At 42.2% G+C, this 72,089-nt stretch overlaps 1 protein-coding gene across 1 annotated transcript; it reads right to left on the bottom strand.

The window, feature by feature from the left end:
• Positions 1 to 34,517: 34,517 nt before the first annotated feature.
• rflna (refilin A) lies at positions 34,518 to 48,253 on the bottom strand. The gene is made up of 4 exons (XM_079517243.1): positions 48,021 to 48,253; positions 47,581 to 47,914; positions 36,100 to 36,209; positions 34,518 to 35,704 (listed from the first exon to the last, which is right to left on the bottom strand). The coding sequence occupies exons 2-4, from the start codon at positions 47,797 to 47,799 to the stop codon at positions 35,371 to 35,373; spliced, it is 663 nt and encodes a 220-aa protein (XP_079373369.1). The 5' UTR covers positions 47,800 to 47,914; positions 48,021 to 48,253; the 3' UTR covers positions 34,518 to 35,370.
• Positions 48,254 to 72,089: the final 23,836 nt, after the last annotated feature.

Here is a 72,089-nt window from a genome sequence, read left to right as displayed (position 1 = left end):
GTCGTTTTTCACGATTTCGGAGGATTAAAAAAAAGGTGAAAATCACGCAAAAGCGAAAGGCTATAGTCCATGGTGTCGGAGGGCATACTATAGTATGTCGTTTTTCACGATTTCGGAGGATTTGAAAAAAAGGTGAAAATCACGCAAAAGCCAAAGGCTATAGTCCATGGTGTCGGAGGGCATACTATAGTATGTCGTTTTTCACGATTTCGGAGGATTTGAAAAAAAGGTGAAAATCACGCAAAAGCGAAAGGCTATAGTCCATGGTGTCGGAGGGCATACTATAGTATGTCGTTTTTCACGATTTCGGAGGATTTGAAAAAAAGGTGAAAATCACGCAAAAGCGAAAGGCTATAGTCCATGGTGTCGGAGGGCATACTATAGTATGTCGTTTTTCACGATTTCGGAGGATTTGAAAAAAAGGTGAAAATCACGCAAAAGCGAAAGGCTATAGTCCATGGTGTCGGAGGGCATACTATAGTATGTCGTTTTTCACGATTTCGGAGGATTTAAAAAAAAGGTGAAAATCACGCAAAAGCGAAAGGCTATAGTCCATGGTGTCGGAGGGCATACTATAGTATGTCGTTTTTCACGATTTCGGAGGATTTGAAAAAAAGTTGAAAATCACGCAAAAGCGAAAGGCTATAGTCCATGGTGTCGGAGGGCATACTATAGTATGTCGTTTTTCACGATTTCGGAGGATTTAAAAAAAAGGTGAAAATCACGCAAAAGCGAAAGGCTATAGTCCATGGTGTCGGAGGGCATACTATAGTATGTCGTTTTTCACGATTTCGGAGGATTTGAAAAAAAGGTGAAAATCACGCAAAAGCGAAAGGCTATAGTCCATGGTGTCGGAGGGCATACTATAGTATGTCGTTTTTCACGATTTCGGAGGATTTGAAAAAAAGGTGAAAATCACGCAAAAGCGAAAGGCTATAGTCCATGGTCTCGGGCCGCATACTAGTATGTCGTTTTTCACGATTTCGGAGGATTTGAAAAAAAGGTGAAAATCACGCAAAAGCGAAAGGCTATAGTCCATGGTGTCGGGCCGCATACTAGTATGTCGTTTTTCACGATTTCGGAGGATTTTAAAAAAGGTGAAAATCACGCAAAAGCGAAAGGCTATAGTCCATGGTGTCGGAGGGCATACTATAGTATGTCGTTTTTCACGATTTCGGAGGATTTGAAAAAAAGGTGAAAATCACGCAAAAGCGAAAGGCTATAGTCCATGGTGTCGGAGGGCATACTATAGTATGTCGTTTTTCACGATTTCGGAGGATTTAAAAAAAAGGTGAAAATCACGCAAAAGCGAAAGGCTATAGTCCATGGTGTCGGAGGGCATACTATAGTATGTCGTTTTTCACGATTTCGGAGGATTTGAAAAAAAGTTGAAAATCACGCAAAAGCGAAAGGCTATAGTCCATGGTGTCGGAGGGCATACTATAGTATGTCGTTTTTCACGATTTCGGAGGATTAAAAAAAAAGGTGAAAATCACGCAAAAGCGAAAGGCTATAGTCCATGGTGTCGGAGGGCATACTATAGTATGTCGTTTTTCACGATTTCGGAGGATTTGAAAAAAAGGTGAAAATCACGCAAAAGCCAAAGGCTATAGTCCATGGTGTCGGAGGGCATACTATAGTATGTCGTTTTTCACAATTTCGGAGGATTTGAAAAAAAGGTGAAAATCACGCAAAAGCGAAAGGCTATAGTCCATGGTGTCGGAGGGCATACTATAGTATGTCGTTTTTCACGATTTCGGAGGATTTGAAAAAAAGGTGAAAATCACGCAAAAGCGAAAGGCTATAGTCCATGGTGTCGGAGGGCATACTATAGTATGTCGTTTTTCACGATTTCGGAGGATTTGAAAAAAAGGTGAAAATCACGCAAAAGCGAAAGGCTATAGTCCATGGTGTCGGAGGGCATACTATAGTATGTCGTTTTTCACGATTTCGGAGGATTTAAAAAAAAGGTGAAAATCACGCAAAAGCGTCGGAGGGCATACTATATACTATACTATACGATTTCGGAGGATTTGAAAAAAAGGTGAAAATCACGCAAAAGCGAAAGGCTATAGTCCATGGTCTCGGGCCGCATACTAGTATGTCGTTTTTCACGATTTCGGAGGATTTGAAAAAAAGGTGAAAATCACGCAAAAGCGAAAGGCTATAGTCCATGGTGTCGGGCCGCATACTAGTATGTCGTTTTTCACGATTTCGGAGGATTTTAAAAAAGGTGAAAATCACGCAAAAGCGAAAGGCTATAGTCCATGGTGTCGGAGGGCATACTATAGTATGTCGTTTTTCACGATTTCGGAGGATTTGAAAAAAAGGTGAAAATCACGCAAAAGCGAAAGGCTATAGTCCATGGTGTCGGAGGGCATACTATAGTATGTCGTTTTTCACGATTTCGGAGGATTTAAAAAAAAGGTGAAAATCACGCAAAAGCGAAAGGCTATAGTCCATGGTGTCGGAGGGCATACTATAGTATGTCGTTTTTCACGATTTCGGAGGATTTGAAAAAAAGGTGAAAATCACGCAAAAGCGAAAGGCTATAGTCCATGGTGTCGGAGGGCATACTATAGTATGTCGTTTTTCACGATTTCGGAGGATTTGAAAAAAAGGTGAAAATCACGCAAAAGCGAAAGGCTATAGTCCATGGTCTCGGGCCGCATACTAGTATGTCGTTTTTCACGATTTCGGAGGATTTGAAAAAAAGGTGAAAATCACGCAAAAGCGAAAGGCTATAGTCCATGGTGTCGGGCCGCATACTAGTATGTCGTTTTTCACGATTTCGGAGGATTTTAAAAAAGGTGAAAATCACGCAAAAGCGAAAGGCTATAGTCCATGGTGTCGGAGGGCATACTATAGTATGTCGTTTTTCACGATTTCGGAGGATTTGAAAAAAAGTTGAAAATCACGCAAAAGCGAAAGGCTATAGTCCATGGTGTCGGAGGGCATACTATAGTATGTCGTTTTTCACGATTTCGGAGGATTAAAAAAAAAGGTGAAAATCACGCAAAAGCGAAAGGCTATAGTCCATGGTGTCGGAGGGCATACTATAGTATGTCGTTTTTCACGATTTCGGAGGATTTGAAAAAAAGGTGAAAATCACGCAAAAGCGAAAGGCTTATAGTCCATGGTGTCGGAGGGCATACTATAGTATGTCGTTTTTCACGATTTCGGAGGATTTGAAAAAAAGGTGAAAATCACGCAAAAGCGAAAGGCTATAGTCCATGGTGTCGGAGGGCATACTATAGTATGTCGTTTTTCACGATTTTGGAGGATTTGAAAAAAAGGTGAAAATCACGCAAAAGCGAAAGGCTATAGTCCATGGCGTCGGAGGGCATACTATAGTATGTTGTTTTTCACGATTTTGGAGGATTTGAAAAAAAGGTGAAAATCACGCAAAAGCGAAAGGCTATAGTCCATGGTGTCGGAGGGCATACTATAGTATGTCGTTTTTCACGATTTCGGAGGATTTAAAAAAAAAGGTGAAAATCACGCAAAAGCGAAAGGCTATAGTCCATGGTGTCGGAGGGCATACTATAGTATGTCGTTTTTCACGATTTCGGAGGATTTGAAAAAAAGGTGAAAATCACGCAAAAGCGAAAGGCTATAGTCCATGGTGTCGGAGGGCATACTATAGTATGTCGTTTTTCACGATTTCGGAGGATTTAAAAAAAAGGTGAAAATCACGCAAAAGCGAAAGGCTATAGTCCATGGTGTCAGAGGGCATACTATAGTATGTCGTTTTTCACGATTTCGGAGGATTTGAAAAAAAGGTGAAAATCACGCAAAAGCGAAAGGCTATAGTCCATGGTGTCGGAGGGCATACTATAGTATGTCGTTTTTCATTTTTTCGGAGGATTTGAAAAAAAGGTGAAAATCACGCAAAAGCGAAAGGCTATAGTCCATGGTGTCGGAGGGCATACTATAGTATGTCGTTTTTCACGATTTCGGAGGATTTGAAAAAAAGGTGAAAATCACGCAAAAGCGAAAGGCTAGAGTCCATGGTGTCGGAGGGCATACTATAGTATGTCGTTTTTCACGATTTTGGAGGATTTGAAAAAAAGGTGAAAATCACGCAAAAGCGAAAGGCTATAGTCCATGGTGTCGGAGGGCATACTATAGTTTGTCGTTTTTCACGATTTCGGAGGATAAAAAAAAAAAGGTGAAAATCACGCAAAAGCGAAAGGCTATAGTCCATGGTGTCAGAGGGCATACTATAGTATGTAGTTTTTCACGATTTCGGAGGATTTGAAAAAAAGGTGAAAATCACGCAAAAGCGAAAGGCTATAGACAATGGTGTCGGAGGGCATACTATAGTATGTTGTTTTTTACGATTTCGGAGGATTTAAAAAAAAGGTGAAAATCACGCAAAAGCGAAAGGCTATAGTCCATGGTGTCGGAGGGCATACTATAGTATGTCGTTTTTCACGATTTCGGAGGATTTGAAAAAAAGGTGAAAATCACGCAAAAGCGAAAGGCTATAGTCCATGGTGTCGGAGGGCATACTATAGTATGTCGTTTTTCACGATTTCAGAGGATTTAAAAAAAAAAGGTGAAAATCACGCAAAAGCGAAAGGCTATAGTCCATGGTGTCGGAGGGCATACTATAGTATGTCGTTTTTCACGATTTCGGAGGATTTGAAAAAAAGGTGAAAATCACGCAAAAGCGAAAGGCTATAGACAATGGTGTCGGAGGGCATACTATAGTATGTTGTTTTTTACGATTTCGGAGGATTTAAAAAAAAAGGTGAAAATCACGCAAAAGCGAAAGGCTATAGTCCATGGTGTCGGAGGGCATACTATAGTATGTCGTTTTTCACGATTTCGGAGGATTTGAAAAAAAGGTGAAAATCACGCAAAAGCGAAAGGCTATAGTCCATGGTGTCGGAGGGCATACTATAGTATGTCGTTTTTCACGATTTCAGAGGATTTAAAAAAAAAAGGTGAAAATCACGCAAAAGCGAAAGGCTATAGTCCATGGTGTCGGAGGGCATACTATAGTATGTCGTTTTTCACGATTTCGGAGGATTTGAAAAAAAGGTGAAAATCACGCAAAAGCGAAAGGCTATAGTCCATGGTCTCGGGCCGCATACTAGTATGTCGTTTTTCACGATTTCGGAGGATTTTAAAAAAAGGTGAAAATCACGCAAAAGCGAAAGGCTATAGTCCATGGTCTCGGACCGCATACTAGTATGTCGTTTTTCACGATTTCGGAGGATTTAAAAAAAAAGGTGACAATCACGCAAAAGCGAAAGGCTATAGTCCATGGTGTCGGAGGGCATATTATAGTATGTCGTTTTTCACGATTTCGGAGGATTTGAAAAAAAGGTGAAAATCACGCAAAAGCGAAAGGCTATAGTCCATGGTGTCGGAGGGCATACTATAGTATGTCGTTTTTCACGATTTCGGAGGATTTAAAAAAAAGGTGAAAATCACGCAAAAGCGAAAGGCTATAGTCCATGGCGTCGGAGGGCATACTATAGTATGTTGTTTTTCACGATTTTGGAGGATTTGAAAAAAAGGTGAAAATCACGCAAAAGCGAAAGGCTATAGTCCATGGTGTCGGAGGGCATACTATAGTATGTCGTTTTTCACGATTTCGGAGGATTTTTAAAAAAAAGGTGAAAATCACGCAAAAGCGAAAGGCTATAGTCCATGGTGTCGGAGGGCATACTATAGTATGTCGTTTTTCACGATTTCGGAGGATTTGAAAAAAAGGTGAAAATCACGCAAAAGCGAAAGGCTATAGTCCATGGTGTCGGAGGGCATACTATAGTATGTCGTTTTTCACGATTTCGGAGGATTTAAAAAAAAGGTGAAAATCACGCAAAAGCGAAAGGCTATAGTCCATGGTGTCAGAGGGCATACTATAGTATGTCGTTTTTCACGATTTCGGAGGATTTGAAAAAAAGGTGAAAATCACGCAAAAGCGAAAGGCTATAGTCCATGGTGTCGGAGGGCATACTATAGTATGTCGTTTTTCACGATTTCGGAGGATTTGAAAAAAAGGTGAAAATCACGCAAAAGCGAAAGGCTATAGTCCATGGTGTCGGAGGGCATACTATAGTATGTCGTTTTTCACGATTTCGGAGGATTTGAAAAAAAGGTGAAAATCACGCAAAAGCGAAAGGCTATAGTCCATGGTGTCGGAGGGCATACTATAGTATGTCGTTTTTCACGATTTTGGAGGATTTGAAAAAAAGTGAAAATCACGCAAAAGCGAAAGGCTATAGTCCATGGTGTCGGAGGGCATACTATAGTTTGTCGTTTTTCACGATTTCGGAGGATAAAAAAAAAAAGGTGAAAATCACGCAAAAGCGAAAGGCTATAGTCCATGGTGTCAGAGGGCATACTATAGTATGTAGTTTTTCACGATTTCGGAGGATTTGAAAAAAAGGTGAAAATCACGCAAAAGCGAAAGGCTATAGTCCATGGTGTCAGAGGGCATACTATAGTATGTAGTTTTTCACGATTTCGGAGGATTTGAAAAAAAGGTGAAAATCACGCAAAAGCGAAAGGCTATAGACAATGGTGTCGGAGGGCATACTATAGTATGTTGTTTTTTACGATTTCGGAGGATTTAAAAAAAAGGTGAAAATCACGCAAAAGCGAAAGGCTATAGTCCATGGTGTCGGAGGGCATACTATAGTATGTCGTTTTTCACGATTTCGCAGGATTTGAAAAAAAGGTGAAAATCACGCAAATGCGAAAGGCTATAGTCCATGGTATCGGAGGGCATACTATAGTATGTCGTTTTTCACGATTTCGGAGGATTTAAAAAAAAAGGTGAAAATCACGCAAAAGCGAAAGGCTATAGTCCATGGTGTCGGAGGGCATACTATAGTATGTCGTTTTTCACGATTTCAGAGGATTTTAAAAAAAAAAGGTGAAAATCACGCAAAAGCGAAAGGCTATAGTCCATGGTGTCGGAGGGCATACTATAGTATGTCGTTTTTCACGATTTCGGAGGATTTGAAAAAAAAGTGAAAATCACGCAAAAGCGAAAGGCTATAGTCCATGGTCTCGGGCCGCATACTAGTATGTCGTTTTTCACGATTTCGGAGGATTTAAAAAAAAGGTGAAAATCACGCAAAAGCGAAAGGCTATAGTCACCAAGGCTATAGTCCATGGTGTCGGAGGGCATACTATAGTATGTCGTTTTTCATGATTTCGGAGGATTTGAAAAAAAGGTGAAAATCACGCAAAAGCGAAAGGCTATAGTCCATGGTCTCGGGCCGCATACTAGTATGTCGTTTTTCACGATTTCGGAGGATTTGAAAAAAGGTGAAAATCACGCAAAAGCGAAAGGCTATAGTCCATGGTGTCGGAGGGCATACAATAGTATGTCGTTTTTCACGATTTCGGAGGATTTGAAAAAAAGGTTAAAATCACGCAAAAGCGAAAGGCTATAGTCCATGGTGTCGGAGGGCATACTATAGTATGTCGTTTTTCACGATTTCGGAGGATTTGAAAAAAAGGTGAAAATCACGCAAAAGCGAAAGGCTATAGTCCATGGTCTCGGGCCGCATACTAGTATGTCGTTTTTCACGATTTCGGAGGATTTGAAAAAAGGTGAAAATCACGCAAAAGCGAAAGGCTATAGTCCATGGTCTCGGACCGCATACCAGTATGTCGTTTTTCACGATTTCGGACGATTTAAAAAAAAGGTGAAAATCACGCAAAAGCGAAAGGCTATAGTCCATGGTGTCGGAGGGCATACTATAGTATGTCGTTTTTCACGATTTCGGAGGATTTGAAAAAAAGGTGAAAATCACGCAAAAGCGAAAGGCTATAGTCCATGGTGTCGGAGGGCATACTATAGTATGTCGTTTTTCACGATTTCAGAGGATTTTAAAAAAAGGTGAAAATCACGCAAAAGCGAAAGGCTATAGTCCATGGTGTCGGAGGGCATACTATAGTATGTCGTTTTTCACGATTTCGGAGGATTTGAAAAAAAGGTGAAAATCACGCAAAAGCGAAAGGCTATAGTCCATGGTGTCGGAGGGCATACTATAGTATGTCGTTTTTCACGATTTCAGAGGATTTAAAAAAAAAAAGTGAAAATCACGCAAAAGCGAAAGGCTATAGTCCATAATGTCGGAGGGCATACTATAGTATGTCGTTTTTCACGATTTCGGAGGATTTGAAAAAAAGGTGAAAATCACGCAAAAGCGAAAGGCTATAGTCCATGGTCTCGGACCGCATACTAGTATGTCGTTTTTCACGATTTCGGAGGATTTAAAAAAAAGGTGACAATCACGCAAAAGCGAAAGGCTATAGTCCATGGTGTCGGAGGGCATATTATAGTATGTCGTTTTTCACGATTTCGGAGGATTTGAAAAAAAGGTGAAAATCACGCAAAAGCGAAAGGCTATAGTCCATGGTCTCGGGCCGCATACTAGTATGTCGTTTTTCACGATTTCGGAGGATTTGAAAAAAGGTGAAAATCACGCAAAAGCGAAAGGCTATAGTCCATGGTCTCGGACCGCATACCAGTATGTCGTTTTTCACGATTTCGGACGATTTAAAAAAAAGGTGAAAATCACGCAAAAGCGAAAGGCTATAGACAATGGTGTCGGAGGGCATACTATAGTATGTTGTTTTTTACGATTTCGGAGGATTTAAAAAAAAGGTGAAAATCACGCAAAAGCGAAAGGCTATAGTCCATGGTGTCGGAGGGCATACTATAGTATGTCGTTTTTCACGATTTCGCAGGATTTGAAAAAAAGGTGAAAATCACGCAAATGCGAAAGGCTATAGTCCATGGTATCGGAGGGCATACTATAGTATGTCGTTTTTCACGATTTCGGAGGATTTAAAAAAAAAGGTGAAAATCACGCAAAAGCGAAAGGCTATAGTCCATGGTGTCGGAGGGCATACTATAGTATGTCGTTTTTCACGATTTCAGAGGATTTTAAAAAAAAAAGGTGAAAATCACGCAAAAGCGAAAGGCTATAGTCCATGGTGTCGGAGGGCATACTATAGTATGTCGTTTTTCACGATTTCGGAGGATTTGAAAAAAAAGTGAAAATCACGCAAAAGCGAAAGGCTATAGTCCATGGTCTCGGGCCGCATACTAGTATGTCGTTTTTCACGATTTCGGAGGATTTAAAAAAAAGGTGAAAATCACGCAAAAGCGAAAGGCTATAGTCACCAAGGCTATAGTCCATGGTGTCGGAGGGCATACTATAGTATGTCGTTTTTCATGATTTCGGAGGATTTGAAAAAAAGGTGAAAATCACGCAAAAGCGAAAGGCTATAGTCCATGGTCTCGGGCCGCATACTAGTATGTCGTTTTTCACGATTTCGGAGGATTTGAAAAAAGGTGAAAATCACGCAAAAGCGAAAGGCTATAGTCCATGGTGTCGGAGGGCATACAATAGTATGTCGTTTTTCACGATTTCGGAGGATTTGAAAAAAAGGTTAAAATCACGCAAAAGCGAAAGGCTATAGTCCATGGTGTCGGAGGGCATACTATAGTATGTCGTTTTTCACGATTTCGGAGGATTTGAAAAAAAGGTGAAAATCACGCAAAAGCGAAAGGCTATAGTCCATGGTCTCGGGCCGCATACTAGTATGTCGTTTTTCACGATTTCGGAGGATTTGAAAAAAGGTGAAAATCACGCAAAAGCGAAAGGCTATAGTCCATGGTCTCGGACCGCATACCAGTATGTCGTTTTTCACGATTTCGGACGATTTAAAAAAAAGGTGAAAATCACGCAAAAGCGAAAGGCTATAGTCCATGGTGTCGGAGGGCATACTATAGTATGTCGTTTTTCACGATTTCGGAGGATTTGAAAAAAAGGTGAAAATCACGCAAAAGCGAAAGGCTATAGTCCATGGTGTCGGAGGGCATACTATAGTATGTCGTTTTTCACGATTTCAGAGGATTTTAAAAAAAGGTGAAAATCACGCAAAAGCGAAAGGCTATAGTCCATGGTGTCGGAGGGCATACTATAGTATGTCGTTTTTCACGATTTCGGAGGATTTGAAAAAAAGGTGAAAATCACGCAAAAGCGAAAGGCTATAGTCCATGGTGTCGGAGGGCATACTATAGTATGTCGTTTTTCACGATTTCAGAGGATTTAAAAAAAAAAAGTGAAAATCACGCAAAAGCGAAAGGCTATAGTCCATAATGTCGGAGGGCATACTATAGTATGTCGTTTTTCACGATTTCGGAGGATTTGAAAAAAAGGTGAAAATCACGCAAAAGCGAAAGGCTATAGTCCATGGTCTCGGACCGCATACTAGTATGTCGTTTTTCACGATTTCGGAGGATTTAAAAAAAAGGTGACAATCACGCAAAAGCGAAAGGCTATAGTCCATGGTGTCGGAGGGCATATTATAGTATGTCGTTTTTCACGATTTCGGAGGATTTGAAAAAAAGGTGAAAATCACGCAAAAGCGAAAGGCTATAGTCCATGGTGTCGGAGGGCATACTATAATATGTCGTTTTTCACGATTTCGGAGGATTTTAAAAAAAGGTGAAAATCACGCAAAAGCGAAAGGCTATAGTCCATGGTGTCGGAGGGCATACTATAGTATGTCGTTTTTCACGATTTCAGAGGATTTTAAAAAAAAAGGTGAAAATCATGCAAAAGCGAAAGGCTATAGTCCATGGTGTCAGAGGGCATACTATAGTATGTCGTTTTTCACGATTTCGGAGGATTTGAAAAAAAGGTGAAAATCACGCAAAAGCGAAAGGCTATAGTCCATGGTCTCGGGCCGCATACTAGTATGTCGTTTTTCACGATTTCGGAGGATTTGAAAAAAAGGTGAAAATCACGCAAAAGCGAAAGGCTATAGTCCATGGTGTCGGGCCGCATACTAGTATGTCGTTTTTCACGATTTCGGAGGATTTAAAAAAAGGTGAAAATCACGCAAAAGCGAAAGGCTATAGTCCATGGTGTCGGAGGGCATACTATAGTATGTCGTTTTTCACGATTTCGGAGGATTTGAAAAAAAGGTGAAAATCACGCAAAAGCGAAAGGCTATAGTCCATGGTCTCGGACCGCATACTAGTATGTCGTTTTTCACGATTTCGGAGGATTTAAAAAAAAGGTGACAATCACGCAAAAGCGAAAGGCTATAGTCCATGGTGTCGGAGGGCATATTATAGTATGTCGTTTTTCACGATTTCGGAGGATTTGAAAAAAAGGTGAAAATCACGCAAAAGCGAAAGGCTATAGTCCATGGTGTCGGAGGGCATACTATAATATGTCGTTTTTCACGATTTCGGAGGATTTTAAAAAAAGGTGAAAATCACGCAAAAGCGAAAGGCTATAGTCCATGGTGTCGGAGGGCATACTATAGTATGTCGTTTTTCACGATTTCAGAGGATTTAAAAAAAAAAGGTGAAAATCATGCAAAAGCGAAAGGCTATAGTCCATGGTGTCAGAGGGCATACTATAGTATGTCGTTTTTCACGATTTCGGAGGATTTGAAAAAAAGGTGAAAATCACGCAAAAGCGAAAGGCTATAGTCCATGGTCTCGGGCCGCATACTAGTATGTCGTTTTTCACGATTTCGGAGGATTTGAAAAAAAGGTGAAAATCACGCAAAAGCGAAAGGCTATAGTCCATGGTGTCGGGCCGCATACTAGTATGTCGTTTTTCACGATTTCGGAGGATTTAAAAAAAGGTGAAAATCACGCAAAAGCGAAAGGCTATAGTCCATGGTGTCGGAGGGCATACTATAGTATGTCGTTTTTCACGATTTCGGAGGATTTGAAAAAAAGGTGAAAATCACGCAAAAGCGAAAGGCTATAGTCCATGGTGTCGGAGGGCATACTATAGTATGTCGTTTTTCACGATTTCGGAGGATTTAAAAAAAAGGTGAAAATCACGCAAAAGCGAAAGGCTATAGTCCATGGTGTCGGAGGGCATACTATAGTATGTCGTTTTTCACGATTTCGGAGGATTTGAAAAAAAGTTGAAAATCACGCAAAAGCGAAAGGCTATAGTCCATGGTGTCGGAGGGCATACTATAGTATGTCGTTTTTCACGATTTCGGAGGATTTAAAAAAAAGGTGAAAATCACGCAAAAGCGAAAGGCTATAGTCCATGGTGTCGGAGGGCATACTATAGTATGTCGTTTTTCACGATTTCGGAGGATTTGAAAAAAAGGTGAAAATCACGCAAAAGCGAAAGGCTATAGTCCATGGTGTCGGAGGGCATACTATAGTATGTCGTTTTTCACGATTTCGGAGGATTTGAAAAAAAGGTGAAAATCACGCAAAAGCGAAAGGCTATAGTCCATGGTGTCGGAGGGCATACTATAGTATGTCGTTTTTCACGATTTCGGAGGATTTAAAAAAAAGGTGAAAATCACGCAAAAGCGTCGGAGGGCATACTATATACTATACTATACGATTTCGGAGGATTTGAAAAAAAGGTGAAAATCACGCAAAAGCGAAAGGCTATAGTCCATGGTCTCGGGCCGCATACTAGTATGTCGTTTTTCACGATTTCGGAGGATTTGAAAAAAAGGTGAAAATCACGCAAAAGCGAAAGGCTATAGTCCATGGTGTCGGAGGGCATACTATAGTATGTCGTTTTTCACGATTTCGGAGGATTTAAAAAAAAGGTGAAAATCACGCAAAAGCGTCGGAGGGCATACTATATACTATACTATACGATTTCGGAGGATTTGAAAAAAAAAGGTGAAAATCACGCAAAAGCGAAAGGCTATAGTCCATGGTGTCGGGCCGCATACTAGTATGTCGTTTTTCACGATTTCGGAGGATTTTAAAAAAGGTGAAAATCACGCAAAAGCGAAAGGCTATAGTCCATGGTGTCGGAGGGCATACTATAGTATGTCGTTTTTCACGATTTCGGAGGATTTGAAAAAAAGGTGAAAATCACGCAAAAGCGAAAGGCTATAGTCCATGGTGTCGGAGGGCATACTATAGTATGTCGTTTTTCACGATTTCGGAGGATTTAAAAAAAAAAGGTGAAAATCACGCAAAAGCGAAAGGCTATAGTCCATGGTGTCAGAGGGCATACTATAGTATGTCGTTTTTCACGATTTCGGAGGATTTGAAAAAAAGTTGAAAATCACGCAAAAGCGAAAGGCTATAGTCCATGGTCTCGGGCCGCATACTAGTATGTCGTTTTTCACGATTTCGGAGGATTTGAAAAAAAGGTGAAAATCACGCAAAAGCGAAAGGCTATAGTCCATGGTGTCGGGCCGCATACTAGTATGTCGTTTTTCACGATTTCGGAGGATTTTAAAAAAGGTGAAAATCACGCAAAAGCGAAAGGCTATAGTCCATGGTGTCGGAGGGCATACTATAGTATGTCGTTTTTCACGATTTCGGAGGATTTGAAAAAAAGGTGAAAATCACGCAAAAGCGAAAGGCTATAGTCCATGGTGTCGGAGGGCATACTATAGTATGTCGTTTTTCACGATTTCGGAGGATTTAAAAAAAAGGTGAAAATCACGCAAAAGCGAAAGGCTATAGTCCATGGTGTCGGAGGGCATACTATAGTATGTCGTTTTTCACGATTTCGGAGGATTTGAAAAAAAGTTGAAAATCACGCAAAAGCGAAAGGCTATAGTCCATGGTGTCGGAGGGCATACTATAGTATGTCGTTTTTCACGATTTCGGAGGATTTAAAAAAAAGGTGAAAATCACGCAAAAGCGAAAGGCTATAGTCCATGGTGTCGGAGGGCATACTATAGTATGTCGTTTTTCACGATTTCGGAGGATTTGAAAAAAAGGTGAAAATCACGCAAAAGCGAAAGGCTATAGTCCATGGTGTCGGAGGGCATACTATAGTATGTCGTTTTTCACGATTTCGGAGGATTTGAAAAAAAGGTGAAAATCACGCAAAAGCGAAAGGCTATAGTCCATGGTGTCGGAGGGCATACTATAGTATGTCGTTTTTCACGATTTCGGAGGATTTAAAAAAAAAGGTGAAAATCACGCAAAAGCGAAAGGCTATAGTCCATGGCGTCGGAGGGCATACTATAGTATGTTGTTTTTCACGATTTTGGAGGATTTGAAAAAAAGGTGAAAATCACGCAAAAGCGAAAGGCTATAGTCCATGGTGTCGGAGGGCATACTATAGTATGTCGTTTTTCACGATTTCGGAGGATTTAAAAAAAAAGGTGAAAATCACGCAAAAGCGAAAGGCTATAGTCCATGGTGTCGGAGGGCATACTATAGTATGTCGTTTTTCACGATTTCGGAGGATTTGAAAAAAAGGTGAAAATCACGCAAAAGCGAAAGGCTATAGTCCATGGTGTCGGAGGGCATACTATAGTATGTCGTTTTTCACGATTTCGGAGGATTTAAAAAAAAGGTGAAAATCACGCAAAAGCGAAAGGCTATAGTCCATGGTGTCAGAGGGCATACTATAGTATGTCGTTTTTCACGATTTCGGAGGATTTGAAAAAAAGGTGAAAATCACGCAAAAGCGAAAGGCTATAGTCCATGGTGTCGGAGGGCATACTATAGTATGTCGTTTTTCATTTTTTCGGAGGATTTGAAAAAAAGGTGAAAATCACGCAAAAGCGAAAGGCTATAGTCCATGGTGTCGGAGGGCATACTATAGTATGTCGTTTTTCACGATTTCGGAGGATTTGAAAAAAAGGTGAAAATCACGCAAAAGCGAAAGGCTATAGTCCATGGTGTCGGAGGGCATACTATAGTATGTTGTTTTTCACGATTTTGGAGGATTTGAAAAAAAGGTGAAAATCACGCAAAAGCGAAAGGCTATAGTCCATGGTGTCGGAGGGCATACTATAGTTTGTCGTTTTTCACGATTTCGGAGGATAAAAAAAAAAGGTGAAAATCACGCAAAAGCGAAAGGCTATAGTCCATGGTGTCAGAGGGCATACTATAGTATGTAGTTTTTCACGATTTCGGAGGATTTGAAAAAAAGGTGAAAATCACGCAAAAGCGAAAGGCTATAGACAATGGTGTCGGAGGGCATACTATAGTATGTTGTTTTTTACGATTTCGGAGGATTTAAAAAAAAGGTGAAAATCACGCAAAAGCGAAAGGCTATAGTCCATGGTGTCGGAGGGCATACTATAGTATGTCGTTTTTCACGATTTCGGAGGATTTGAAAAAAAGGTGAAAATCACGCAAATGCGAAAGGCTATAGTCCATGGTATCGGAGAGCATACTATAGTATGTCGTTTTTCACGATTTCGGAGGATTTAAAAAAAAAGGTGAAAATCACGCAAAAGCGAAAGGCTATAGTCCATGGTGTCGGAGGGCATACTATAGTATGTCGTTTTTCACTATTTCAGAGGATTTAAAAAAAAAAGGTGAAAATCACGCAAAAGCGAAAGGCTATAGTCCATGGTGTCGGAGGGCATACTATAGTATGTCGTTTTTCACGATTTCGGAGGATTTGAAAAAAAGGTGAAAATCACGCAAAAGCGAAAGGCTATAGTCCATGGTCTCGGGCCGCATACTAGTATGTCGTTTTTCACGATTTCGGAGGATTTTAAAAAAAGGTGAAAATCACGCAAAAGCGAAAGGCTATAGTCCATGGTCTCGGACCGCATACTAGTATGTCGTTTTTCACGATTTCGGAGGATTTAAAAAAAAAGGTGACAATCACGCAAAAGCGAAAGGCTATAGTCCATGGTGTCGGAGGGCATATTATAGTATGTCGTTTTTCACGATTTCGGAGGATTTGAAAAAAAGGTGAAATCACGCAAAAGCGAAAGGCTATAGTCCATGGTGTCGGAGGGCATACTATAGTATGTCGTTTTTCACGATTTCGGAGGATTTAAAAAAAAGGTGAAAATCACGCAAAAGCGAAAGGCTATAGTCCATGGCGTCGGAGGGCATACTATAGTATGTTGTTTTTCACGATTTTGGAGGATTTGAAAAAAAGGTGAAAATCACGCAAAAGCGAAAGGCTATAGTCCATGGTGTCGGAGGGCATACTATAGTATGTCGTTTTTCACGATTTCGGAGGATTTTAAAAAAAAAGGTGAAAATCACGCAAAAGCGAAAGGCTATAGTCCATGGTGTCGGAGGGCATACTATAGTATGTCGTTTTTCACGATTTCGGAGGATTTGAAAAAAAGGTGAAAATCACGCAAAAGCGAAAGGCTATAGTCCATGGTGTCGGAGGGCATACTATAGTATGTCGTTTTTCACGATTTCGGAGGATTTAAAAAAAAGGTGAAAATCACGCAAAAGCGAAAGGCTATAGTCCATGGTGTCAGAGGGCATACTATAGTATGTCGTTTTTCACGATTTCGGAGGATTTGAAAAAAAGGTGAAAATCACGCAAAAGCGAAAGGCTATAGTCCATGGTGTCGGAGGGCATACTATAGTATGTCGTTTTTCACGATTTCGGAGGATTTGAAAAAAAGGTGAAAATCACGCAAAAGCGAAAGGCTATAGTCCATGGTGTCGGAGGGCATACTATAGTATGTCGTTTTTCACGATTTCGGAGGATTTGAAAAAAAGGTGAAAATCACGCAAAAGCGAAAGGCTATAGTCCATGGTGTCGGAGGGCATACTATAGTATGTCGTTTTTCACGATTTTGGAGGATTTGAAAAAAAGGTGAAAATCACGCAAAAGCGAAAGGCTATAGTCCATGGTGTCGGAGGGCATACTATAGTTTGTCGTTTTTCACGATTTCGGAGGATAAAAAAAAAAAGGTGAAAATCACGCAAAAGCGAAAGGCTATAGTCCATGGTGTCAGAGGGCATACTATAGTATGTAGTTTTTCACGATTTCGGAGGATTTGAAAAAAAGGTGAAAATCACGCAAAAGCGAAAGGCTATAGACAATGGTGTCGGAGGGCATACTATAGTATGTTGTTTTTTACGATTTCGGAGGATTTAAAAAAAAGGTGAAAATCACGCAAAAGCGAAAGGCTATAGTCCATGGTGTCGGAGGGCATACTATAGTATGTCGTTTTTCACGATTTCGGAGGATTTGAAAAAAAGGTGAAAATCACGCAAATGCGAAAGGCTATAGTCCATGGTATCGGAGGGCATACTATAGTATGTCGTTTTTCACGATTTCGGAGGATTTAAAAAAAAAGGTGAAAATCACGCAAAAGCGAAAGGCTATAGTCCATGGTGTCGGAGGGCATACTATAGTATGTCGTTTTTCACGATTTCAGAGGATTTTAAAAAAAAAGGTGAAAATCACGCAAAAGCGAAAGGCTATAGTCCATGGTGTCGGAGGGCATACTATAGTATGTCGTTTTTCACGATTTCGGAGGATTTGAAAAAAAGGTGAAAATCACGCAAAAGCGAAAGGCTACAGTCCATGGTCTCGGGCCGCATACTAGTATGTCGTTTTTCACGATTTCGGAGGATTTTAAAAAAAGGTGAAAATCACGCAAAAGCGAAAGGCTATAGTCCATGGTCTCGGACCGCATACTAGTATGTCGTTTTTCACGATTTCGGAGGATTTAAAAAAAAAAGGTGACAATCACGCAAAAGCGAAAGGCTATAGTCCATGGTGTCGGAGGGCATATTATAGTATGTCGTTTTTCACGATTTCGGAGGATTTGAAAAAAAGGTGAAAATCACGCAAAAGCGAAAGGCTATAGTCCATGGTGTCGGAGGGCATACTATAGTATGTCGTTTTTCACGATTTTAGAGGATTTAAAAAAAAGGTGAAAATCACGCAAAAGCGAAAGGCTATAGTCCATGGTCTCGGGCCGCATACTAGTATGTCGTTTTTCACGATTTCGGAGGATTTAAAAAAAAGGTGAAAATCACGCAAAAGCGAAAGGCTATAGTCCATGGTGTCGGAGGGCATAGTATGTCGTTTTTCACGATTTCGGAGGATTTGAAAAAAAGGTGACAATCACGCAAAAGCGAAAGGCTATAGTCCATGGTGTCGGAGGGCATATTATAGTATGTCGTTTTTCACGATTTCGGAGGATTTGAAAAAAAGGTGAAAATCACGCAAAAGCGAAAGGCTATAGTCCATGGTGTCGGAGGGCATACTATAGTATGTCGTTTTTCACGATTTCAGAGGATTTAAAAAAAAGGTGAAAATCACGCAAAAGCGAAAGGCTATAGTCCATGGTCTCGGGCCGCATACTAGTATGTCGTTTTTCACGATTTCGGAGGATTTAAAAAAAAGGTGAAAATCACGCAAAAGCGAAAGGCTATAGTCCATGGTGTCGGAGGGCATAGTATGTCGTTTTTCACGATTTCGGAGGATTTGAAAAAAAGGTGAAAATCACGCAAAAGCGAAAGGCTATAGTCCATGGTGTCGGAGGGCATACTATAGTATGTCGTTTTTCACGATTTCGGAGGATTTGAAAAAAAATTGAAAATCACGCAAAAGCGAAAGGCTATAGTCCATGGTCTCGGACCGCATACTAGTATGGCGTTTTTCACGATTTCGGAGGATTTTAAAAAAAGGTGAAAATCACGCAAAAGCGAAAGGCTATAGTCCATGGTGTCAGAGGGCATACTATAGTATGTCGTTTTTCACGATTTCGGAGGATTTGAAAAAAAGGTGAAAATCACGCAAAAGCGAAAGGCTATAGTCCATGGTGTCGGAGGGCATACTATAGTATGTCGTTTTTCACGATTTCGGAGGATTTGAAAAAAAGGTGAAAATCACGCAAAAGCGAAAGGCTATAGTCCATGGTGTCGGAGGGCATACTATAGTATGTCGTTTTTCACGATTTTGGAGGATTTGAAAAAAAGGTGAAAATCACGCAAAAGCGAAAGGCTATAGTCCATGGTGTCGGAGGGCATACTATAGTATGTCGTTTTTCACGATTTCGGAGGATTAAAAAAAAAAGGTGAAAATCACGCAAAAGCGAAAGGCTATAGTCCATGGTGTCGGAGGGCATACTATAGTATGTTGTGTTAAGGAAATTATGAGGTCCCATCATTGGCAACCAGCAGAGGGAGGTGAAGGCACGACACAGCACAAGGAGTCCGGCATATGGTCATCATCGTTCTTTATTCATCGTTCTTATCATCTCAGTACAGCAGAATCGTAGCATGGTTGCTCATCGTCGTACAGTCAAAAGTGAAGCATCACCCCGTTCCTCCCCAAGTTGTCCCTTTCCCTCCCCTTTATTTCCCAACCACACACCCCCAAATTGACAGTCAGTGACAGGTGTTTTATTCAAATACAACAGGACATGGACAGATAATAACAGGTGGTCATACAACATCTCCGTTTATGGTCGGAGTTAAGCAAGCAGGAAACAACATGCTATTCTCATCCAAGCTAAGATGAGAGAGCACACCACTAGCAACACCTTTGTTGACAATGGTCTTCGTGAGCATGGGAATGCAGCTGTCAGATTGACAGCTGCATTGGTAGTCTCCTTTTTGCTCTGACAGGAATAGTTACCCCAATGTGTATTTGCTGACATGGTGTTTTACAGTAGGATGGAAAAATGAGATGTATATATCTATTTGGCAATAGTAACACCTTGGCTGCCTGGCTTGGAAACTGATTCAGCTGTCAGGTGACAGCTGTCGGTCAGTCCGAATGCGTATTTGTGATAGTCCATCCTATTTGACTGAATGGAAGACAAGGTACTACTTATATATTTAATAGTTATAATTGACATTCTAAAACTGCCATTACAATCCACCGCTTTATATATGAAAATTGATACCTTATTAATTGACATGGCCCAGGAGATTTTTAGAATGACAAATATTGATGATTAAAACTGTATGGCTAGATTCATGTTTGATGACAGTGGTCAGATAAAGAAGGTTTCGCTATTAAGAAATTTAAAAATTACTGGACACATCTAGAATCAAGAAAAAAACACATCTATAGTTAAATTAGGAGATAGTGAACACATCTAGTTAAATTTAGGAAGATAGGCACATCTAGAAGATCTTGTAGATCTGCTAATTTTCGAAAAGGTAGTTATTCTTTGCTCCGTTTCCAATACTATTTGTTGGTAAAGTGTAATTCCACACTACACGTACCTATAATAGTTTAGTTAAGAACAAAATTAACTGAAATGATTAAACTTACAATTAGGGTAGGATTTACATTCAAATGGAAAGAATTAAAATGGATTCTATTAGGATAGAATGTAAACACTTCAACAATAAAATAATTGAATATGGCCACGTTTAGTTCACCTCTCAGGCTGTTTTCACACCCGAAAATAAATAAATAAATAAACTGACCGTGACCAAATCCTGCAGTTTAGGCTCTCTGCTACTTTTAACTCAGTTACCCACAAACACACAAATACCTTTCCTCCCCCCCCCCCATTCTGCCAGCTGGACAGAGAAAGAGAGAGAAAGGAAGCTGTAAATCAGACATTTGTTTTTTTCCAATATCGAATTAATTCAAATTAAACTGTTGCTAATGTGAACAAGGTGAGGTTTTCTCTGTCTAAATATTATCTCCATTCGTTCAACATTTTCTGTATTATATTACTTAAGTTAGCGTTCAATCAAAGAATATTTCATATTTATACCAGTGACTTTCTGATAAGGGACGTTCAACCCGAAACTGCTTTATATCATGTATTACTATACTGATAAAGGACGTTCAACCTTGAAGAGAAAGGAACTATTTAACTTTCGTAAGCTCACTAGATTCGATTTTTTGCAGATCTCACCCCGAAAATAAATCCTTTCTCTCTGTTTTCTATACTAAAGGCCTAGCGCGTTAAATAAATATTGACAGGAGATAAAATAATATTAGACGTTTAACCTTGTTAAACCATCATAAATGATTGATTTCACACTATTGATTTTAACACCTTGAAACACTCACTGTTGAATAATTACTTAGATCCATATTAATTTATTTGCAAAACTATAAATGTATTCCTTTTAACTAACCCACACATAGGCTGTACCAATGACCCCTCCCCCTCTTGCCATTTTGGGGACGGGGTGTTAAAATTAGGAGTTCCTTTAGTACAGTATATGTGCGTGGAAATGAATTCCAATATCTTATCATCCTATTTTAGGATTTTCTAACATTGTTGTTCTTGCCTACACTTTTACAAATTTTAGATTGGAGTCTAGTTAGATTAAAATTTAGATTAGATTTTTAGTAGTTTTTATCAAAACTTTTGTAGTTCACTACTTGCACATGTAAGACTAAATAGATTAAATCACATAGGGTAAATTACAAACTAAAGATCTAGTTATTTTCAATTGTATTTACCAATTACAAACTAAAGATCTAGTTATTTTCAATTGTATTTACCCTTTCGTAGTTTGTTTTCTTTAGCCAAAATTGATTTGCTGGCCCGTCGTTGCTGTGCGGCGTAATACAGCAGCATGGTTCAGTGGACACCAACGTTTCATATGACCTGTCTGGCCGCAGTAATAGCACAAGTCGTTGACAGGAATGGTGTTGGCTGCGCTGGCTTCATCCTCTCCCATGTGGCGTGCGTGGTTTAGTTGCCGTCTTCTTCTGTCCTTCCTTTCCTGGAGTACAGCATCAACCCTGGCTCGGGTTTGTACTTGTCCTCTCACTGGTCGGCTGTGGTATGGTCCTGGGTTGCCAGGCTGGTTACGCCAGGCTTCCCACGGCGGTGGGTGTTGTCTTGGTCTTGGGGTAGGCTTGCTGATGTGGTCTAGCTGGAAGCCGCTCAGTTGATTGGTCATTTCTTTTCCTCTGTGTTTGGTCATTTGAAAGTCTGGTTCTGGCTGGTCTCTGTTGTGGTTGCGGTCGGCATAATAGTTGTTGTTTGGTAGGGACACGTGGAGTTGTGTGTCTCTTCTTTGGTCTGCGCTGGCTTCATCGTTGTAGTTGGTTGTTTCGGCGTAGTTGGCTTGGTCCGGGTGGTTGGTTGTGTTGGCGTGTAGTAGTAACACCGCAGTTTGAAGTTCTTGTTCCAAGAGTGTCACTCGTGACTCTGCCTGGTCCATTAGCTCTTTCTGGTCCTCCAGTTGGAGTCGAAGTATCGCCTCCCTTTGCTGTGCGTCGCTCATTTCTTGTCGAAGTTTCTTTCGGCTCTGCTTTGCCCCCATCTTTAAAATCGTCGGGTTTTTTTCCAAGTACTCATCTATGGTGAAGACGAAATATCGGCCCTGCGTCACTGCGTCATTTGTTAAGGAAATTATGAGGTCCCATCATTGGCAACCAGCAGAGGGAGGTGAAGGCACGACACAGCACAAGGAGTCCGGCATATGGTCATCATCGTTCTTTATTCATCGTTCTTATCATCTCAGTACAGCAGAATCGTAGCATGGTTGCTCATCGTCGTACAGTCAAAAGTGAAGCATCACCCCGTTCCTCCCCAAGTTGTCCCTTTCCCTCCCCTTTATTTCCCAACCACACACCCCCAAATTGACAGTCAGTGACAGGTGTTTTATTCAAATACAACAGGACATGGACAGATAATAACAGGTGGTCATACAACATCTCCGTTTATGGTCGGAGTTAAGCAAGCAGGAAACAACATGCTATTCTCATCCAAGCTAAGATGAGAGAGCACACCACTAGCAACACCTTTGTTGACAATGGTCTTCGTGAGCATGGGAATGCAGCTGTCAGATTGACAGCTGCATTGGTAGTCTCCTTTTTGCTCTGACAGGAATAGTTACCCCAATGTGTATTTGCTGACATGGTGTTTTACAGTAGGATGGAAAAATGAGATGTATATATCTATTTGGCAATAGTAACACCTTGGCTGCCTGGCTTGGAAACTGATTCAGCTGTCAGGTGACAGCTGTCGGTCAGTCCGAATGCGTATTTGTGATAGTCCATCCTATTTGACTGAATGGAAGACAAGGTACTACTTATATATTTAATAGTTATAATTGACATTCTAAAACTGCCATTACAATTGTTTTTTACGATTTCGGAGGATTTTAAAAAAAGGTGAAAATCACGCAAAAGCGAAAGGCTATAGTCCATGGTGTCGGAGGGCATACTATAGTATGTCGTTTTTCACGATTTCAGAGGATTAAAAAAAAAAGGTGAAAATCACGCAAAAGCGAAAGGCTATAGTCCATGGTGTCAGAGGGCATACTATAGTATGTCGTTTTTCACGATTTCGGAGGATTTGAAAAAAAGGTGAAAATCACGCAAAAGCGAAAGGCTATAGTCCATGGTGTCGGAGGGCATACTATAGTATGTCGTTTTTCACGATTTCGGAGGATTTGAAAAAAAGGTGAAAATCACGCAAAAGCGAAAGGCTATAGTCCATGGTGTCGGAGGGCATACTATAGTATGTCGTTTTTCACGATTTCGGAGGATTTGAAAAAAAGGTGAAAATCACGCAAAAGCGAAAGGCTATAGACAATGGTGTCGGAGGGCATACTATAGTATGTTGTTTTTTACGATTTCGGAGGATTTAAAAAAAAGGTGAAAATCACGCAAAAGCGAAAGGCTATAGTCCATGGTGTCGGAGGGCATACTATAGTATGTCGTTTTTCACGATTTCGGAGGATTAAAAAAAAAAGGTGAAAATCACGCAAAAGCGAAAGGCTATAGTCCATGGTGTCAGAGGGCATACTATAGTATGTCGTTTTTCACGATTTCGGAGGATTTGAAAAAAAGGTGAAAATCACGCAAAAGCGAAAGGCTATAGTCCATGGTGTCGGAGGGCATACTATAGTATGTCGTTTTTCACGATTTCGGAGGATTTGAAAAAAAGGTGAAAATCACGCAAAAGCGAAAGGCTATAGTCCATGGTGTCGGAGGGCATACTATAGTATGTCGTTTTTCACGATTTCGGAGGATTTGAAAAAAAGGTGAAAATCACGCAAAAGCGAAAGGCTATAGTCCATGGTGTCGGAGGGCATACTATAGTATGTCGTTTTTCACGATTTCGGAGGATTTTAAAAAAAGGTGAAAATCACGCAAAAGCGAAAGGCTATAGTCCATGGTGTCGGAGGGCATACTATAGTATGTCGTTTTTCACGATTTCGGAGGATTAAAAAAAAAAGGTGAAAATCACGCAAAAGCGAAAGGCTATAGTCCATGGTGTCAGAGGGCATACTATAGTATGTCGTTTTTCACGATTTCGGAGGATTTGAAAAAAAGGTGAAAATCACGCAAAAGCGAAAGGCTATAGTCCATGGTGTCGGAGGGCATACTATAGTATGTCGTTTTTCACGATTTCGGAGGATTTGAAAAAAAGGTGAAAATCACGCAAAAGCGAAAGGCTATAGTCCATGGTGTCGGAGGGCATACTATAGTATGTCGTTTTTCACGATTTCGGAGGATTAAAAAAAAAAGGTGAAAATCACGCAAAAGCGAAAGGCTATAGTCCATGGTGTCGGAGGGCATACTATAGTATGTCGTTTTTCACGATTTTGGAGGATTTGAAAAAAAGGTGAAAATCACGCAAAAGCGAAAGGCTATAGTCCATGGTGTCGGAGGGCATACTATAGTATGTCGTTTTTCACGATTTCGGAGGATTAAAAAAAAAAGGTGAAAATCACGCAAAAGCGCAAGGCTATAGTCCATGGTGTCAGAGGGCATACTATAGTATGTAGTTTTTCACGATTTCGGAGGATTTGAAAAAAAGGTGAAAATCACGCAAAAGCGAAAGGCTATAGACAATGGTGTCGGAGGGCATACTATAGTATGTTGTTTTTTACGATTTCGGAGGATTTTAAAAAAAGGTGAAAATCACGCAAAAGCGAAAGGCTATAGTCCATGGTGTCGGAGGGCATACTATAGTATGTCGTTTTTCACGATTTCGCAGGATTTGAAAAAAAGGTGAAAATCACGCAAATGCGAAAGGCTATAGACAATGGTATCGGAGGGCATACTATAGTATGTCGTTTTTCACGATTTCGGAGGATTTAAAAAAAAAGGTGAAAATCACGCAAAAGCGAAAGGCTATAGTCCATGGTGTCGGAGGGCATACTATAGTATGTCGTTTTTCACGATTTCGGAGGATTAAAAAAAAAAGGTGAAAATCACGCAAAAGCGAAAGGCTATAGTCCATGGTGTCGGAGGGCATACTATAGTATGTCGTTTTTCACGATTTCGGAGGATTTGAAAAAAAGGTGAAAATCACGCAAAAGCGAAAGGCTATAGTCCATGGTCTCGGGCCGCATACTAGTATGTCGTTTTTCACGATTTCGGAGGATTTAAAAAAAAAGGTGAAAATCACGCAAAAGCGAAAGGCTATAGTCACCAAGGCTATAGTCCATGGTGTCGGAGGGCATACAATAGTATGTCGTTTTTCATGATTTCGGAGGATTTGAAAAAAAGGTGAAAATCACGCAAAAGCGAAAGGCTATAGTCCATGGTCTCGGGCCGCATACTAGTATGTCGTTTTTCACGATTTCGGAGGATTTGAAAAAAGGTGAAAATCACGCAAAAGCGAAAGGCTATAGTCCATGGTCTCGGACCGCATACCAGTATGTCGTTTTTCACGATTTCGGACGATTTAAAAAAAAAGGTGAAAATCACGCAAAAGCGAAAGGCTATAGTCCATGGTGTCGGAGGGCATACAATAGTATGTCGTTTTTCACGATTTCGGAGGATTTGAAAAAAAGGTGAAAATCACGCAAAAGCGAAAGGCTATAGTCCATGGTGTCGGAGGGCATACTATAGTATGTCGTTTTTCACGATTTCGGAGGATTTGAAAAAAAGGTGAAAATCACGCAAAAGCGAAAGGCTATAGTCCATGGTCTCGGGCCGCATACTAGTATGTCGTTTTTCACGATTTCGGAGGATTTGAAAAAAGGTGAAAATCACGCAAAAGCGAAAGGCTATAGTCCATGGTCTCGGACCGCATACCAGTATGTCGTTTTTCACGATTTCGGACGATTTAAAAAAAAAGGTGAAAATCACGCAAAAGCGAAAGGCTATAGTCCATGGTGTCGGAGGGCATACTATAGTATGTCGTTTTTCACGATTTCGGAGGATTTGAAAAAAAGGTGAAAATCACGCAAAAGCGAAAGGCTATAGTCCATGGTGTCGGAGGGCATACTATAGTATGTCGTTTTTCACGATTTCAGAGGATTTTAAAAAAAGGTGAAAATCACGCAAAAGCGAAAGGCTATAGTCCATGGTGTCGGAGGGCATACTATAGTATGTCGTTTTTCACGATTTCGGAGGATTTGAAAAAAAGGTGAAAATCACGCAAAAGCGAAAGGCTATAGTCCATGGTGTCGGAGGGCATACTATAGTATGTCGTTTTTCACGATTTCTGAGGATTTGAAAAAAAGGTGAAAATCACGCAAAAGCGAAAGGCTATAGTCCATGGTGTCGGAGGGCATACTATAGTATGTCGTTTTTCACGATTTCAGAGGATTTAAAAAAAAAGGTGAAAATCACGCAAAAGCGAAAGGCTATAGTCCATGGTGTCGGAGGGCATACTATAGTATGTCGTTTTTCATGATTTCGGAGGATTTGAAAAAAAGGTGAAAATCACGCAAAAGCGAAAGGCTATAGTCCATGGTGTCGGAGGGCATACTATAGTATGTCGTTTTTCACGATTTCGCAGGATTTGAAAAAAAGGTGAAAATCACGCAAATGCGAAAGGCTATAGTCCATGGTCTCGGACCGCATACTATAGTATGTCGTTTTTCACGATTTCGGAGGATTTAAAAAAAAAGGTGAAAATCACGCAAAAGCGAAAGGCTATAGTCCATGGTGTCGGAGGGCATACTATAGTATGTCGTTTTTCACGATTTCGCAGGATTTGAAAAAAAGGTGAAAATCACGCAAAAGCGAAAGGCTATAGTCCATGGTGTCGGAGGGCATACTATAGTATGTCGTTTTTCACGATTTCGGAGGATTTGAAAAAAAGGTGAAAATCACGCAAAAGCGAAAGGCTATAGTCCATGGTGTCGGAGGGCATACTATAGTATGTCGTTTTTCACGATTTCGGAGGATTTAAAAAAAAGGTGAAAATCACGCAAAAGCGAAAGGCTATAGTCCATGGTGTCGGAGGGCATACTATAGTATGTCGTTTTTCACGATTTCGGAGGATTTGAAAAAAAGGTGAAAATCACGCAAAAGCGAAAGGCTATAGTCCATGGTGTCGGAGGGCATACTATAGTATGTCGTTTTTCACGATTTCGGAGGATTTGAAAAAAAGGTGAAAATCACGCAAAAGCGAAAGGCTATAGTCCATGGTGTCGGAGGGCATACTATAGTATGTCGTTTTTCACGATTTCGGAGGATTTAAAAAAAAAGGTGAAAATCACGCAAAAGCGAAAGGCTATAGTCCATGGTGTCGGAGGGCATACTATAGTATGTCGTTTTTCACGATTTCGGAGGATTTGAAAAAAAGGTGAAAATCACGCAAAAGCGAAAGGCTATAGTCCATGGTGTCGGAGGGCATACTATAGTATGTCGTTTTTCACGATTTCAGAGGATTTTAAAAAAAGGTGAAAATCACGCAAAAGCGAAAGGCTATAGTCCATGGTGTCGGAGGGCATACTATAGTATGTCGTTTTTCACGATTTCGGAGGATTAAAAAAAAAAGGTGAAAATCACGCAAAAGCGAAAGGCTATAGTCCATGGTGTCAGAGGGCATACTATAGTATGTCGTTTTTCACGATTTCGGAGGATTTGAAAAAAAGGTGAAAATCACGCAAAAGCGAAAGGCTATAGTCCATGGTGTCGGAGGGCATACTATAGTATGTCGTTTTTCACGATTTCGGAGGATTTGAAAAAAAGGTGAAAATCACGCAAAAGCGAAAGGCTATAGTCCATGGTGTCGGAGGGCATACTATAGTATGTCGTTTTTCACGATTTCGGAGGATTTGAAAAAAAGGTGAAAATCACGCAAAAGCGAAAGGCTATAGTCCATGGTGTCGGAGGGCATACTATAGTATGTCGTTTTTCACGATTTTGGAGGATTTGAAAAAAAGGTGAAAATCACGCAAAAGCGAAAGGCTATAGTCCATGGTGTCGGAGGGCATACTATAGTATGTCGTTTTTCACGATTTCGGAGGATTAAAAAAAAAAGGTGAAAATCACGCAAAAGCGAAAGGCTATAGTCCATGGTGTCAGAGGGCATACTATAGTATGTAGTTTTTCACGATTTCGGAGGATTTGAAAAAAAGGTGAAAATCACGCAAAAGCGAAAGGCTATAGTCCATGGTGTCGGAGGGCATACTATAGTATGTCGTTTTTCACGATTTCGGAGGATTTAAAAAAAAAGGTGAAAATCACGCAAAAGCGAAAGGCTATAGTCCATGGTGTCGGAGGGCATACTATAGTATGTCGTTTTTCACGATTTCGGAGGATTTGAAAAAAAGGTGAAAATCACGCAAAAGCGAAAGGCTATAGTCCATGGTGTCGGAGGGCATACTATAGTATGTCGTTTTTCACGATTTCGGAGGATTTGAAAAAAAGGTGAAAATCACGCAAAAGCGAAAGGCTATAGTCCATGGTGTCGGAGGGCATACTATAGTATGTCGTTTTTCACGATTTCGGAGGATTTAAAAAAAAGGTGAAAATCACGCAAAAGCGAAAGGCTATAGTCCATGGTGTCGGAGGGCATACTATAGTATGTCGTTTTTCACGATTTCGGAGGATTTGAAAAAAAGGTGAAAATCACGCAAAAGCGAAAGGCTATAGTCCATGGTGTCGGAGGGCATACTATAGTATGTCGTTTTTCACGATTTCAGAGGATTTTAAAAAAAGGTGAAAATCACGCAAAAGCGAAAGGCTATAGTCCATGGTGTCGGAGGGCATACTATAGTATGTCGTTTTTCACGATTTCGGAGGATTAAAAAAAAAAGGTGAAAATCACGCAAAAGCGAAAGGCTATAGTCCATGGTGTCAGAGGGCATACTATAGTATGTCGTTTTTCACGATTTCGGAGGATTTGAAAAAAAGGTGAAAATCACGCAAAACGAAAGGCTATAGTCCATGGTGTCGGAGGGCATACTATAGTATGTCGTTTTTCACGATTTCGGAGGATTTGAAAAAAAGGTGAAAATCACGCAAAAGCGAAAGGCTATAGTCCATGGTGTCGGAGGGCATACTATAGTATGTCGTTTTTCACGATTTCGGAGGATTTGAAAAAAAGGTGAAAATCACGCAAAAGCGAAAGGCTATAGTCCATGGTGTCGGAGGGCATACTATAGTATGTCGTTTTTCACGATTTCGGAGGATTAAAAAAAAAAGGTGAAAATCACGCAAAAGCGAAAGGCTATAGTCCATGGTGTCAGAGGGCATACTATAGTATGTAGTTTTTCACGATTTCGGAGGATTTGAAAAAAAGGTGAAAATCACGCAAAAGCGAAAGGCTATAGACAATGGTGTCGGAGGGCATACTATAGTATGTTGTTTTTTACGATTTCGGAGGATTTTAAAAAAAGGTGAAAATCACGCAAAAGCGAAAGGCTATAGTCCATTGTGTCGGAGGGCATACTATAGTATGTCGTTTTTCACGATTTCGCAGGATTTGAAAAAAAGGTGAAAATCACGCAAATGCGAAAGGCTATAGTCCATGGTATCGGAGGGCATACTATAGTATGTCGTTTTTCACGATTTCGGAGGATTTAAAAAAAAAGGTGAAAATCACGCAAAAGCGAAAGGCTATAGTCCATGGTGTCGGAGGGCATACTATAGTATGTCGTTTTTCACGATTTCAGAGGATTTTAAAAAAAAAAGGTGAAAATCACGCAAAAGCGAAAGGCTATAGTCCATGGTGTCGGAGGGCATACTATAGTATGTCGTTTTTCACGATTTCGGAGGATTTGAAAAAAAGGTGAAAATCACGCAAAAGCGAAAGGCTATAGTCCATGGTCTCGGGCCGCATACTAGTATGTCGTTTTTCACGATTTCGGAGGATTTAAAAAAAAGGTGAAAATCACGCAAAAGCGAAAGGCTATAGTCACCAAGGCTATAGTCCATGGTGTCGGAGGGCATACTATAGTATGTCGTTTTTCATGATTTCGGAGGATTTGAAAAAAAGGTGAAAATCACGCAAAAGCGAAAGGCTATAGTCCATGGTCTCGGGCCGCATACTAGTATGTCGTTTTTCACGATTTCGGAGGATTTGAAAAAAGGTGAAAATCACGCAAAAGCGAAAGGCTATAGTCCATGGTCTCGGACCGCATACCAGTATGTCGTTTTTCACGATTTCGGACGATTTAAAAAAAAGGTGAAAATCACGCAAAAGCGAAAGGCTATAGTCCATGGTGTCGGAGGGCATACAATAGTATGTCGTTTTTCACGATTTCGGAGGATTTGAAAAAAAGGTGAAAATCACGCAAAAGCGAAAGGCTATAGTCCATGGTGTCGGAGGGCATACTATAGTATGTCGTTTTTCACGATTTCGGAGGATTTGAAAAAAAGGTGAAAATCACGCAAAAGCGAAAGGCTATAGTCCATGGTGTCGGAGGGCATACTATAGTATGTCGTTTTTCACGATTTCGGAGGATTTGAAAAAAAGGTGAAAATCACGCAAAAGCGAAAGGCTATAGTCCATGGTGTCGGAGGGCATACTATAGTATGTCGTTTTTCACGATTTCGGAGGATTTAAAAAAAAGGTGAAAATCACGCAAAAGCGAAAGGCTATAGTCCATGGTGTCGGAGGGCATACTATAGTATGTCGTTTTTCACGATTTCGGAGGATTTGAAAAAAAGGTGAAAATCACGCAAAAGCGAAAGGCTATAGTCCATGGTGTCGGAGGGCATACTATAGTATGTCGTTTTTCACGATTTCGGAGGATTAAAAAAAAAGGTGAAAATCACGCAAAAGCGAAAGGCTATAGTCCATGGTGTCGGAGGGCATACTATAGTATGTCGTTTTTCACGATTTCAGAGGATTTAAAAAAAAAGGTGAAAATCACGCAAAAGCGAAAGGCTATAGTCCATGGTGTCGGAGGGCATACTATAGTATGTCGTTTTTCATGATTTCGGAGGATTTGAAAAAAAGGTGAAAATCACGCAAAAGCGAAAGGCTATAGTCCATGGTCTCGGGCCGCATACTCGTATGTCGTTTTTCACGATTTCGGAGGATTTGAAAAAAGGTGAAAATCACGCAAAAGCGAAAGGCTATAGTCCATGGTCTCGGACCGCATACCAGTATGTCGTTTTTCACGATTTCGGACGATTTAAAAAAAAGGTGAAAATCACGCAAAAGCGAAAGGCTATAGTCCATGGTGTCGGAGGGCATACTATAGTATGTCGTTTTTCACGATTTCGGAGGATTTGAAAAAAAGGTGAAAATCACGCAAAAGCGAAAGGCTATAGTCCATGGTGTCGGAGGGCATACTATAGTATGTCGTTTTTCACGATTTCGGAGGATTTGAAAAAAAGGTGAAAATCACGCAAAAGCGAAAGGCTATAGTCCATGGTGTCGGAGGGCATACTATAGTATGTCGTTTTTCACGATTTCGGAGGATTTGAAAAAAAGGTGAAAATCACGCAAAAGCGAAAGGCTATAGTCCATGGTGTCGGAGGGCATACTATAGTATGTCGTTTTTCACGATTTCGGAGGATTTAAAAAAAAGGTGAAAATCACGCAAAAGCGAAAGGCTATAGTCCATGGTGTCGGAGGGCATACTATAGTATGTCGTTTTTCACGATTTCGGAGGATTTGAAAAAAAGGTGAAAATCACGCAAAAGCGAAAGGCTATAGTCCATGGTGTCGGAGGGCATACTATAGTATGTCGTTTTTCACGATTTCAGAGGATTTTAAAAAAAGGTGAAAATCACGCAAAAGCGAAAGGCTATAGTCCATGGTGTCGGAGGGCATACTATAGTATGTCGTTTTTCACGATTTCGGAGGATTTGAAAAAAGGTGAAAATCACGCCAGGCTCTGTCTGGGGGGACACTGGGGGGCACTGTCTGGGGAGGCACTGCGGGGACACTGGGGGGGCACTGTCTGGGGAGGCACTGGGGACACACTGGGGGGACACTGGAGAGGCACTGGGGGGACACTGGGGAGGCACTGGGCAGACACTGGGGAGACACTGGGGAGGCACTGGGGGGACACTGGGGAGGCACTGGGCAGACACTGGGGAGGCACTGGGGGGACACTGGGGGGACACTGGGCAGACACTGGGGAGACACTGGGGAGGCACTGGGGGGGACACTGGGGAGGCACTGGGGGTACACTGGGGGGCACATAGCCCATGGTCAAAAATGATGAAAAACAAGGATTTTAGGCCTATGTTGTTTTTTCATGATTTTCATCTTTTTTTTTTAATCGTCAAAAACCATGAACTATAGTAGTCGTTTTTTCATGATTTTCGACGATAAACAAAAACATAATGAAAATCATGAAAAAACAACATACAATTAACTGTTGTGTGCCAACTTGTTACTTAATTATTTAGTGCAACCAGTGGGGGAAGTCATGTACAATTACTTTTGAGGTACTTTTACTTTATTGGAGTTCTTCCATTTTCTTCTTAGTTTGAACATACTTGACTTGTAGCAAACACAGCATCACTGAGCTGAATGTAACTTCATACACAAGACAAGACAAGACAAGACAAGACAATTTTTATGTTTTTTTCCACATAGCAGTTTTTGTATTGACCTGTACTTTCGTTGAAATGTACTCATTCTACATACTGTGAATACAATTTTCAATCAATCAATCAATCAATCAATCAATCAATCAATCAATCAGACAGTAGCACCAACATCAAACAGTGATGTGGAGGAGTGCAGTTTCCGAAATCTTCTTCTTCGTGTCTGGCCACCCTCTATATCACGTCTTTCCAGTGGTTGGCACAGGCAAGTGCAGTGGCATTAAATTTAATAGGTGAGGTCAATTTTGGAAAAAAATGTTGTTTCCAAAATTGACCTCACCTATTAAATTGTCATTGTTACCGTGGTTAGGTTACATAACAGTTCAGAATCAGATTGGGGGTCCCCCCAATTTTACTGTGTAAATACTCAACTAACACAAGTCTGGGCTTGGGAATTCTTGTTTTATTCAGTTAGAATACATCTTTTTTAAATTATTTTCTTTTGATCAGAGCAAGAATGATGACAGACATGAAATGTACAAAAATATAAAGAGAATTATGAAGTGCCTCAATGCCACATATACAACAGGAAAATATATTACAGTAACAAAGTCAAGGGTTAGGAAAGAACACAAAACATAACCATCAAAATATTGTACTTGCCATCCGCTCCCTTTTGCTAATATTTTTTATGCCTTCAGAACAACTCTCAGACCACCTATACATAACACAACCCTTGTCTTGCCAGTAATCTTCCCATTGTGTGCAAATGCCACTGGCATCAAGCCTGATTCACTTATTTCATCTTTTGTGTGTGTGTGTGTGTGTGTGTGTGTGTGTGTGTGTGTGTGTGTGTGTGTGTGTGTGTGTGTGTGTGTGTGTGTGTGTGTGTGTGTGTGTGTGTGTGTGTGTGTGTGTACGCCTCCATTTTCAATAACACTAGACCCAGTGGCTTTCTCTTTAGATCAAACGTATCAAGTCTTTTTTACACTTTGCATTGCTACCTAACCACGATGCCGATACCTAAGTCTGTTCCCACCCCCTCGAGACATGTTCTACGGTCCTTACTTATGAAAATAGTTTCTTTAAAAAAAAAAGTGAACAAAAAAAAAACGAATTCTCAATTACATTAGGGAATACATGTTTGCAACAAAATAAAGTCAACATCTAAAAAAAAAACTGAGGTAAGATCTGAATTCATAAAATAAGTTTCAATATTTACCAAGATCAATAACCTACATATAAGACAGACAAGGAAGTTGTGAGAAAGACTCATAATATAAATCTATATTACATCTTCAACAGGAAAACCTGATGCAACCTGATGCTGTGAATCATCTGAGACAACCGTTTCAATTACAATATACTACATGTTACAGAAGTGTCAAACCTTCAAGTTGACCCATTGACTAAACTGCCACTCCTAAACCTCATTGATGGTTTGTAAATCTTTAAAAACAGGGTTGGGGTTAAGGACAGAGGTAAGTTCATCTTAGAGGCCTTGTAACATAGCTCTAAGCCCTTCCTACTAACGTCACATAGCTCACTAAAGACACTCAAAACAGACCTCAGAGAACTGGTCTATCATTCCTACTGTACCGTTTGTTTTATATGGGCAGGGTTCATAATAACAGGACAATTGTGTTTGTGGTCGACTTAAATCAGAAAAGTACAATATACTAAACTGAAATAAATGGACCTCTTACTGTAGTACGTTCTTGTGAACACCTACAATCTGTGTCCTCTGTGGTAAACTATATCCACGTGGCATCTATAAGGTTAAAAATACAGTCTCTTGAATGTTTTCCTCATACTGTGACAAGGTCAGGATTGTCCTTCGTAAACCTCATAAAAAGATCATATAATCCGTGGAGTAAATGGGGTCCAACTTCTGAGGTCTAGTTTGAATCAAATACAACGTTACTGTACGAATGTATTCTGCTGAGAAAAAGAAGACTAAAACATACAGTTGGGTGCCACCGATACTGTCCCTTATCATTTGACCCATTTAGGCCTGACCTCAAAATTTTAAAAAATCCTTCTAAATCCTCCAGTTTTCTGAAATAAATATTTTCACGATTTTTCAAAAATAGCAGACCTACAAGCTCGTAGCGCGCCACTCGGTGGCGCGCTATGAGCTTGTAGATCTGCTATTTTTCAATAGCTAAATTATAACACCAAAAGGGGTTCCCGCCCAAAATGGGTTAACTGTCCTTTTGCGCAGATCACGCAAACCTCAGCAAAAAGAAAAGGACAATATCGATGGCCTCCAACTGTAGTCTTCAGTTTCAGAGTAAAGAGTTGTGATGGAGGGAGGTGAATGGCCACCTAAATATCCCTGCGTTAAATTATCTTTGGTCCATTGTTGTTGTTGTTTGAATGCAATATTGTAAATCAGCTCTCCGCTCTGCAATACGATTCCAATGACAGGACAGGCATTAATTATTATGATACATAGAAAACAAGTGCAATAAAGCCATTAGAAAGGTTTGCTTTGGTGTGAATGGGTTGACATGATCAGTATATCAGTATAATAATCAGGAAAATGTGTAAGAACTGTAGATTCCTTGATATATTAGACATATACTACAGTCAAACATTATCATTACATTTACAGAGGTTAAAAAAACAGAGTTCTGTCCATTGGCAGCCATTTCTTCTTGGGAGCAGAATGATTTGTCAGCATTTATATTAAATAAGACAATAAATCCATGAAATGCAGCTTTGAACTGCCAAGGAGGCTCTCCTTTTAAAGACTGCATCAGTAGAAATTCTAATACAATATACTCAAGTCTCAAACAGCAAAAATGTCCCTAAAAGGATGTCTCAGGTCCCCCCCCCCAATGGCACACAAATGTATACATACAAGAAGAAGATATGGGGTTCCAGTACTTTCCAACATGGGCATTTCTAAGTGCCTCATCCTCATTAAGCAAGATAGCCACCAATCTTCAAGCCAGCCTGCACTAGTCAGTCATTCAGGCAGTTAGCCCCTGTCCCTACAAGGGTGTGACTGTGTGGTCGGTTTAGGCAGTGCTGGGTACTACAAGTCCTCCGTGTAGATAATACAGGGGCTTGTGTCCTCACTGGACTCCAGCTGGACTGTGGAAACAAACCAACGACGGGAGCCAGTGGCATTGTAGTTGAGAGTTGTGCGGTAAGTGTTCTTGGCATGTTTAGGGTAGATGATGGTGGTGCTCCGGTAGCTTAGGGGCTTCTGGCGTGGCTCCAGGTAGACCTGGGACTTGTAGCTTCGCCAGGTGCAGTTCTGCACCGCCACTACTGTCTCACTGAAGGAGGTGGGGGTGGGAACAGGTAAGCAGTACACCTGGTCCTGGTAATGCTTGTCCGAGTCGTACTTCACTTCAGAGTTGCACCTGTGGAAGAGAAGGAAAGAGAGCTTTAATATTAATAGAGGTTGGGAACATACTGTAAGTAAGTCACCACTAGGTGGCAGTGTGAGTTGGAAAATGTTAAGCAGGAAACAATATGGAACAAATAATATGAGATTATTTTAAGGTTTACACATACTTAGGTTACCTTGTGGAATGTGGATATAAAACGAGAAAGGAAAGACATAAAAACAATATCAAACACTCAGATGACATGATAAAAACACAAGCACGAAGTCCTGAATTTTGCATCGTGTGCCCATAGCTTGGGCAACATAGAAGACAAATGTAACAATATGATTCCTAATCCTAACCATTTAAAGTAGGGCAAGACAAGTTGCAAATTCTGATTAATCAATACTAATTTTATTTTCACTTACTTTATTTCCTGTTCTGGTTTGGGGTTGACCTCGATGCTTTCACCAAAGAACACAGGGTGCATACGCGCTCTGGGGTCTGTTCCTGTGGCATTCAGCAGCAGGTAGGGAAGCTATGAAAGAAGGCACACCATGTCAGGAGAGTCCAAATCAGTCCAGTCATTCTTTTTTAACTACCTGCTAAACAATAATATTCAGCCTGCCTGGTCTTCTAACTTTAAAAGCATGGACATTTGACAACGCCCCACCCACTGATGGCACATGGCCACATGACAATGCTGCCTGTCAATAGCAAAAGCTGAACAACAACTCCACAACAAACTGCAGCCAAAGCAACACTTCCATTTTAATTGAGATAATTACACCATGTCGGGTAAGGCAAATGAAGTGTTAGCATTAAATCTCTTTGAAGGGTTGGCTGAAGGGCTTTCACAGCCCTCCAGTCAGTCTACCAGAGAGGTGTGTACACAGTACATAGTTTGTGTGTGTGTGTGTGTGTGTGTGTGTGTGTGTGTGTGTGTGTGTGTGTGTGTGTGCGTGCGTGCGTGCGTGCGTGCGTGCGTGCGCGTCCGTGCGTGTGTCTGTGCGTGCGTCTGTCCGTCCAAATGCAGAATACACCAGCTCAGTGGCCTTGTGGTTAAAGTGTCCGCCCTGAGATTCGGAGGTCCCAGGGGTCAATGCCTGGCCGAGTCATACAAAAGACTATACAAAAGCTACCCCCAAATCCCAATGCCTCCCGGGCATCATCATACTAGGCTCATGTCCTCCCGGGCATCATCATACTAGCCTCATGTCCTCCCGGGCATCATCATACTAGGCTCATGTCCTCCCGGGCATCATCATACTAGCCTCATGTCCTCCCGGGCATCATCATACTAGGCTCATGTCCTCCCGGGCATCATCATACTAGCCTCATGTCCTCCCGGGCATCATCATACTAGCCTCATGTTCTCCTGGGCATCATCATACTAGCCTCATGTCCTCCTGGGCATCATCATACTAGCCTCATGTCCTCCCCGGCATCATCATACTAGCCTCATGTCCTCCCGGGCATCATCATACTAGCCTCATGTCCTCCCGGGCATCATCATACTAGCCTCATGTCCTCCCGGGCATCATCATACTAGCCTCATGTCCAGGGGTTGTACATCAAGCTGTCTCACACTAAGGAAACCTGACCGACCTATAGGGCCACAACACAAGGCTCGAGAACCATTGGTTCCCAAGGCTACTTACTTACTAACGGCCACGCTACACCAGGCTTTTCTCGTGCGTTTTTTAAAATAGGACTGGACCTAAATTAAATGCACGCGTAGGGGTAAACGCGCGCGTTTTGTGCGCGAAAAGCCTGGTGTAGCGTGGCCGTTACTCTATCACCCCTCTGTGGAACACATTCCCAATCCCCCCCCCCCCCCCGTCAACACTCAAAAAGGCCCTCAAAATCTCTTCAGACTTGCATTAAAATAAATAAAAAATAAATAAATTTTCTCTTCATTTCAAACACTTTCTGCTTAAAAATCTGTGTTTAGTTAATGCACCACGTAAGTTGAATTACATTTGAAGTAGCCTATTAATTATGTACTATGTGTGTGTGTGTGTGGGTGTGTGTGTGTATGTGTGCGTGCGTGCGTGCGTGCGTGCGTGCGTGCGTGCGTGCGTGCGTGCGTGCGTGCGTGCGTGCGTGCGTGCGTGCGTGCGTGTGTGTGTGCGTACATGCGTGCGTGTGGTTGAAAGACTAGGAGTGTCCCCCTCTACACTGTATGTCACTGGCTTCTAAACCTGGACACACTCACTCTGGTCCACCTGTTCAAGCTATCAGTCGTCTGTTATGCTCTGCTTCCCCATCACCCACACATGCACACAGTCACATACAGAAGACATTACTGTCCCACAGTTAAATACTTTCTGAATGAAAGCACACATTAAAGAAATGGTCACAAACAGCTAAGAGTTGACAACAATCCCTAGGCCTTTAGGAACCAGATGGTGTGAAAGTGCAGATTAGGTATATTGCCAACATAATGTGAATGTACCCATACCCATCTATTGTTGTTGTCCACGTAAAACAAACAATGTGTAATTTTGAAATTATATTTCAGCCAGGTCTGCACTTTGGCAATAATAGTATTTACTGAACTCTGCATTGTGGAGCCAATTTTACAAAAACAAAATGCCTAAATGAATTCTGATCAACTGAAAATCACATATTGAGGGGCTTCTACACAATGCACAGCCAAAAGAGTTAACTTACGTCTCAGACCAATAGTTTCTGTTCCTTTTTTATTTTATTTTTTACTAATCTTCACCAAATGATGTCATCTCATGTGACAATGAGAGTTGAACAGCTTTTTGATATTCCTAGTATACGATAAAACAATGTTTGCAGATACACCTAAAATCATCTCCGTGATGACGGGGCCTAATTGCCTTTAATTGGCTTCCAAAATGTGTGTGTGTACAAAACAAATGCCAAATATCATGTACACAAAACACAATCAACCCCACATTGGAATCACATGTTGAGGGGCCTCTATTGAGTGCACCTCCAAAAGGCATTTTCACTTCTACCCATAGGGGGGCGCCACAACTGTGTAATTTCCCCCACAGCTTTCTCGATTCCTGGTGGCTGTAATCCACAACTCACATAGCCCTGGGTGGGTAGGCCACACGGCCTGGCAGAGATGTGCGCTCTGTGGTGTATTTTATAGTTTAAAACCCTTATTTTATCCAGGGTAGGTTCATTGTGCAGTGCGCAGTGAGCACAAATGCTTTTTCGGCCTCACATTTACAGTTTTACACCTGGAAGTTGTCGACTAAAACCACAGTCTTTTACTGTTGGCCACCAACCAGCTTAGTGAGAGTAATATCGTTACTAGCACAATCAATAGGATCTCAGAGAGTTCAGTTCCAACTGGCCACAAGCTTGGAACAGTGAATGCCAAATTTCCTGAGCTATGGCATTGGCATGGAGACATGCAGCCAGTCACAATCTCTGTCAACTCCCTACACACATTCCCTCTATTGCACCCGCTCACGCACGCACGCACGCATGCACGCACGCACGCACGCACGCACGCACGCACGCGCACACACGCACACACGCACACACACACACACGTCTGTGACTGACATTTGTGTACACTATACTCACAGAAAACATGGCCTTGTACAGAATGTGTGCTTGTCAGAGAGATGCTTTTTATTGCATGATATGCCACTCAAAACATTGAACAATCTGAATCAAATGGCAACCCTACACCACAATCCTTCTAGCGCTCACATTACACCGGGTGGATAGAGTGAACCTGTCACATGCTGTGGTTTGGCTGCAATACGCATACATGCCACACTGACTGACTCTCTCTCACCGTCTCGCTGCTTTAGGGACAGGCTACAACAGGCCAAGGACATGGCAGATCACTGAGCACCATGCAAATTCTCATCTTACCCCGAGCTTACAATCAGCACCACAGTATCTGGATGAGTACGACTGAGCCTGCAAGCTCAACTCTGCTACACTTAAGTGCAATACATGTCAGAACTTTCCAGAAAGGGAGGTGAAAAACTAATCAAGAAAGTCAACCAAAGAATACGACTACAGACCTCTCAAAAGAAACTACTGTAGTCAGCCTACTACTAGACCTCATACAAGGATTCACCTCAACGCCTGCTAGGGTGGGGTAGGATTCACCTAACCCCTGCTAGGGTGGGGTTCACCTAACCCCTGCTAGGGTGGGGTAGTGCTCATGTCTAACTACTAGACCTCATACAAGGATTCACCTAACCCCTGCTAGGGTGGGGTAGTGCTCATGTCTAACTACTAGACCTCATACTAGGATTCACCTAACCCCTGCTAGGGTGGGGTAGTGCTCATGTCTAACTACTAGACCTCATACTAGGATTCACCTAACCCCTGCTAGGGTGGGGTAGGATTCACCTAACCCCTGCTAGGGTGGGGTTCACCTAACCCCTGCTAGGGTGGGGTAGTGCTCATGTCCAACTACTAGACCTCATACAAGGATTCACCTAACCCCTGCTAGGGTGGGGTAGTGCTCATGTCTAACTACTAGACCTCATACAAGGATTCACCTAACCCCTGCTAGGGTGGGGTAGTGCTCATGTCCAACTACTAGACCTCATACAAGGATTCACCTAACCCCTGCTAGGGTGGGGTAGTGCTCATGTCCAACTACTAGACCTCATACTAGGATTCACCTAACCCCTGCTAGGGTGGGGTAGTGCTCATGTCTAACTACTTGATGTTAGACAGGTATGTTCTGATGAATTGAAAATGGAGGACGCTTATGTAAACAAGTCTTAGTGCCTTTTCATATCAGGGTCCATTATTTATTTGGCATTTGAGCCACAGACCACCATTTGATGAGATTTAGCCTCTCAGACTCGTCACATTGGATTTTGTCCACAATAGGCCTATCTCACAGAATTTCCCCGCCCCCTTTCGGAGCTAGTGGTGATAGCGTGACGTCACTCCATAGACACTACATGTTAACAGAGGTCATTTAAGAAGTCTACAACTTTTGTTTTCTCAAGGTAAGGTTTGTTCTATCTGTTCGAGCTGATTTACCATCTTGTTTGCTTCATAATAATATTGGTCTGTCACATTTTTACATTAGGAAATGTACTTAGATTCTCCAGAGAAAAAAACATGTAAATGCTAATGTTAAATGACACCACTAGCTACCGGAAGGGGGCGTGGAAAGGGGGCTGTGAGATAGGCCTATTCCTTGCTGTATTGATGTTGGCAGTGGTACCATTGGAGAGATAACAAGTCATGATCAAAATAATTATTCTACATTCTCTAATTGTGCAGATTTCTTGTAAATTAAACCAGTAAGATGCACTGAGGGCGAGAAGCGACCTTGCCCTAAAGGCGAGGTCGCCTGAAACAATAGGTCTGGGAATGCCCATATCTGGACATAAAAAAAAAGACGTTTCTGGGCCGGGTAGGGCGTAAAATGTGTGCTAATTAGTAAGGCCAGACGGGGCCTTTGGCCAGTCGAGTTAGGGCCCAGGTAGGCCAGACGGGGCCTTTGGCCAGCCGAGTTAGGGCCCAGGTGGGCCAGACGGGGCCTTTGGCCAGCCGAGTTTGGGCCCAGGCCAGACGGGGCCTTTGGCCAGCCGAGTTAGGGCCCAGGCCAGACGGGGCCTTTGGCCAGCCGAGTTAGGGCCCAGGTAGGGCCGGGCCTTCATTTTCTGGCCTATTGAGAACTATAGTTTTCGCCAGCCCGTCTAGAGTTTGAATGGACAGGTATCAGTCAAAAGGGAGACATCAAAGAGGAAAGACGGGTGGGGGAGGATCTTACACTAGAGCGGACGTAGAATGCGCACATCGACAGGCTTGGTGCTGGGCTAAAGAAACTTCAGTAGGTATTGGATGGAGCCCGCACACCACAGGTACAAGAAGACTCGGAGGATCTTACATTCTCAAGAGTTAAAGATCTAATAAGTCAAAGTCATACGATTTGTCACACACGTTACCGCAGTGAAATTTGTTCTCCGCATTTGACCCATCTCTTGGAGCAGTGAGCCGCAGCCAAGGAGCGGTGAGCTGCAGCCGTGCCGCGCTCGGGAATCATTTGATTAGTAGATTTGATTAAGGGTCCATTTGGTTACGAACTCCCCATCATTTAGCTGAAGACCACCTGGAACCCCCTCAAGGACCACTGGTTGAAAACCACTGTTTTAGCAGATTGACCTGTACTTTCCTGGAACTGTACACATTCTACAAACGGGAAATTGCAACCATAGGTCGCATTTACTATGAAAACCTGCATTTCCGTGTGTCACGTCACACCTCCATATATGGTCAAGCCTCGTGACCTCACGCCTTGTGACATCACGCCTCCATATTTGGTCACACCTTGTGACATTACGCCTCCATCTCCATATATGGAGCTGACCTGTTCTGACATCCCATATGTCGATCCCTCCCCACCGTCCTTCCTTTTCAATGTCTCCCTTTTGACTGATACCTGTCCATTCAAACTCTACTAGCACAATCAATAGGATCTCAGAGAGTTCAGTTCCAACTGGCCACAAGCTTGGAACAGTGAATGCCAAATTTCCTGAGCTATGGCATTGGCATGGAGACACGCAGCCAGTCACAATCTCTGTCAACTCCCTACACACATTCCGCGCCCGGCAACCGGCAGCCGGCGAAAACTAGAGTTCTCAACAGGCCCGAGACTTAAGGCCCGGCCTTACCTGGGCCCTCATCAAACCCTGTACACTCAAGACACTGCCCCCGCTGCCACCCTTTGATCTCCATATATGGAGCTGGCCTGTTCTCACATTCCTTATGTTGATTTGACCTCATCAAACCCATTCAAGACACGCTCAATATATGGCCAGTACAGAATTCATTCCACATGATAAATGGTAAATGGTAAATGGTGCATTTATATAGCGCCTTTATCCAAGGCGCTTTACATAGATTGTGCATTACATTCACCCATTCACACACACATTCATACACCGATTGCGGCGGAAGCCATGCAAGGTACCAACCAGCACATCGGGAGCAATTTGGGGTTCAGTGTCTTGCCCAAGGACACTTCGACATGTAGACAGGAGGAGCCGGGATTCGAACCGCCGACCCATGGATCATTGCCAGCGCTCGCCCAGCACCGTCACCCAGGTTGGATGTGTACATGTCTTACTGGTAATATTTTCAATTAATCAATCAAAAAAGTGAGTGTTTTTTTTTGCAATTAGTTTGAGGTTGATCCTGTATTTTCCATAGATTTCCTGTACTACTGTGACATCATTGATGATGAATCCTTATTCTAGCCTTTTCAACCAGCTTTCAGTACATCCATGACTCTATGCTTGAGTGCGCTGTCACAATATATATTTTTGACACACTTGCAACTGAAACTCTAGTGGGATTATGCAGGTAGGCTATATGAGTCAATCATTATTTAATGTCTGACAACATTATTTAATGTCCGACAAGATTCATGTCGAACTATCAGAAGTGTAACTAAAATAATGTGTCACTCTGCAATAGTTTAGCTGTAGTTTTCCACCTGTCCAAAGTCAGTTTTAGAGACAAGCACACTTTGGTAGAGGTTCGGGTTTTGTGTGTAATTACTAGAGATTTCCCAATACTGTATCGGTATCGGGAAAAGTATTGGATCGGCCCTTATTTGTCATATCGGGTCATATCGGTATCGGCAACTATGCCAGTGTATAACCACCTATCCGACACAGGGGTAAGGGGTTGACACTATGGCAGGTAAATAAAATCTTGGGAGTTTGCTTTGGAGTTGCCCAAGCTGCAAGTGCACATTTGAGTGAGGAGTCTGCTATAAACACAACACGAGATATATAGCTAGATAGCTATAAACACAACATGAGATCACGACACTGGTATCGGTATTCGGTATCGGTATCGGCTAACACAGAAATTGAGGTATCGGGATCGGATCGGAAGCGAAAAAAGTGTATCGGGACATCCCTAGTAATTACTAGATACCTTGCCATGATGAAACTCCAAAGGTGGACAAGAAATCAAAAGTAATTTCTCCATTGACTAGCAATTAATAATTCAAAATATGCTCCCCATTGATTTACATTGTACGGCAAGATCACTCTGCATGGTCTTTTTCAGCCTTTAAACGAATGCAAACAAAGACAGATTCAGACAGTATCACAAAACCCGGTACCAGTGATGTAAATAGGTTTTCAATGTAATGGGTCCCACGACCCAGGGGTGGTCTTTTAGATGGGTCTCAGTGACATTTTATGAGTCCTACTTCAACGACGTTAGAGTACAGTACTGAGTACAGTATTGCATCGCAGGACCCCCGGACATAATTGTCTCAATTTAGTGAGTATGCAGGATGCAGGCTATTTGCATCACTGTACTGATCTTCAAATAATACAATCAACAGGAGGTTGACATTTGTGATGTTCTATATTGTTTGGGCTGAACAAATTGAACAAGTTGAACAAATGCATTTGCATTTGTTTACAGGCTGAAAAAGAGCCTGCAGAGTGGTATTGCCGTACAATGTAAGTCAATGGGGAGCATATTTAAAAAATATCAATTCTATAGTCAATGGGAGAAATTATTTATTATTGCTGACAGCCCTTGAGCTCTACAGTGACTCCTGGTCCCCCTAATCTGCACAAATGGAGTTAATCTGCAAACCCATTCATTTTCCACCCTTTGCTGTTGGCACTTTGTGGCATGAAATTACTGTAAGTATTTGATTGGCTTCCCGTCGCTGCTTTGGTGTGATGAACACCACGCTGGCTATTTACAGCCACAGAGTGCTCTGGCAACTTCTGTAAAACGTAAACACTTGTGACACACACACACACACACGCACACGCGCACACACACACACACACACACACACACACACACACACACACACACACACACACACACACATACACATACACATACACATACACATACACATACACACACACACACACACACACACACACACACACACACACAGCAGAACCCCCCCCCCCCCCCGCCCTTCCTCCCCCCTGGAAGTACAATTCTGCCCAGGAAAAATAGGCTACAGCTGAGCAGTAGCCACACAATGTACAATGCACAATGCAGCACCGTTGAGGACAAGCCAAGCCAAACACATTCGATGTAAAACAAATTTCCACAATCCTGGCCATTTTGGTGCGATATAATAAAACGTCAGACGTCATATCTGAAGCACAGAATGGCTTTGATATCAGTGCATCAGTAGTTGAATCCTGTCCTCATAATCCAGAGACGGTTCTTTCTGTTAATGAAGGAGATCATAGTACCAACACTATCTGTTGTACAGCAGACAGAATGTAAAGTGCTGAGGGGTATTATCAAATGACCTTTCTGATGTTTGACACCTTGGCTCTATCTAAAGATGCATCAAATATTCAGCCCTGCTACTAAATCAGGCACTGTATTTGTATACACATAGTAGTTTATATATATATACAGTAAATATTACCAGTATTTCAATGTGGCATTATTTGGAGACATTTTGAAATGTATGGGTTTGGTTTCAACTTACAAGTATGTTTAGATGTAACTGTAAGAAGACTGAACAACTACAGGGAAACACTTTCTGCATGCACAATTTTCATAAATGTTTTCATAACAGTGGGGCTGTGTTTGTGCATTGCCCATGTTTAAATTAGAAGTGAGAGGTCAGCAATGTCTTATGCAATGGCCTGCAACCGCACAAGCATTAGCACTGTGTGCCCCAAAATAGAACTGGGGGATTGTTTTGGTGGCACACAAAAAACATCCCAAAACAGATCTGGACTAGAGGGGGAATTCAAAAGAATACAAAATGAAACAAATTAAATGAAATTTGCATTAACTATATGCATATCCTATTTGATTATTTCTGTGAAGAATACCAAGCAGAAGCTGTTCAAAACTGATATTGAGCAGAAAGAAACCTCAAGACAGAGTCCTTCCCAGTTCCTAGTCTCAAACTTCTAGAGGATTAAGGCCATTTCACTTTTTCAGGTCTCAACAAACCAGTGTCAACTCCCAGGATACCAAACTGCATATCTAGGGCTTCCTTCAGACACACTAAAAAGCCACCCTCGACCTGTGCCGACATGTAGACTTTCTGAAACTGGGAGCGACCTGGTAATTATTTTCCACTGAATCAACCCTTTTTCTGCTATAATAGCATTAGCTGTCATTTGTAATGCAAATCTTTTGGCTTATGGTGTACCGTACAATGCATAACAACAAGGATGGAGTTTGATGAATTGGGTACAAAACATTACCCCAATGGAAACAAACCAGTGCTTTCTTGGGTGTTTATTCCTATTAGCAGACCTTATGTTGAACTGTACTTTTCTCTGCTTGTCTTTACAAACTGTTATTAAAGCATTCAATCAATCAAACAAACCGTTTTCATGGTGCGGTTAAACAACAAATCTTCAAAATGACATGCTGCCCATGCATAAGGAATTAGTCACATTAACATACAGATTTGTCAGAAACAAGAACATAGGGAGATTATGATAGCAGCAATGCAATTTAATTTTCAGTGAAACCAAAGAAACATTTGCAGTCAAGACGAATGCTGTCAATGCCAGGGACATTGGATAGTCCCTGGTAATCACTGAGATGGCAAAAATGGAAGTTGGAACCATACTATTTAGCAGCGGTGGAAAGTACATTTACTCAAGTAGTGTACTTGAGTACAATTTTGAGGTACTTTACTTGAGTATTTCCAAGATTCAATACTTTTACTTCTACTGCATCTCAAAAGCAAATTTTACTTTTACTCCACTATAATTATTTGAAAACTTTAGTAGTTACTAATACTTTGTAGCTTTTTATTTACAGCCTAATACAAAACTCTTCAGACCTATACTTACTCAAGCTTAGCTTTAACTGATTTAGTAAGATATTGAACCTCTCACGCCTTTGTTGGCTATTGCTCTGACCTGTATAAGAATAGTAGTTACTGGTACTGGGGTCTGGGGAATAGTGTTGACAATGAGCAGGGCACTTGAGGTGTGCCCTGCATCAGAAACAATAACAAAGATTTTGGGCGCTTGGCTGGCACAGTGGTAACAGTCCCTGTCCACCACCATGGAGGTTGTGGGTTTGAATCCACCAGTATATGCGAACACAATTGGCCTGTTTTGCACATACTCCTCCTGTCAGCAGGGTGTGTTGAGCTGGAGGAGCAGGACGAAGGCGTCCTCCCGGTGGGGGCTCCTCACTAGCAGGTGAGTTAGTAGGATACAACAGCAGTGATGACAACACAGCAATGTGTGTGGGGAGGAATTCATTTAATTACTAAATTTGGGAGAAAAGGTGCATGGGTATACCCACCATTTCTCATTATACATTTTATAAATGATTAGTAGGTTAGTAGGCCTATAACCTCAAACCACAGATGATCGTAATGGTTAGCCTACCGTCTAAGTCCCCACTCCAGTTAGAATGTAAGAAATCCACAGACAAACTCATTAACTCAACAAGATCTATCTTCTAAATAGGGTAGCCTACGGTCTACCAATTAAGTAGCATCGCATGATCGCAGGCCAGAAGACCAGCTGAAGACAACAATACCATGACATATACTGTAATATCACATGCCCATATTTATGTCAAACACTTTACCACTGTATGCCAGGATGGGAAAAATAACTTCTAATGGACTTGGCATCTTCAGCAACTATGCTGCATCAGAACATGAGATAAGTGCAGAACTCCACCAGGGAGAGAGAGGGCTTCCAGATGTTTGCGAGGGCTTAAGTAAAATCCGTTCCTAGCCAACAATAGCCTACCCTAGCCTTGCAGAGATTTCCACACAAACAATGATCATTTTGGCTAGTGATATTAGGCTACGAATTGATTCAATATGTCAAATGAACTGCCTCGATCGGCAATACAAAAAGTAAATAATATAATAATCCGGGATTTTAAAGTGTGTTTATTGAGTTGAGTATATATAATAGGCTGCTTACCAGTTTCCCCTCTCTGTTCTCTTTTTTGTAAAATCCAAGATGATTTTCGATCGGGGTCGCACAACTCTCAGAGCGCGAGTCAAGCAGACCAGGAGACAGCGAGCAGAAGGGTGGACTTGGACTCGGAGGTAATCCTGAATCCGGACTGTCAAGCAGTCCTTCCCGATTCTTGCCTTTCAGACTATCATCCATAGCTTGTAAATGTAAATGCCCCACCATTTCTGGGACAGATCAAGTCAAAAGTCAGACGAAGTCGCGCAGTTTGAAAAGCTTCCAAGTCCGTATGTGCGCAATCCAACTATAGAGCAATCCTTGAACGTTTCCAAGATGACTTCTGCAAGTAGAGTAAACCGTGAGATTCGATTTAAATACTATCCATGAACTGTACGCTATTTTCTTCACAAGTAGTACGGATAATAGTTTAAACGTCGGGGCATTACCTGCAATTCTGTTTTGCGTAATATCCAACGCTCCTGATATAGGTTACATTTAATTTGACATGTTAAAAACAAAAATCTGAAATCTGTCGAAACTCGCAGGCAGCAGCTAGAAACTATCACTACCGACGAAACACAAACACTCGTTCAAAAACGAGACAAAAGTCGTAAAGTCACGTTAAACAACACTCCAACTGTTGCTGCAAAGCATTGCGTCTGGCAATGATCGCTCTCTCCTCCTCTGCTGCGCTGAAGTGATCTGCCGAGCCCGAAGAGGTCCTTCTAATGAGGTTGCCAGCTTTTTTGCACTTGGAGCCAGTCCAGCCCTATGATCTGGAACACTTCCATGTATGGCCGATAGGGTGAGCAAGTCCTCACTATTAAACTATCAGTGATTCGGCAGCACTGATAAACTGTTATAGACACTTTTTGGGGTTACAGTATATGGGTTTTTACCTTAGAGTATATATTACGGTTACCTATTGCCTCTGTGCGTTCCTCAATCACCTGTTGCTTTCTGTGAGTGTGTGCATTGTGTGTACTATATATATATATATATATATATATATATATATATATATATATATACATATATATATATATAGTTATATATAATAACTATGGGCATCACGGCAGGTAATGGTAAAGAATAATTGCACAACTTTACTGTGTAGGTAGGTATACAGATCAGTTACAATTATTATATAAAGATAATGTCAGACCACAGGTTCGCAAAGACCCCCGGGGGTCCATATGGAGTGTGCAACGCGCAAGTAGGCACTCGACAGAGTGCAGTTCTAGTTATCTTTTGCAGCCAATCAAAAATACAGCAGGCAATCTACAAGCTGCTAACAACTTGTCACCGGCATATTTTGGAGGTTATCACACATCAATATGGGGGTCCTGAGTCCTGAGAAATTAGTCTTTAGGCATACTCTCACGAACCAACATTAGGCCGATACTGCCCAAGGAATTCAGAGCATTATGTCCTGAGCAGATCAAGAGCAGTGAACTGCCTGAGTGGCTGATTGTATCTGTGTGATGGTCCAACAATGCTCTCCAAAATGATGATTCTCAGGATATCGTGCATAGTGGTGTTTTGTGCGTGCGTGTGCCATGATTCACCTAAAAGCTAAGATAACTCTCTGTTTGCCTTTGTTGTCTGGAAGATACACTTAATAGCATGCCTGTTGATCTCCAGCAGATGTAATCTTGTTTGTCTGAGAATATAGTTCCCCCCCCCCCCCCCCCCCCCCCCGCCCCCCTCCCTCCCTCCCTCCCTCTCTCTCTCTCTCTCTCTGTGTTATTGTTTTGGAAGCCGTGACAGAAAGCAGTGTGGCTCTGCGCTGGGTGTTGACCCGGTGGTTCTTTGTGTCAGGTGTGTGTGTCATTGTGTGCATCTTAAGGTGCCCATCGTGCTAATTCCCCTCATATTTAAGAGATTATACTGGTGTTGTTCTGGTTCACATTAGCCATCAGACAACAGGACATGGATGACAAGGTTGTTTGTGGGCGTAGGTATGTCTATGAGTTGCTCAACTGCAAACTTACAAAGGGAGAAACCAGAGGAACCCTGAAAAATGAAAAACGCTTTGAACCTGGTGTCCCTATTTTGGCATGACTATATCTCGGCCAGGCCGAAGGCCCACTGTGTGTGTGTGTGTGTGTGTGTGTGTGTGTGTGTGTGTGTGTGTGTGTGTGTGGGTGTGTGTGTGTGTGTGGGAGGGGGGGGGGGGGGGGGGGGCATTAGGTGAATGTCGTGCACATTGTAAAGCGCCTACAATGTGTGCATGTACACGCACGGGACTGACGCCGTGCTGTTAGCGCCCATGCATGTCTGCTTAACACCAACATAAATGTGATAACATATCCATATGTACACCTGCACTGGACACAGAGAGACAGAAAGATGATGACATAGACACAGTTTGTAATTACTGCATCACACATTGATAGTATTATTATGTGTGTGTGCCAAAGAGATGTGCGCTCAATTTAGTGCCCCTTTCTAGTTCTTTGTGTTACCCTGTCAGACACTGTTACAGCGCATGCACGTTTCACCAGAAATGAACAGGATACACTGCAAAATCGTCATATACAAGGTTCAAGGTTCAAGGTTATTTATTAGTGTCCCCGAAGGGCAATTGGTTTTACAGCAGGTCATAAGGCTTGAAACACATATACAATACATCAATCAAACCAAACTTATTGTTGCTGGTCGCAAGCGTGCGCTGCGCCCGGCCTACTTGCATCTTCAGAAGAAAAAAGAAAGAGGTGGGGGGATAGGGGGGGATGGGGGAGGGGGTAAGAAGACATCACATCACATTACAATTATCATTGTATAGTGCAGGCACGGAATGTACTTGGGTGGGGGGTCGCGGGGGCTTGGGCCAGGCACAATTGTTGTCATTGCCAATTCCCTCCCACCATTTGTTCCTGTCACTGCCAACCCATAGTTGTTGGTCTTGGGGAGGGTGTAGAGAAGCACTTGTCCTGCCACATCTCTTGACAGTGAGGAGTTTCACCATGGGCGTAACGTGTGTGGAGAAACACACTATCCCTCCGCTGAACAGTCGACGAGGCCAGACCGACTAAGTTGCAGCAAAAGAGATTGCCCTCGCCAGCCACCGGGACAACTGTGTTAGTTGGAGTGCTCAGCCAAGCCGGAGGTACCATGGAGATATAATAGAACCCCAGGGCAGGAACTTGTGCCGCCCGGACACCCTAACCAAGAGACTGAGAGGCATATAAAGAACAAACAAAAGGGAGAAAGAATCAAACAACCGCAACAAAACCGTTGACCTCAGCGACACTCTGCCATTGTTTAACACTAATAACTGATCATCCCAGATGGGGAGCTGAGGTATTATAGACACAGTAAAGCATTTGTGGACTTATTGGACCGGGGGCAGTGTGTCTTTAGACATCATTGTGTGGGAGTTGATGGACGACTTCTGGAATCAGGAGTTTGGGATTCTAATTCCATATGAGAACGTTGCGTTCCCGTGAGGGACCATGGCTAGTGCTCCACCATCCCTCCTCCTGCACTCCGAGACCAATCACTCACATCCTGTTATGTGTAGATCAGAGGGCCTGGCATATGCACGCACGCACGCACGCACGCACGCACGCACGCACGCACGCACGCACGCACGCACGCACGCTCACACACACACACACACACACACACACACACACACACACACACACACACACACACACACACACACACACACACACACACACACACACACACACACACAAACACACTCCAATAGCATAAACATGCTCCAAAACCATAATCATCCTCATGCACAAACAACAAAACACAGTCACATATATACATGCAGATATACAAATACACAAATATGAGGACACATACTGTACACACATGCACGCACACACACATACACACACACACACACGCTGCAGAACTCTCACTAAGCTGGCCCAGTATCACAGTATTCACGTCACATTGCCAAGCCAGCTGTGCGGAGCAGGGACACAATGATGTGTGTGTGTGTGTGTGTGTGTGTGTGTGTGTGTGTGTGTGTGTGCGTGCGTGCGTGTATTGCATGTGTATGATTGGATCTAAAAGAGAAAGAGGGTGGAAGTCAGAGAAAAGCCACATTTATGAAGAGAAAGACAAACAGACAGACTGAACTGTGCTTATAGTTTGTGCCTTTGAACACATTTTCAAGTCCATGTTTTCAACAAGAGGCAGCAAGTATTTACTTGAGGTGTGGTGCGTGCGTGCGTGCGTGCGTGCGTGTAATGTGTATTTGCGCGTGTGTACACTGTCTGGAATAGCTCTCAATGTAAACAAACCACAGAGAGGCCGGCCGGGCCTGGCAGGGAGCTTGTTTTCAGTCTGTGGGGACAGCACTGTGGTTTCCACACAACGCTCTTCTTCAGGTTCCCAGTGCTACGAAACTCCACCCATCTAGCAGATAGGTGATCATTCTCCCAGTTTGCTTTACACACACAAAAACACTGGCCACTTGTTCACCCGTCAGCCATGGCCTACTCACGTGACCACACACACCTTGGCTCTGTTCAGAATGTGAGGCTTGAAGTGCGGGGTTCATGTAATGAAAGATGGTTAATCTCGCTGATGGATGAGCCCTGGTAGGTTCTAATTCTAAATATGCCATCCAGACCACAAAGTTCAGTCCGCAACGCACCTCAGTTCACTGGAGATGGACTGCATCTGGTTTTAATGGAGAGCGCCTTGGCAGAGCTGTTTTTACTCCAATACTCCCTCTCTGTCACCCACAAGTCTCTTCTCCTCGTTTCCATTCCCTTTTATTATCTGAGGACAGACAGGGGTCCTCCGACCTCAGGCACACAGTGGGGATTTGTGCTTACGTCCGAATACCCTGTCCAGGACAGGCCTCCTCAGGAGACATGGCTCAGATCTCATTTGGCGTTAAGAACCTGTTGGGGCCACATGCTCTTGCTGACGTCGACCCCAGACAGGGTTCGAACCCACAACCTTCCGCATGAAAGGCATAGGCCTGTGGCCCTATGCTTTAACCACTACACTAGGGCGGCCACTACCTCAGGCACACAGTATATTAGTTAAATATGACAAACTTTGAACAATCCCGATGAGACAGAATAGATAAATCAAATAGGCCTATAGATACTGCATACACATTTAAAAACAACCCCTTTACCAACATGTTAAAGGGGTGAGGTAAAAAAAAAAAAAAAAGGTATTAAATTACATTACAACCGTTTTCAAATACATTTCCAAGCAATTTTAAACCGTTGTTAATCAAAGTATTCTGATTTGGCACACGCACTCACTTCAGCCATGACCTCCTTAGTGAGGCTGTGCTGCCCGAGGCTCCACAGCTGTTAGCCTCGCATGCTAGCAGCTCATCCACTCTCAGCTGTAATCAGTGATTCACCTGCCAGTCGCTTCCTCTGACATTTTCACTTCCTCTTGGCTCTGTTTGAAGAGTCAATAGGTAAACATGCTGAACAGGCTTTGTTTAATATGTAACAGCGGGTGCCAGTTTCATTGGTGCGTAGGCGATATAGATTTAAGTAAAGGAACTGGGCATGTTTGCTTTGCTCAGATAAATACATAATTACAGTTTCAAGTAAGTATCAAATGTCATCAAAAGCCAACAAACATGCCTGCTGTTTAAAGCCGTGTCGCCAATCAGTTATTGGTTTAGGTGCATTCAGTCCACGTGCGTCAGAACAATGCCAAACAAATGCCCGGGGAGCAACAATGTCAATAGTTGTCTTCCTTTGGAAAATGAAATGAAGAATGGAAGGTACAAGCTGTGCTTTGTGTCACTGCTGTCAATGGACTTTTACTCATCCACGGTGTGAGGCCGAGGCGTACTGTGCTCACAGGGAGTGCAGCTAGTGCACAATAGGGGAGCAAACAACCATTTTGAACAAACGTGCAAGTGAGTGGAGGAAGGTAAAGCCATGGAAGGGTCAGCCAGAGGCCAGATAGGACAGAGAGATAAGGATTGTTTATGTTTCTTGCCTCATTCATCTCCATTCAAACATATTCATCTCTACACCTACAAAGAAAAGGCTCTGCCCTTTGCTCCGCTCTCTGTGCTGTTGCAGCGTAAACAATCCCCACCCTTCTGCTTTACAGGAGCTTTCTTTGATACGATCGCAACGGTGTGTTATTAACCTGGTGCCCCTATTTCCACTGAACATGTTAATGTTCAAATATTATTTATTTTCAAAAATGTTCAGCTCGCAACGTGTCGCTTCACACGTTGTGAGCTTGCATATGGGCTGTTTTCACTATTTTTGAGGGGCGCTAGGCCCTCCTATGTCCAGCTTTGAGGGTCTGTGTAAACACAAACATTGAAGAGAAAAGTGAGGACGCAAATTGTGATTGGCCAGCATGAGATGATGTATGATGATGTATGATGATAAGAGTGCCCCTCACTTCACACGGGTGTGATTTTTGAAATACAGCTTAGTGGTTAATATGTTTTCAAAGCAACTGGCAGGTAGCGCTGAAGTAGGAAATCAAGTTCCCAAGAAACAAAAGAAAAAGAAAACAAAAAACCTCTGTGAGGTTACAGTGATGTCAGCACAACGACGGGGTTCACGGCTGTGAGATAATATTTACCAAACTGCAATTAGACTGAAGTGATTCCATCCGCTATTTGAAAAGAGAACAAACGCTGTTTAACTTCCTCCTCAGTGACAATGAAATGTATACCATATGTTTGCAGTATAAAGTTCCTCTTTATTTCAAGAAGTTGATGCTGCCCTGGGGATTGTTTTATCTCTGTCTGTTTAAAGACACTCAGGTTCGCCACTCGTGATTTGTGTGGAGTTCACGAGTCGTCTCGTAACCAGATTGACAGCACTCTGTAGTACCCCTTGCGTTGGGGAAGGTTCTGTTTCCCAGGGTGCACTCTGTAGTACCCCTTGCGTTGGGGAAGGTTCTGTTTCTCCGGGTGCTTTGAGTTTGACAGCACTCTGTAGTACCCCTTGCGTTGGGGAAGGTTGTGTTTCCCAGGGTGCTTTGAGTTTGCCTTCTTGCCTGCAGGGATATAATGACAAGCGGGGACCACCCATGTCTGCTTTGGTCTGGATGTTATTGGAGGAATTCCCCAGTTTCACTGTCCGGGCCTGAATGTGTGTTATAGCGCGTGTGCTTGTCTCTGTGTGTGTACATGCACATGCACAAGGGTAAAGTCTTAAGTTTGTGTTCGCATGTTCATGGTTAAGCCCAGGTGATACACACTCATCTTGAAAGGTTGACATATAAACTAAAGACTTATATGAGAGATTATGTAAAAATAGACAAGAATGAATTAATGATCCATATCGCCCTTTAAATGACTTACTTTTAATAAGCAAGGCAAGATGCATTTACACAGACAGAGTACGACGAAATGAGCTGCAGTGAATAGACCAGTGTTGATTTGGAGTGGAATAACTGTAAGTAAAATGTTCATAGGCTATGCAGTGAGTGTGAGTCCTCTGTCACTTCCCATCTCATGGAGTCCAGAGAGAGAACAGCAGTGACTCAGTACTCTCCCTGGTTCTTTCAAAGGAACTCACTGTCTATAGTTTCTTTTCATAAAAAAGGCTGTCCTTCTGTACACCTCTGTCTGTCTGTCTCTGTGTGTGTGTGTGTGTGTGTGTGTGTGTGTGTGTGTGTGTGTGTGTGTGTGTGTGTCTCTCTCTCTCTCTCTCTCTCCCCCTCCCTCCCTATTTGTCTTCTCTGCTCTCTCTGCCAAGGTCTGTGAAGCAGCCGTTCAGACGTTTGGAAGATGAATCTTTTGGGAATTGTTGATGCGAATGTTGACTAAACTGATTGTTGAGGGGCGGTGTCAGTTTCACTCTCTCCCTCTCTTTCATTCTCTCGGTGTCCTTCATCACCCTGTCCCTCCCACTCTTCCATGCAGTTGTACACGTTTTCTATTAACACTGATTTGTTCTTCACCATATGACGGTGTGATTTCAAGGGGCTATGACGGTGTCCCTTGTCAAAAAATATAGCCGATCTATCTCACAATGCGAGAGCAGGGGCCACTTACTCTTTTTTCTCCGTTTCGTCTGCCATTCTCTCTCATCTGAAAATGTCATTCAGTCAATATTTCATCCCACTAGTCAATTAGTCACTCATTCACTGACTCGCTAATCATTTTCTTTCTTCTGCCCCATTGAAGGGCCCCTTTTACATCTTCTTGTTTTTCCCATCAGCTCTACGTGGGCCAAACTCAATGAGGTGCTGACCTTTGAACTCTGGGAGATGGACATCTTTACACTGCGCTTGACACTTCCTTCCTTCCTTCCTGTCCCAGCCGTGTGCTGCAAAGTGGGCGGCCATATTAGGAGAAAAACTTGTGAGTTAATCTCATCCTGTCTGTCTATGTGTCCGTCAGTGGTTCCCAGCACATGTCAAACCTCATACCTCTTGTTTGTCATCCGCCAGGACTGTTTGGAGACGAGAGACAACTTCCAATCCCAGTGGCATGTTTGACTGGAAGTGTTTCGAAAAAGCTCCTGCCAAGTAACAACATGAAAGGAAAGCAAATACCTCACATTTTTCCCATCACATTCGCAGCGCAGGGAGCCAATAGTACAAACCTTGAAAATGCCAGGCATGAGACCACTAACCCCCCCACACATGCATGCACGCGCGCACACACATGCACACGCACACACACACACACACACACACACACACACACACACACACACACACACACACACACACACACACACACACACACACACACACACACACACACACACAGCTCTCATCCTGCTCTGAGTCAGCCTACAATGGTCCCATCCAAACCCACTTAGCATCTTTCTTGCAAACTCTTTCAACTGCCAGACAGGATCAGATACTAGCTGTGTGTAGTACACAACATGATCCTCAGTTTGTTTGTTCATTTCTTATACGCTCTCAAAGGTTATGGAAACACAGGGTATTCTCTGTGTAGGAAACGGAATGGTACAGCCAGGTGTTACCTCTCGCTCCCCCTGCTTGACTTATGTTCTGATTAATTGGACTCACTCATCACACACATGAACGCACTCATGATTCAGGCGACCAAATAAAATAAAGTCCTGATGATCATTTGAAAGCTAAAGCTGCCATTGAGACATAATGGTGATAGCAGACCAGTGAATCACACTATAAAGTCTGCATTGACACATGCTGACAAGAGCTGTTGTTTTCCACAGCTGTGTGGGCCTCAGGGCAGGATATGCGTGTATACGTGCATGTGTGTGTGTGTGTGTGCGTGCGTGCGTCCACACACACACACACACACACACACACACACACACACACACACACACACACACACACACACACACACACACACACACACACTGCTGAGCTACGTTGCTAAACACAGCTGTGGGTAAACAGGTTGTGTTTAGATGCCCCTGTCTCAACCTGTACACACTTAAAAACATGCACAGTCAGAGAGCCGCGTGCACATGCACAAGACACAGACACATGCACGATTGCACGTACACAGGTACACACAGATGCACACATTCACGCATGCATACCATATGCACACCTGCACAGGCAATCAAGCACAGGCACTGCATCCGATGTGTCCACGCATGCACGCGCACGCGTGCGTGCGCACACACACACCACACACACACACACACACACACACACACACACACACACACACACATTGTGAGTGTATTTACCATGCCACACCAACCACTTGCCACAACTTGCCAGCCTGAATGAAGCTCAGATGCACTCTCACATACAAACATACAACATGCATCATTCTGAATTGAAAATGGAGGACCCCAATGGAAACAAGCCTATCCTTTCTTGGGTATTTTAATCCTTTTAGCAGACCTTGTATTGAACTGCGCCTTCCTGTGCTTATTCTACAAACTGTTAATAAAGTTTGTGACATCTGTTCTAACTACACTTTAAAATCCTCAGTGTTAATAATCTCCCTCTGAGAGCGTGCAAATATAACCAAATGGACCCATCCATTTGGTTACATTTTATAAATTAACAAATTAAGCAGTGCACTTGAGGATTTTACTCTGTATTCTAGGCTTTGCCTTAACAAAAAGGGTGTTTTAGGATTTGGAGAATTTCTCCGTAAACATTCAACCGTTGCTGAAAGATTCCTTGCTTAATTCCAGGTCTAATTGCTCTAATGTTTTGATAGACGTGGTGGGCTGACTCAGTCCCAGCTCCCAAAATGAATCGGCTCCTCTCTCATTACTCAGACACTGCAAAATGCTGAGTGTTCATTTAATTTAACTGTGGGAGTGTCAACATTTACCCTCTAAGACTGTGAGACAGAAGCTACTAATGATATAAATATTACTAAAGAGCTTAAATCAGATAAAGATGGGTTTTTTTTTGTATTGCAACCTTTAATTATCCATATCCAGTCCACTGGGATGAAGGTCAAAACAGCAACAGCGCCTTCGGGTTACAGACAGAAAAACAATAAAAAACAAAAGTAAAGGCAATAAAGAAAGACAAACAGAGACAGAGAAAATAATAGTGGAAATGGTTTTTGGAATTATTTTGCCTATAATGACATGCTCAAAATGGAGACGGCCATGGGTTTAAAGTGGTTAAGAAAAATACGTTTTAAAAATGCTGACAGTTGCCAAAAAGCCTATACTGTTTCCAGCTCTATACATTTGCGAAGAGCACTAGCCTCTTTTGATTTATTCTCTGTACTGAGTCCCAGTCAGAGAGCAGGGCCATGCTGTGCTGTAGGTAAGGGATAGCTCAGTGGTCAGTGGGGGAAGTGATGTGATCTGGTGAAATGTATACAGCAGTTAGTCAGTGTCGCTGTTCCATTCTAACATGGACATGCATGTTTTCTGCGAAAGGTCGGCCTGCATTGATGTTCACATTTCCTGTCTCCTGATTTGAACACTTAAAACGGCGAAACCCTAATTTAGCATTTTGGGTCACCATTTGGGTGAGTATGTGAAAGATACTTTTGAGCTTTTAATGGTTATTTTTCTTGTTTGACTACAATCCTAACGCATAATATCTTTTTGATGAATCAATAGTGTCTGATGCATGTCTAAACTCTCTGACAGCACAGTAGGAGCAAAGAAAGCCATTTTATGACCCAGACATGGAGTCTGTCCACTGCTGCGCTGTATATCCAGATTCCAATCCTGACCATTGCCATTTAGTTCATTACAAATATTACGATATGAACACCAATTTATGTACAGTGTGTGTGTGTGTGTAGTGGGGGGCATACGTTGGTTAGACATACCAACAGTCCTACAGTCATTAGTCCGACAACACCGTCGCTCCCGACATGCGCTGCAGGTTAAAACTAACCTGTGCTGCGAGTTAAAAATCACCTGTGGCTCCCAACATATGCTGTGGGTTAAAACGAACCCGTGGCGGGTTAAATATCACCCGTGACAATCCGCGTGCGGTTAGGGTTAGGGTTTTGGGTAGGGTGTTGGACTCATGACTGTAGGACTGCTGCTATGTATAACCAAACACATGCACCCGCAAGTAGTACAGGAAAGTGTGGTTGGCTCGATGGCACAGACGCCTTGGGAAATATAGGCCCCTTCCACTGATTTAGCTAGCCAATTACAATGTCAAGTCACCCCTGTGATCATGTGTAAGTAATTAGGTGGGGATTTATCCCCCAAAAAGCATGTTTTTGCAACAAACGTTTAAAGATTGCGCATTTGTGGCACCCCCTACGGATGAAAATGGAATTGCTTTTGGCTCTCTGTTGAGTAAACCACCCTCGACATGTGATTAAAATTTGGGGTGGATTGGACATTACGTTCGTGATTTGTGGCTTAAAAAATAAATAAATAGGCCCCTCCCACTAATTTATGAAGCCGATTATAGCCGAGTAATCTCGTAAGAGAGTGGCGACACTAGCGTTGACTCCCATTGTAACAATGGAATGCGGAAGTGCTCATTCTATCTCAATGGGATAGTTCCAGCCATAGGAGCAATGTTTGGAACTATAGCCCATAGGCACCCGCTTTGCGGCGAGATCAAAGCGTTTCGCTACTCTCCTACTCTACACTCTGAGCCGAACGATACGGACAATGAAAATGCTGCCTTTGGTGTGTTAATTGGATAGGTCCAGAGATCATGTGTACGTACCGATTTTTGTGAGATTTGCCCAAAATCTGTAGGTGTTTAGATTTTAGGACCTACGGGTCAAGAGTTATAAGGCTAAATGAAAAATGGGCTGTTATAGTGCCACCATGAGGACGACTGATGTAATTATTTATTACATTTATTGTATTCATTATTATGAACCTCCCCTCCAAATTCAGAGCGATTGGTGCAGCCAGTGAGGAGCAGCGACAGACAGACAGACAGACAGACAGACAGACAGACAGACAGACAGACAGACAGACAGACAGACAGACAGACAGACAGACAGACAGACATGCAGACAGACATTGAGTTAACTATTAGATTAGATTAGTTTGATGATTAAACCAGTAGGATATGCTACTGCTGCTTTAACAGTTATATACTGTATATTTAACACAGGATATGAGGAATAAACTTGAGCTTGAGCGTGCTGGCTGCTTTTGGCAGAGAAACTGTTCAGCTGTGTGTGGGGCTCGCTGGACTGAGGTCAGGTTTTAACCACTGTCCCACCACGTCCGGTTGACCCTGGCTGACCCAGAGTGGCTCTAAGAAGCCAACACCATGAGCAGAACACAGCAGCAGCTGCTGTTAGCCTCGCCTGCTTCCATAGCACTGGTTAACAGCCTCTCCATAAGCCTACAACTTCCATGCCACTGTTTAACAGCCTCTCCATGTTAGAGCTGCATGGGCAATTAACTGAAAATAGAAAGGTATCTTGCTCATGTAGGTTAATCTTTTTTTTTGTATTATTATTTCTTATGTCAACAAAAAGAAAAAGAGGAGAAAAAAAAAAGATAATCGACTAATTTGATTAGTCTGATCAACAACCAGGTATTCTTCTTTGTACAGTGGTGGCATACAAAATGACTGAAGATGGCTAGTTTACAGATCTGAGAATAATTATTATTCATCAAATTTTGAAATAATCGTTATATTGATATAATGAAGTCATATCGCCCAGCCCTACTCCATGTACCTACAGCGCCCGTGCCACTGTCTGGCAACCGCCACAAAATTCCTCTTGTGAATTTTGAAGTCAACGGGCTAAACATGACTGCCGGAAAGGTCTTTTAATATGATAACACGATTAGCATTGTATAAAACTGGTAAAAAGAGAGTAAATAAAATAGAGATATGAATGACAAAAGGTTGGTTAGGGACGAAGACAAGAAAGCAGACAGGTCACAAATCAGGTGCAGGGAAGTTGGTTGCTAGTCTTACCTTCACAGGTCATTTACTCGTAGTGAGGGAAGTTGGTTGCTAGTCTTACCTTCACAGGTCATTTACTCGTAGTGTGGTAATATTTTCACACCACTGGATTCATTAGCCTCTAAGTAGCCACAAAGGAAAAATCATAATAAGATTTGTGCATATGTAAGCAATAAAGAACCCTATAGAATATTGTGGCAAAAGCGTCTCTATGACTTTGAACTCTGGGCCCCAATTTGATTTGGAGAGAGGAGGAGGGATTTGGAAATGGATGTTCTTATTCGCCGCTCTGTGCTGTGTGCCAACCGGTCCATTTCCCTGATCCATTTTCATAGGCCTCCATTATCCCTCACAAAGCCCAAATACCGCAAAGAAAATGGGATGGGAGGAGTTCAAACAAGAGCTCAAGTTTTATGTTCAACAGAATTAGAAATGACTTTTTAAATGCCACTCTCCCAGTGTGCTCCCCTACTGTAAGAGCTTGGTTAATGAATTTAATATGCAGGTTTTGGCATGGAGGCATTCATTTTTCTTTTCAGAATGATTAAAAAGTAGACATGTTTTATGGCTCGCTTCCCTGCCGTGCCTCTGCAATAGGACTTGTGTGATATTTTGTCAATGTGCGTCTTGCAATGAATTTGCTCTGTGCCATCAATGTATTAAATCACATTTTACTGCCTTGTTGACTTATCATGGCAAATGTGACTTATAGCATCTTGGTTCTAACTTGAAAATATAATTTTGCCCTAGGATGTTTTGTCTCTTTTTTTGACATGCCTGTTTTGATTGAGAAATAGCTGTTCTCATGGAACTTTGAGTACTAAAGTGATTTAGACAGTCAGCACATTCCAACGTCATTTACTCGCATCTCACTAGTCAGCATTTCACTGACAGTAAACCTTTTAAAAAGGCATTTGTGCTTGATTTTATTGTAATTGACAATGGCTGGAGAGATTTGAGAACAAAAGACACGAGGCAGAGGGTATGAATCAGCTTCAAGCCTACCAGGGATGGGCAACAATACATCAACATGTATCTTAGGAAATATAAATAACCCCCCATAATGTAATATACAAAATACCATTGCCAAATAATTAAATAATTGAATAATTAATTTAATTAAAATGTTTTTTGTATATTCAAACTATAGAAAATACATTTCTCAGATAGCTCTATATTGTTTTTAAATATCTTTAAGAACGTACATTTTGATTAAATGAAGCCACTGTTTAACCACTTGAACTGTAACATCTCTATTCTGGGGGAACATTCACCAAAAATAGGAGATCTACAAGCTCGCGACACTTTGTGTTGAGGCTTGAGAGCTTGTAGATCGCTATTTTCAGCAAAGAGATTTGATGTAGACGGGATAAAAGCACACCAAGTACAGAGCCAAGTCAGGTCCAGTTTACTAAGTGTAGGGTTAAACTGAAACCTGCTGTGGGGCCCCTGCATTTCCAGCTACGCTACATCATCAGCACCACCTGGATTTAAACCAATGGTGCGTTTGCACAATGTACTCAGGTGCATGTCAAACTCTAGTCAGGCGATGTGAACTGGATGTCAAACTCTTACTCTTGTCAGGCGATGTGAACTGGATGTCAAACTATTGTCAGTGGATGTGAACTGGATGTCAAACTCTTCATTAACCCAGAACGTCCTCAGGGAACTTTCACAATACTGTATGTAACAAAGATATAGACTTACTAGTTCATTATATGAAATTGCTGTTTCTCGGTAATCAAAATGACCAAATTAAATACTATTACAATGCTGATTGGGTGAGATGTGTGTTCTCAGAAATATCTTGCTACAAATTGCATGGGCATTTCTCCAGGCCTGTTAACCCATTTTGACCTGAGATCAGATTCTAAAAATGTCTTCTATATCCTGAGTTTTCTGAAAAAGCTATGTTTCTATGTCAGATTTTTCAAAAATAGCAGATCTATAGCTCGTAGCGCGGCACTCGGTGCCGCGCTATGAGCTTGTAGATCTGCTATTTTTCAATAGCTAAAGCATAACATAATGCTAACACCAAAAGGGGTTCCCGCCCAAAATGGGTTTTAAATACAAATTGTATTGAATGCTGCCCATCTCTACAACAATTTATTGTAGGCTCTGCACCATAGTTGACTAAAGACGTATTGTTACTTTGTTGAATGTATTGTTGAATGAAACATATTTTGAATGAAAATAGTGTGGACACAACTTATGACCTGTATTGACACGTTTTTCAGTCAAAAATAGTATTAGTCAGTATAGTATACATTAAAGTATCAATTGACAATATAAGATGCCCCATTCATATTTCAGTGACTCTTCTTGTATTTTCTGAAAAACATAATAGTAATCTCCTAAGTCCTTTTGCATTTCTTTCCTGTTGCTGAGATAGAAGGCAGGAAAGCTGAGAGGCAGACAGTTGTTGGGGAGGCACAGGAGGAATGCTCTCACACAATTTGATCCCAGGCCTGCAGGGGCATGTGGGGCTTGAAACCACAACACCACTGATCTCTTCCTTGGACATTTTAAGATTTGGACTAACTAGACAACCTCTAGCCCTTTTTGACTACTGGAAAATGATGGCCCGTCTGTAGAACATACTGAAGCTTAACCATAACCCTATTTTATACATCGATACGACAAAAATAGCCAATCTGCAAGGTGACAACGAGTTGCATTGTGACGCGCTGTGAACTTGCACAGTACATCATTTCTGAAAATATATATTTTAAAATATTTTAGAAAATCTTTATAAAATTGTATATAATATCATGCCCACAATGGGTACTCGCACAACAGTGTCACTCGTTGAAAATACGGACCTAATATGTTCTTGTTTCAAAAGCTTAATAATTGATATTTTCCTTCAAAGAGTAAACAACTTGTCAGAGAAAACTACACCTCAAAACAAAGAACAAGTAGTGCGTGTACTGTAGTTTAGCTGAAACTGTACAGTATAGATTGAGGTGTTTGCACCTAGTTGCTTATATGGGGCACTTTGTGTGTCTCTGCCTCACTCCACAGTGTAATTTGTACTTCATATAAACATTTTTGTGGATGGTGGCAAAGGATGTGGTGGCACTTATCTTCAATGGTGGTCCTTCATCAAGTTCTGAAACACACACACATTGTTGGTTTAGAGAGGTTTGAATGTTATGCTTAGAGTACAGACAATGTAATCTGCACAAATGAATCAAACAATGTAATCACAACAAACAATTGTAATTGACTAGGCTATAAATCATTAACCACTTAGGCCCTACTTTATACAGAACGTATAATCATATGACAGTGTCATTCAAAAATAGTGAAAAGACCCAATCTAGAAGCTCACATGTCGCGGTGAGACGTGTTGTGAGACTATTTTCATTATTTTAGATAAATTGTTTTAGATATTTTATGTTTTTTGAAAATGTTATAGCCTATGGTATATATATGCTTATAATGACATGCCTAAAGTAGGACACAATCTATTTGCTAGCACAGTATCCCCCCCTAATGCAGGTGTGGATTGACTCATATTTGTGCCGTATAACCCTGCCATGGGTTGACGTGGGTGACAAGATTATGGGTTCCTAAGAGAATAAATTGCTTCCACACACACACACACCACCGGCACGGAGAATCACGCTGAGTTAAATTGCTCCAAATTGTAAATTAGTGGGAAATGAAAATAGTAAGTAAATGCTTTCCAGTCATCGTCCCTCCTCACCTCTCTCCTCCCTCCCTTTCTTTTACGATTTGCCAGTCAAAGATAGTCTACAGGTGTTTTTCAGATTTGTTTTTCACATTAGCATTTAGTTCTTCCGTCGCAGAGCCTCTGCAGCAGAACAGAAGGGCATGAGCCAAACAGGTCAAGAGACTTTCGAAGGACACATTCTTCCTCCGCTGCGCTGATCCTTCAGCACTCCGGAGGCTGTAAGCATGATGAAGATTTACTACTGATGCTGCTGAAGGATATGTTTAAGGGCGTTGGTTGCCCTTCCATTGCCAAGTCATTTAAGTCTCCTTCAGGGTGCAGTCAGAAAGGTGATGGCTGTAACATGCACCCTGTGATTTATAAGAACCAGGTTGACAGTGTGATAATTGAAAGGACCTTAGCAAAGGAGAGCACGCTCTGTTCCTTGTCTAATCCTGCTTACTGCACTTCGTGCTTGTCCATACACAATGATTTTGTAACCACGGGCAACTACAGAACAATAAGGCCATCACACGCTTAGCACTTTCAATATGAAATGACACTGATCATCCCTTAAGTTGTATCGCTACTTCGCTACTTCAGGATGCAGGAAATAAAGCTTGGCTAGTGGCTCAACACTAGGACATGGAGGATCAGTACAGTGTACAGTACATGTGGATCCAGAGATGGGTCCAATAATGGACTGTATCAGTGCATGAATTACAGTATTCCAGATGATATGGCTCCCAAACTATGGAATGAACTCCCCATTGCAATTAGAGCTCCAGACTCACTCCCAATCCTCCACCGTATAGTCTGGAAGCTCACCTCTTCAGACTCCACCTTAGCCCATAGTACTTGCCGTAGCACTTGCCCTAGCCTCGACAACCTTGCAGCCGTTGCAGGCGTATATGACATGTAGATAGCACGTTATGTAGACAGATGACATTCTATAGGATTATAGTGTTTATAGTTTCAATATACGGATATTCTACATTAGACGGATGATTCTTACTAGTTTACTTATATGATCCTTGATGAGCATTTCTATACATTTGATGTATTACCTTGTGTTGTTCTTGCTTACAATAAATTGCTCTGGATTAGGAGGGTCTGCTAAATGCCTAAATTGTAAATATAAAATTGGGGCAATTTTGTGATAAAGTCACTGCACGTCCACACGTTCCTCAGCCTTTCAAATAAATAAATACAAATTTTGGGCCTCTATTGCTTATATTATTATTACCCAGTAATTAGTGAAGTATAACAGATTAGCTAAGAGTAAAGACAAAAAACCTAGACTGATTCTGTGTATTAACTCCAAGCATAGCCACCAGGAAAAATGTGTTCAAAAAGCAAATATACACAAATATGTGAGCAATACTCCAGCCAGCTAGGCGTGCACTTGGTTCTCTCTAGACATGACTGTTTTTCTGTTGGTTTTAATGGTATATAATTTATAGAGCAAAACTTTTGAGCTGACAGGAACACAGTGGGCAAGTCCTTTCCAATTTCCATGTGTTTTTTTGGTGTGTGTGTGTGTGTGTGTGTGTGTGTGTGTGTGTGTGTGTGTGTGTGTGTGTGTGTGTGTGTGTGCATGTGTTTGTGTGCCAACCTTTAATCGTGGACTTTTGTGCACGATTGTGTGTATGTGTGTGTACGCCAACATGCTAGCACAGGCTCAGAGGGTGTGTGTTGTTGGCAGGGTGGGTCACATTAATGTTTTTGCTGGGTGCCAAACACACACCCGTGAGTTTTTGGGTTGAGTGACTGTATAGATAGGAGGCAGACTGTGACTCACTCGCTCGACGCGACACCTGCGCCATACCAAGCTGTCACTCGCCATAGAACCACACCCTGCTTGCGCAAAAACTCTCTGGTTCTGACGCAAATACCACATATTAGGCTTGTCTGTCATCTCCTCAAAGCAAGTGGTGGAAGACAAGTCAAGTCGGTATTCAAAATGTACTTGAGTAAAAGTACAAAAGTATTGACATCAATATGTACGTAAAGTACCAAAAGTTCAGCAGAAAGTTCATATTCCACAAGTTCAATATAAAGATCTACAAACTCACAATGCATTGCTTTGTTTTATGTACGTCTTTGTAATGTAATGTATGTCAATTGAGAAAATCTAATAAAAACATTGAAAGAGAGACAATGCATTGCTTTGCAACGGGTTGTGAGCTTGTAGATCGTCTATTTTCAAATAGCCAAAGTAGGGCAGGGTTAATATGTTTTGTAATAATCATCAAAATCTAAAAAGTAACTAGCAACAAAAGTTACACAACAAAAGAGTAAAACATATTTGCCCTTGAGGTGTAGTGGAGTAGAAGTAAAATGATAAAATGATGATGAAAATTGGAAATACTCCAGTAAAGTACAGTGCTTGTTACTTTCCACCACTCCATATTAGGCTTGTCTGTCATCTATTTATCTATAAATGCACCAAGTCTCTGTCTGTACGTCTGCCTGTCTGTCTGTCCACGTAACTCGAGAACCGTTCGCCCCACCGACTTCAAATTCGACATATGCGTTCCGCACCACCGCATGGGGTGCAGTGGCCGGTGTTGAGTCGGTCGGACCAACGGTTGTCCAGAACCGCCCCAAAAAGGCCTCTGCCTGGGCTCTGGACAGGGCCCCTGCCCAGGCAGGGTCCATGTATGGAGCTGGCCTGTTCTAACATCACACCACTCCATATTTGGGCATGCCTGACACAGAACTCCATATATAGGAATAAAGGGACACAGAGAGACACATACAGAAAGCTCCATATATGGGCATAAAAGGGACAGATGGGTGGAACAGGTACTCTGCATTTCCGTTTGTCCAGAATCAGAACAAAAGCCTCATTCCAAGTAGGCCAGTGCCCAACAGACACCGCTGTAGAGGCTCCAACGCATAATATCTGGGTGGGGCATGCATTTCCAACTTGCACCTTTCCAAGTAGGCCAGTGCCCAACGGGCACCGCTGTAGAGGCCCCAGGGCACCGTTCTAGTCTCCTCAAAGCGAACAGCGACCTTTTGCTGCATTTTAATGGGGGCCATTTTATAGATCCAGCGATGCTTTAACTTTCCATTCATTCATTTATCGATTTCCCCCAGCCCAGTCATATGTTTGACTAAATGAGTTCAGTACTCTCAAGACTAAATATTTCCTCCACATGTGTGGAATTCCATTGGTAGCATGTGGCTTCGTTTAATGTAGACACATAAAACAACAAGCAGGAAGCATTAAAACCCGGAGAGGTTGGCTTTGCTGCGCTGCAAGGGACCAAACTCTCAATTCAGCCTGTGTGCTCCCAAGTCACAGCCCCTATCCTCAGGAGGGCACGCACGCACGCACGCACGCACGCACGCACGCACGCTCGTGCGCACTCACGCACGCACGCACGCACGCACACACGCACACGCACACACACACACACACACACACACACACACACACACACACACACACACACACAAGCAATTAGACATGTCAAGAGCTCTCCATAGTGAAGTAATGAATGCAGCACTAGAGGTTTCTGTACACATACAACTAAAGCTACCCTCTGTGCATTATTAGAGTAAACACAAGCAGTCTGCGAGTGAGCTGCAGACCGAACAGACCCGGGCCAAGTCATATTTTCCAAATGCTTTTGGAAATGATTTGTTTTTAGTCAAATTGGGATGAGTGGGATTTTGTCCCATGGGATATGGGGCAACGCAACGCATGAAAGAAGGCTTCCTTGATCTCAACAATGTGTTTGAGGATCTCATTTAACATATGAATCATTGCCGTGTTGGGCAGAAACCTTGTATATACATTCAAACGTTTATGTTTTTTTCCTAAATGAATGCCCTATAGCAGCCTTTAGAGTGTCTTGCAAAAGTAGCAAAGATAGCAGATCTAAAAGCTCACTGTCGTTGTAGATATGCTATTTCCGCTATTTTCAAAACATTTTGAAAGTGAAATTGAAAGGGGTTAAATCTGTGGGCCCACTGCATTGGATGGAAAAGAAAGCGGTTTGGACATAGTCATAGGCCTAAGGTTTCCACCCAGCCAAAAATGTGGAATAAGTTAGAAAAACGTTTTCTTTCACACATCTTCCCTTATGGGGATTCAGCTGGGGGTCCGCGGTCAAATACATATCAATCTGGGGGTCCTTGACATGAAAGGTTTGATAAATAGAGCTGTAATGAGACCTGCCGCACTGTCCGAACTGAATTGTTCTCACGTGGCCATAGCCCCACCCACTTGGTACTCCCAGCATGTTAAAACAAACACAGAGAGAGAGAATTATTTTCTAACCACTATTTGACCAAGGTCTGTCAGTGAATAGCCTTTAACTTGTGACACCCAGTAGTGTGGGGGGCCCTCTGAGTGACTCGCTCCACGGTAATCAGACATAAAAGAGGCCAGGATTTGGTTACATAAACACAAATAGCTGACTATTCATAGCACTAATGAGAGCTGCCAGACAGCAGGGACACACGGCATAGGACTTGAAATCCACTGTCGCCACTCACAGAGTTATGGCACAGGGTTCAGGTTATGAACTGTGCTTGGGTGTGGGGCGTTCAGGGTTGGGTATGAGCCTCTGTTCTCCCCTCTCTCCTCCTTTCACCTGGTTGCTTTGTTCTCGTTGCTTGGGTTGCGTGCTAGGGTTGCCAACCGTCCCTTAAAATACAGAATCATCCCTTGTTTGTGTCCCTGCACTGATAAGGGAGTAAGGGACCTAATTTTGGGGAATCAATCAAAGCCTGAAGAAGCTCCGGAGGGACTGAAACGTTATTAAAAGAAAATACTCATGTACCGAGCAGATACACAGTGTGCGGGTGTATTTTCATTCCTTTCAACAAGGGGAATCAATCAATGACACACATCTTACAAGTTCAAAGCATAATTTACAGGTTGTTAAACACTTGGTAAACTGGACTGTACTTGCACTATTATTATTGTTTTCATTCTACACTACACCCAATCTCTTTGCCAAAAATAGCTTGTATCTGCACATTTTTGACTAATGTTATATGGATGCCGCCATGCTGGGGTTCAACTGGTTAATATAATATACAAAAACTATAAAGTACAGTAAGATTTTATGTTTCTGGGCATCCCTTAATTATTTTTCTTGGAAAATGTTTTTGAATTTCAGGTAGTAGGCATTAGGCAACCCTACTAGTTGGCACTGCTCTCATCGCTCCCCCCCAACTGCTTTCTCACTATACAGTTGGAGGCCATCGATATTGTCCTTTTCTTTTTGCTGAGGTTTGCGTGATCTGCGCAAAAGGACAGTTTGGTGTTTTAAACATTATGTTATAATTTAGCTATTGAAAAATAGCAGATCTACAAGCTCATAGCGCGCCACCGAGTGGCGCGCTATGAGCTTGTAGGTCTGCTATTTTTGAAAAATCGTGAAAATATTTATTTCAGAAAACTGGAGGATTTAGAAGGATTTTTTAAAATTTTGAGGTCAGGCCTAAATGGGTCAAATGATAAGGGACAATATCGGTGGCACCCAACTGTAGCTGCCCTCTGTAATCTTTCAGTGAATCTGTTGGAACAGCTCATTCTACCCCTCTCTTTATACAACCACAGAAATGGTCTCTGGGCACAGCTGCAGCTCTGCCAGTGTTTGTAATTATTATTGTAAATTAATTCTCGGGAGAATTTAGGAAGTGGATAAAATGTACAATTGTACAAAAATGCTAAATTGTAAGTAAACCCACAAACGTGTCTATTCTACTGTATATGCCTGTTTACAGTTGGGTGCCACCGATATTGTCCCTTATCATTTGACCCATTTAGGCCTGACCTCAAAATTAAAAAAAATCCTTCTAAATCCTCCAGTTTTCTGAAATAAATATTTTCACGATTTTTCAAAAATAGCAGACCTACAAGCTCGTAGCGCGCCACTCGGTGGCGCGCTATGAGCTTGTAGATCTGCTATTTTTCAATAGCTAAATTATAACATCATAAAACACCAAAAGGGGTTCCCGCCCAAAATGGGTTAACTGTCCTTTTGCGCAGATCACGCAAACCTCAGCAAAAAGAAAAGGACAATATCGATGGCCTCCAACTGTATATGCAAGTTGTTCTCGCGTAACCCTGCCATGTGAACCGAGTGGCTCATTGGATTAGGGAAGTGTCAGGTCTCTCCTTCATGGGTGAAAGCTATTTTCAAAGTAAGACATTAACTTGCCATTACCCCCCCATGCACAAACCACAATGGAAGGGGTGCTGCAATTTAGTCCCACGCTGATTGATTGGTCTGTTTATTATTTCATTTGGCCTGACTGGAATTTCAGACTTCAACTTTCAAGTTCCCTGCAGATGGCCGGCAGGCCTCTCGAAGGCACACTGTAATTAACCTTTGGAGGAGAATAACAAACCAGTACACAGGGGCACTGTGGTGCGGCCATGCTTCTTTGATGTGGTCCCTGTTTTGCTGTACATGCATTGGCCGAGAGCTAGGACTCTGCCGGTCATGTCCAGGGCTGCGGAGGGCCGGAGGCCCACGCCACACCCTGAGGGTATGCCTTAATGCCTCAACTCCTCCCGCCTGCTGCGCTCAGGCCGAGAAGACGGTCCTGCCCGCCTGAAGCGCTGAAAGAATCGTTTAGGGTCTGCCTGTGAGTGTGCCAGAGAGAGAGAGAGAGAGAGAGAGAGAGAGAGAGAGGCAGAACTGAACCATCTGTTCAGGGCTATGTAATGCTTTCAGTCATTGCTTCAACATGAAGATCACGCCCCCTCAAAAAGTATTTTTGTTAAGCATACATTTGGGCTTAATGTTTGACTGGAAGGTCCAACTAATTAGCATTTCCAGAAGGCAACCATGTTGGATTCCAACAGGAGGTTGGGGGCTAGAGGCGATGCTGGCTTCATGCTACAGCACTGTGGTGGCTTTTAACTAGCTGGGGCTTAGTGGGAGCTCCATCATTAACAAAACATGTTAAACACATTGCTGTTTCTCCCCTCATTAGATGTGCAGTGCAGCTTTCCTCTCTTCAGGCTGAATGGGTTTGGAGCAGCAAAGCTGGCTCCCTACAGTAAAATGAGATCTTTATCACTCACTGTATAGTCTGCCATGCCCAGATTGGATTGATAACTGTTGTGGTGGGTGGAATGGGACAGGCCAACAATGTCTATTCCCGCAAAATATGCAAAACATTCCTGAAGAGTTAATGGTAAACAGACCATTGATATCGCAGACTTTGGATTCTTCCCCCCTAGGCTGTTTTAGCTTCTTGCACAATGCTCTGCGTTAAATTGAGTAATGTGGCTGTTCGTCTGAGCTGATCCATTCAAGCTGTGACAGAAATCAGGCATTTAGATTATACTTTGTTGCCTCCTGGCAATTCAAATTTGCATTGCCTCAACTTCTGTTTAAAAACTCTCCATTTGACTTTTAAAAGTACCTGAGCCATTGAGAGAACCATTTTGGTATTTAAATGTTGATATTGATTGATTGGGTCAATATGACACAATTCTATGAGACGCCAAAGTCTGGCATGTTCACCTACTCCTGTATACAGTCCTCTCTGCCATAGTTCATGTTCACCTACTCCTGTATAC

The sequence above is a fragment of the Electrona antarctica genome (assembly GCF_951216825.1).
Source record: "Electrona antarctica genome assembly, chromosome: 12".
NCBI lineage: Eukaryota > Metazoa > Chordata > Actinopteri > Myctophiformes > Myctophidae > Electrona > Electrona antarctica.
The sequence above is the reverse complement of the archived record's forward strand: the minus strand, read 5'-3'. Positions and strand labels throughout refer to the sequence as shown.

Bases quoted from the DNA above. Each gene is read 5' to 3' on its own strand.
- rflna (XM_079517243.1), bottom strand. From the start codon at position 47,799: ATGGTGGGGCATTTACATTTACAAGCTATGGATGATAGTCTGAAAGGC. The intron at 36,210-47,580 runs GTAAGCAGCCTA...CTTCTTTCATAG, and splicing joins AGAACAGAGAGGGGAAACTG to CTTCCCTACCTGCTGCTGAA. The intron at 35,705-36,099 runs GTAAGTGAAAAT...TCTCTTCCACAG, and splicing joins AAACCAGAACAGGAAATAAA to GTGCAACTCTGAAGTGAAGT.